Source organism: Gastrolobium bilobum, unplaced genomic scaffold, assembly GCF_033153095.1.
Source record: "Gastrolobium bilobum isolate Gb01-03AN ecotype WA unplaced genomic scaffold, APGP_CSIRO_Gbil_v1 utg47048, whole genome shotgun sequence".
Taxonomy (NCBI): Eukaryota; Viridiplantae; Streptophyta; class Magnoliopsida; order Fabales; family Fabaceae; genus Gastrolobium; species Gastrolobium bilobum.
Window position 1 is genome coordinate 1 of NW_026899163.1, and position 72,089 is coordinate 72,089.

A 72,089-nucleotide genomic window follows, 5' to 3' on the forward strand; every position below is an offset into this window, starting at 1 on the left:
TGGCGATTCGGCTTTAAGTCGCATGCCATTTCTCGATCTAGTCAGTAGTTCTTATAGCTCCATTCCGTTTTCATGGAGTCCGCGCTCGTTGCCATCCGAGATCGGATTTGGCTGATTTTTATACTGATCCTCATCCTTCGTGTTCCACGACCATAGCTATGGAAGCTTTTGACGTCCAAAATTGGGTTCTTCTTGAGATTCTTCACATGCGATCTACAATGTCTCCTGACGACGTAGCCCAACTTTCAGTTGGAGACCCTAGTGGGGTGGATATGCTCCCAGCAGGTGATCATCCGGTGTGTGCGGGTCCTATCTTGGAGGAGCCCCATTTCTTTTACTTTTACTGGGATCTGATTACCAAGTTAGGGATTCAGTTTCCCTTCACCGAGTTCCAGATGACCGTGATTCGTAGACTTCGGATTGCACCTTCGCAACTGCATCCCAACTCCTGGGCTTTCATCTGGGGTTTCGAGCAAAAGTGTGCATACCTCTGTCTTCCTTGTACAGTTTGCATTTTTTTCTATTTCTTTGATGTATATACAGCTCAGACCGGGGCCGAGGCGAAGGAAAGGAAAGGTTGGGTTACCCTTCGAGGTGCTCCGAATCGGGGTATTTTTTTCCCTATTCCCAATCTTTCAAAGGTTTTAAGGAATCCTACTTCAGGGTAGTGGCTCGGTCTGACTGCCTCCCCTGGTTTGCCTCGTCTTGGTTAGACGGAGGGGATTTGGCAGGTCGGTTTGAGCTTTATTGGACGTAAAAATTTTATCAGCGGCGTCCTAAAGACTACGCTACTCCAGGAGTAGCTCTTTCCGATTTGGAGAGGCTGGCAGCGTCCGTCTTGATTGGTTACGCCCGCGAGTACGGCATTGTCGATTTGGGTCGGATTGTAAATAACTTTGGAGAGGATCTCCTTTGTGAACTTGGTATGTGATTCTCCTTTATGACCTATTTCCGACATATCTCATGATTTGGATTCTAATCTTAGACTTTTTTTTGCTGTTAGCATGACAAGTACTGAATATAAAAAAAATTTGCCCAAGAAGTCAGGAAGAGGGAAGGCCAAAGAAGTCTCCACTGCTGATACCGAGGTCCCGAAGAAGTGGCGGGTTGTTGCCATGCTTGGCAGAAGTTCGGCGGGCGGTGAGGTGATTATAACTGACGTTTCTTCTCCTTCCTCCTCGCCGCTTCCTCCTCCTTCCACCGCTCCTCAAGGGACCCTGATTACTCTAGAGCCTGGGGAGTTGTGGAGGGTCGGGGTTTCTGACCGGCTTAGGGCCGCCCTGAAGCCTCCTCCGGAGCTCATTGGTGGCTCGGGCTTGACTTCTACTGTGAGGGCCCTGCTAGTGCGGTTGGAGGAGGACTCATTGAAGGCCACCTCTTTACTTCAAACCTTCCAGGATCTCAATCAGAGGCTCGACTTGTCTGTGGATTCAAACTCGTCCCTCACTATTGAGGTAGGGGAGCTGAGCAAATCTAAGTCCGATCTGGAGATCAAGGTTCACGAGTTGTCCTTCGAGCTAGACAAGGCTAAGAAGGATTTGGAGTCGGCTACTGCCAAAGCGGATGGATTGAGTGCTGAGAAGGAGGTTCTCTCAAAATCTATGGCCGACAAGGATGCCCAAATTTAGAGGCTTGAAGCCGACTTTGAGGAGGCTAAAGCCGTGGTCGTAAATGCTGCCACCCAAGCCTTTGACAATGCTGTTGCACAAGCCCGGGTTCTGAACCCTAGCCTCATTACTGATGGCATGGATGTGGCATATGATGTAAAGGATGACGCTATTGTTCCTGGGACTCCGGATTCTGAATATGCTGATGAAGAGGAAATCGGAGCCGAGGTTCATGTCGCTAACACTCCTCGTGCTATGGAATGAAGGGGTCAGAATGCCGACTTTTATTTTGTACTTTTGTTATGGGGCCTTTGAGCCCCTTTTTTATTTTATCTGGACATATTTGCCGCTTTAGGTCGGCTTTACCACTTTGTGCACTGGTATTATTTTTCCGAGATCGTTGTTTTGCTAAACCTTTACTTATATGTTCGAGGTTCGCTTTCGATCTCGTATCATTCGACTTGCGATTGGCCGAGGTTTCATTTAATCGATCTAGGATTATGTTTTGTTCGTCAACAAAATTTTCATTCCTTTGTTTGATCGTGAAGCGCTTATGGCTTCAATTACTTGACTAGAAATCGATACGCATTGATAACACAATTGAGGTCACTGCTCATTTTATTTGCATTTCAAAAGAAATTTGTTTACAAGGCCGAGCTTAAGAGCTCGTTTTATTTGCTTCGAAATAAATCTACCTACTGACTGAGCTTAAGAGCTCGTCTTATTTTCGTAGAAATAAAGCTATCTATTAACCGAGCTTAAGAGCTCGTCTTCATCACGAAAGTCGGACTTGTCGCCTAACTATAGTAGACCTTTAGCTTGTCCGTGTTCCAAGTTCTCTTTACTGGCTTCTTGGAGATAGTTTCTAAGGAATAAGCTCTTTTTCCCAAATTTTCCTTGATTTTGTAGGGGCCTTCCCAGTTTGCGGCGAGCTTTCCATCTCTGGCATTCTCGTTGCCGATGTCCGCTCTCCTTAGCACCAAGTCGCCCCTTTGAAATGACTGTGGTCTGACCTTCTTATTGAATCTAGCAGTTACTAGGCGTTTCACCATCATATTCTTGTATCTGGCGTTCTCGCTGCATTCGTCCAGTAGGTCGAGTTCCACAAGAAGTGCCTCCTTGTTTTGACCTTCGGTTCCTTGTAATCTTTGTACCCTCTTCCAGGATGGTTCGCCGATCTCAACCGGAATCATGGCTTCGCACCCATATGTCAGCTTGAAGGGGGTTTCTTTTGTGGCAGATTGGGTGCTTGTCCTGTAACCTCACAAGACGAGGTGCAGTTGTTGCACCCAATTTCCTTTGGCTTCGAACATCCTTTTCTTGAGTCCGTTGATAATCACTTTGTTGGCAGACTCGGCTTATCCGTTAGTCTGAGGGTGTTCCACTGATGCAAACTGATGTGTGATATTGAAGTCGGTCATTAATTCTTGGAACTTTTTATCAGTGAACTAGGTCCCGTTATCTGTGATGATCTCGGCAGGAAGTCCAAATCGGCTAATCAGGTTTCTTTCAAAGAATCTCTGTATCCTTGCCGAGGTAATGGTGGTGAGGGGTTCAGCCTCGATCCACTTGGTGAAGTAGTCAACAGCCACTATCAACCACTTGAGTTGTCCTTCAGCCGCGGTAAAAGGTCCCAACAGGCTCATCCCCCATTTGAAGAATGGCCATGGTGTCGTGATTGTTTGCAGCTCTTCGGGGGGTGCACGAAGGATTAGCGTGTGTTTCTGACACTGTTCGCATCTTTTGACGTGCTCCTTCGCATCTGCTTCCATGGTGGGCCAGTAGTATCCTGCCCTTAGTGTCTTCTTGGCGAGAGCTTTTCCTCCCATGTGGTGTCCGTTTATGCCCTCATGGATCTCAGCCAACACATATTCGACTTCATTCTTATTTAGGCATTTCAGAATGGGTGTGTAGAAACCTTTTTTGTAGAGTTGCCCTTCTACTATGGTGAAGCAGGCTGAGTTCCTCACGAGTTTTCTGGCCTCTTGTGTTTCGTCTGGCAGGACTCCTTTTTCCAGGTAGGCCACTATTGGCCTTCTCCAATCCTCAGTCTCGGTTATCATCATGACGCAGGTTGGCTCCCAGATGCTCTGTTGTATTACAGTGCAATGGTTTCCTGAGCCTTTCGAGCTGGCGAGTTTAGATAGGATGTCGGCCCTATTATTCTCGTTCTGAGGTATGTACTGGACTACCACCTCGTCAAACTCGGCTAATAGCCGCTTAACCTGTTGGAGGTACTTCATCATGAGGGGACCCTTGGCTTGATATTTTCCCGCAACTTGTGAAGTAACCAGTTGTGAGTCACTCATGATTTTTATCCTCCTTGCTCCGTGCTCTTTTGCTTTCACGATCCCGGCAATGAACGCCTCGTATTCAGCTTGGTTGTTTGAGGTCAGAAATTCTAGGTGAAGTGAGTGTTCAACGGACTCTCCTTCAGGGCTTTCAACGATCACCCCGGCCCCGCTCCCCTTAGAGTTCGAGGATCCGTCGACATATATTGTCCAAAGATCTTCATTCTCTTCTCCCTTTTCTTTAGATGGGGTTAGCTCCAGGATGAAATCGGCCAACGCTTGCGACTTAATTGCCTGCCAAGGTTCATATGATATATCGAACTCGGAGAGCTCGACGGCCTAGTTGATCATCCTTCCTGCTAGGTCCGGCTTGTGGAGTACTTGCCTGATGGGCTGGTTTGTTCGCACTATGACTCGGTGACCCTGGAAATAAGGTCGGAGCCTCCTTGCCGTGGTAAGCAGGGCGAATGCAACCTTTTCGAGCTTCTGGTAACGAAGTTCCGGTCCTTGCAATGTCCGACCTACAAAGTAGATCAGCTGTTGTGACTTGTCGGTCTCTCGTACCAAAGCGGCACTGATGGCCTCTACCCCCACTGATAGGTACAAGATCAACGTTTCTCCAGGCTCTGGCTTTGACAGTACGGGAGGGGTGGCTAGGCAATTCTTAATATTTTCGAACGCCTTTTTGCATTCTTCCCCCCATCCGAACTCTGCCTCTTTTTTAAGGAGCTTGAAGAAAGGCAAAGCCTTCTCTGCCGATTTAGGCAAAAATCTGGTCAAGGCCGCAAGGCGACGTGTGAGCTGTTGGATTTCTTTCTTGCTTTCAGGCTGCTTCATCTCGAGGATGGCCTTGCACTTGTCGGGGTTCACTTCTATTCCTCGGTTGGTAAGCATGAAGCCCAGGAATTTTCCAGCTGGTACCCCAAAAGCGCATTTGGCCGGTTCAGCCTGATCTTGCGAGCTCTTAGGTGCTCAAAAGTCTCCCTGAGGTCGGTGATATGTGCTGATATACGCATTGACTTGAGGATCATGTCATCGATGTAGACCTCTAGGTTTCTTTCGATTTGCGCTTGAAAAATGCGGTTCATCATCCTTTGATAGGTCGCCCCTGCATTTTTGAGGCCGAAAGACATGACGTTGTAGCATAAATTTCCCTTTTCTGAGATGAAGACGGTTTTTTCGTGGTCGTCTGGGTGTAATGGGATTTGATTGTACCCAAAGTACGCGTCCATAAATGATAGTAGCTGAAATCCTGATGAATTATCAACTAACTGGTCAATGCTTAGCATTGGGTACGAGTCCTTTGGGCAGACCTTATTGAGGTCGGTGTAATCCACGCAGATCCTCCACTTTCCACTTGGCTTCTTTACCATCACCACGTTGGACAACCATGTGGTGTATTGTATCTCCTTGATGAATCCGGCTTCTAACAGCTCGTCGACGTGTTCATTTAAAGCTTGACGTCGGTCAGATCCTATCTTCCTCATATTTTGAGACACTGGCTGCGATCCGGGGTACATGGAGAGCTTGTGGAAACATAAAGTTGGGCTTATTCCTGGGATCTCCGAGGCCTTCCATGCGAATACGTCGAAGTTTTCCTTTAAGAAGGAAATCAGCTCGTTTTTGAAGTCGGCTTCCAGGCTTTTTCCCACCTTGGTGTGCCCTTTACCGTTCTCCCCAATCTTGACATCTTCCAACTCCCCCTGGGGTTCAGGACGACGTGCTTGGAGCTCCTCCCTCATGTCGAGTTCAATTACGTTTACCTCGCTTTCACATGCCTTTACCGATTGGTCCTTAGCTCCTCCACTTTTAAGCCGACGAGGAGATGATGGACTTCCTTGATGGACCCCCAGGGTCTCGTAGTAGCACTCCCTAGATTCTTTCTGATCCCCCCTTATGGTGATAACCTCGTTATTCGCCCCTGGCATCTTCAGTGCTTGATGCTTGGTGGAGATCAGCATATCCCAGTCATGGATTGTAGGCCTGCCGATGATCACATTGTAGGAAGACGAGGCGTCTACCACGACGAAACGAACCCTTCCAGCTCGGAATGAGTCCTTCGTGCCTAAAGTCAGTTTCAAATCAATGTAGCCTTTTAGAGGGGCGACGCTTCGTTGAACCCTACCAGCTCGGTGACGCATGGCTTCAAGTCCTTCTCGTCCAGGTTCATTCTCTGGAAAGCGTCCCAGAGAATTATGTCTGCCGAGCTTCCGCGATCAATGAAGATTCTCTTAACCCGGCAGTTGACTAGACTCCGGTGATTACCAACCCCTCAGTATGTCCGAGTACGACCATCGCTAATTCCTCCTAGTGAAGAACAATCTTGGGGGGGGGCAGGATTGTTGGATTTCCCTTTGAAGGTCGGCCTGTCTGTGACAGACATGACCTCCTTCAGGTACTTCTTGCATTGGCCGTGTCTCCTCCCCCGCCCAGGGCTCCGCTTATCACGTTGCACTCGAATTCGGCTTCGGGAAAAGCTTCATCCTTATCTTCGACCTCTTTTCCTTTGGCAGGGCGGTCTTGTCTTGGATCCTTCCTATCCTCTCTCTTCGGGCTTCGACTTCGGCTCCGGCTTCTTTGCCTTCGCTTATTATTCTTCTTGCCCTGGGTTCGGATGATATATTGCTTCAACTTCCCCTCTCTAACGTGTTTTTCAATTGCATCTCGGAGGTCCCAGCAGTCATCCGTGATGTGACCGTTTTGATCATGGAAGGCGCAGTATTTGTTTCTGTCCAGCCCGCTCTTGGCTTTGAGGGGTCGAGGTCTCTCGACATTGCGCACCTCGGTCTACGCCACCTCTTTCCATATCCTGGATCTGAACATGTTCAAAGGTGTATAATCGTCATATTTCCTCCTTGGAGATCGATCTTCCGACCTCCAATCGCGAGTGTCCTTCGCTTTTTTGGATCCCCTCTGGTCCCGGCCTTTGTTGTTTTTCTTTCTCGGGCTCCGGCGTGTCGGACTTCGCCCTCGAGATTCGACGTAGACTTTTTGCATGTCTTCCACGTCTATGTATTTATCCAACCTTTGTCGGAACTCTTCCAGATCTTTCACCGGGTTCTTATAGATGGACCTCGCAAGTGGAGAGTCGCCATCTAATCCCGAGATGATTAAGTGGAGGTGCACTGCTTCAGTTAAGCCCTGAACCTTGAGGGCGGCATCCTTGAACCTGTCGAGGTATTTCCTCAGCGATTCATTCTCCTTCTGCCGGATTCTTCCCAGAGCATAGGCCGGCATTGGATGCGCCTTGCTTGTCGCAAAGTTCAGTCGGAAAGTCCGGGCTAGGTCCTCAAACGAGTCGATTGAGTTCCTGGGAAGCCTGGTTATCCAGTTCAACGCCTGACCAGTCAATGTCGTCGCGAAGATTCTGGCCTCAATAGGTCCAGTGATCTCGTTGAACAACATCTCGGTCTTGAAAGCCTCTAAATGGACTTCTGGGTCCTGACTTCCGTCGTACGGAGGTATCCTGGTGCTCTTGAATCTCGGCGGTATAGCCAAGTTCATGAGCCTCTCAGTGAATGGGCTATCATTAGCCTCCTCATCATTTAGATAATTCTTGTCCTGGTTTTCGTTCGGACCTCCACCATTCTGGTTGTTGCCGAGGTTAAGGTTCTGCACGTTCTGTGCATCTCCTTCGACAATAGCCGCGTTCGGACGCTGCGGCCTACCATCGCCAGCATGACCATTCCCTCCAGGTCGGCCTTCAGCGTTTTGATGCTGGACGCCTTCGGCTTTCTGATGTTGAGATCCTTCATTCAGGAGCTGACCTGCACCTCCAGGTCGGCCCTCTGCGTTCCGATTTCTCTGCTCGGTCTCGAATGCCGCCATCCTTTGGGCATCTAATCGTTGCTGAGTTAGGAATCTGTTTTCCATCCCTTGCAACCTTTGGAGGATTGCACCTATTTCCATCGTGGTCACATTCAGCGGTGGCTCATTGTGTAGAAGTGGGCGGACTGTGACCGCTGTCGTGTTGGGCTGGGGTCTGGGAGTCGTTCCCTGAAGGCCGACCCATTCGACCTGTACGTCTACCAGCACGGGTGTTACAGTCGCCTGGAGCTGCTCCGTTGCGGACTGGTGTGGCGGTATTTAGACGTTGCTGGACGTCGAACGAGTGTTCGTCATCGTGGAATGGGAATCGAAATTTATCGTTTTCCCACATACGGCGCCAATGTTAGGTTATGGATAGACCGTATGCGCACAACAATAGACTTATAGCCAAGGGGGTGGGTGTGTGCACAGTGTGGGCAGTATTCGTAAATAGGTCGAAAGTGTGTACCTGGGGTTCTTAAGCTCTTATTTATAAGGATTACCTTCCTAGGCTTGGGCCTTTTGAGCTCCCCAGATTGCATTAGGGTTCAGCTCCCTTTCTGTTGGGATGTGATCCTTATCTTGTGCCCTTTGACTGTTTAATGTTATTGAGATATTCATGAATCTACCTCTTAGTAGATTCTTAGGTGAGTAGTTGGGATATGATATTCATATCCATAACAAACACAAAACAAGTTTATTTCTCCAAAATACTAATAATTTTCCTTCGCTAAACCAGTTAGTTACAAAAATAAAATATCAAACCAATTAATATGGCTCGATTTGACTTGATTTTGAGAGTGATATAAATATGTGTAAGAATAAAAAATCTTATACCTCATTATCTCAAACATTGAGGTATGTGCATCTAATGACTATAATTTATTAAGAATCAATAATTAGGAATAAGAAGCGTTATCCCTCACCTTAATACGGTAATGCTTAGAGGGACAATTGTAATTTTTTATTTGAAATCATATCAGGGAAGATATCTTCGATACTTCCGTAATAATGAAACGTTATTTGAAACCATATCAGGGGAAGATATCTTCGATACTTCCGTAATAATGAAACGGTACACCAATAACACTTTTAAAAGAAGCATAAGATCTTAATCCCGAACATGCCTCGCACTCAGTATTAATCTCATAATCAATTTAAAGAACTGAAACTTATAAGAATACACGAAAAAATCTACCCACCTTAAAGAAATAATTAGGACAGATCTACAATAAAAATAAAGACGCTACATTCTTTTTTAAAATGAGAAGACTTATTTTACCTATTATACCCTGGTCTTTATAATTAACGCGACCTAAGTTCACTTTTTTCTTCTTTTAGTAAAAAAGAAGGGTTTTATATTTCTTATTCAAGATGAGAATTCAATTCTCATGTTGTAGAGACAAAAAGCTTGTGAGACCCGTATGTAAGAAAAAATTATGTGTAAGACTCACGTGGATATCAAAGGGTGTGTAGGAAAATTCAAATTCTCATGTTAAAATGAGAATTATAAAACCCAAAAAAGAAATAGCTACTCTAAGTCTTTATGTCAGGCCGCTAAGTTCGCGGAATTACTTGGACCAGTGAACCCCCATGAGTTTAAATTGTCCGAACAATTCTTGAATCCAGGTTACAAACAAGGATTAAGGAGATTTTATGCCCTCTAAATCCTTCAACAACTAAACCCCCAAATGCGATTACCCTTCTATTTGCCTTTGGAAACAAGCAACCAACCAGATAGCCACCCCCCGAAACCACATCTGTAACAATGCTTTTATAATATTTGGAATAGAGGGCTCGGAACTTGACACCCAAGTAACTGATTGATAGTTATATGAGATTCAAGGTGACGATAAATATCCAAGATTTGTTGTTATGATAGAAAACGGACCGCAGCATACCTATTAAGTTTTCATTGTAACCACAATTTTATAATAATTAGAAAAATGAACGAAAAATATAAAAAAGAAGTTTGGAGGTAATATCGAAGAGAATTGAGAATTAGAAAAAATTAAGGTTGAATGGAAAAGAATTAAAAATAAGAAAATAATAGAGAGAAAGTAATTAAGTTATAACTCTCTTAATTAATTCAGTGACAAATGTGCTATCTAGTTTAAAACAACTTACACGTTGCAAAAAAGATGTGATAAACTACTCAATAACATAATTATAATAACAACTATTAGATAACTGACTACTAATAAAAAAACTTGTCGAAGATAACCTAACTGATTTGAAATGTAACAATCGTAACATAAACCAAGCTAAAGAGATTGACATCTCCAAAAGGCTTTCTGGGTTGGCTAAGATAACATAACTGATTTGAAATATAATAACCGAACATAAACCAAACTAATGAGATTGACAACTCCAAAATGCTTTCTGTGGCTAAAGCATCAAACAAGAACACAGAAAGCCGAAGGAAAAACATCAAAACAAAGACTGAACACATGTAAAGGCATTTGCAAAATGCTTCCACATGTGTAATAGTCCTTTCCACAACCTATGGCTGAAGTTTAAGTCTTAAGTCAACTACATATATAGTTAAACGGTATAACAAAAGCTAGTTTGGAAAAGTTCTATAAACAGCATTGTTTGTTACTAGTGCTCTCTAAAAGGGCAACTCATAGGCCTCAACAAAAGAACATTGAGTTGCATACTTTCGCCTCCAATTTGGGCAATTGGGGGACGGGAACAGCACCAGCAGCAGAAAGTCCACCATGACTTGAAGAAGTCTCAGATTTGTCCTCAAATTTCATAAACTGTCCCATCTGAGATGCGGCCAAGTGAGCATAGCATATTGGAGCAACTGCATAGATTGGGGATTTTACGAATGAGAACCTATATATATTATAAGTAAAATTCTGCTAAAAACGCATGTGCAAGAACTTACCAACAGAGATGGCAGTGGTACTCCTCTGATACCTGTTTTATAACACATTTTTTTTTTGGTTAAAATTTATCAAATAATTTACTTCGAAGATCTCAATGGATGAACAATCTCCTGGCACATCATTATAAAGCAATCAAATAGATAAGAATTTCCACTTACACATATGATAAAGAATGAACAAGCTCCTGTAGATCGTCAGGAGAAAAACCGATTTCATCTAACAAAACATGATAATGTGTAGGCCTGCTAGTACCCTGAGAAACAAATTCCACTATCAACCAACAAAGAAAAAAGATACACATCAACCTTTAAAAAAAAGAACAATACTCACAATCATTCCGGCATGCGCACATAAGTAGAAATCATAATTTCGAGGATGACAAACATTATTATCAATAACAGTTCCTACAAAACCAAAAAGGTTGATGAACTTTGAGAACAAAATCAAATAAAATAATAGAATCTTGTCAATCTTCTAAACAAGCCACATACCAGGAGGAACATTGTCAGGAGCTCCAGGCTGGAAGAATTTTGTATGATGATTCTTTTGAGCAACAATCACCAAAAATTTTGGATCCCACTTTTCATCAAGAAATTTACAAGCCTAAAATTTTAAAAGTCAAGATTAACACCTTAAAAACTAAAGCATTTCATATTCAATACATAGTTTAGTCAGCTTAAGAACCTCAATGATTTGATCAAGTTCAATGTTCAAAACTTGATTGAATTGGGACTCGCTAACACCATCCCTACATTCATCAGCAAAAGAAACCATGTTCACTACTAGAGAAGAGTCACAGAAAACAATCTAAAGCAATAACGCACAATAATAAACATACATGAAGAAGAAAAGGCTTCATTTTGTTGAAAATATATAAAAAATATCAAACAATCATCACATCATCTGAATAAAATTAACATGCAATTATAATATATAATTAAGAATGATCCGTTTACAAATTTCTTTTACAAATTGTTGCAAATTACACTATGTACTCCTGGAAGTACATAGTGTAACCTACTAGTGTAGGTCCGAGAGTACATAATGTAGTTTGTAAACAAAAAATTTGTAAATATAACCCTCCCCTATAAATAAATTCATTTTGTAGGTACTACAACTAAAAATGGCTAATTGCCATACTTGGGTCGGCAGTTGCAAACTTGGATAACAAGTAGAAAGAGAATTTAAGGCAGACATTTCCAAATATCAATTACAGAAAAAAAAAATAAAAAATCTCAAATATTGCTATAGCATATATTATATCAAACATTGCTATAAAAAAAAAGAAAAAAAGAAATAGAGAGAAACAGTCATTGCAGTATGTAGAAATAACTCCAGAGAGATGTAATTCTAACTTTCAAGTTATTAAAAACTTGGGGGTAAAACAATATATAAATTCCTGGCATAATATTTGAGGAAAAAACTAACCTGAATATGATTATATTATCAGGTTTTTGCTTCCCAGAACTTGAATAGAAATCAAGCATAAGTTCCCTGCAGATGATAAAAACAATGAATCAAGTCTGTCCATTACCACAAAATACATAGACCATCAACTAAAAGTACTGTACAAACCACTTGTAAAATTGCCAACAGACTGCTTAAGGTGTTGACTCTGAAATAATAGACAGCAATAAAAACTTCATGTGTTCAATAATCATGCATAACCCACGAGGGAATGATTGTGCTATAACTACAGTGCAAAAGTAAAGACTATTCCTTTCAACTTCAAGTCAACACCCCAAAGATTTAGGATATCATTGGACCGGCAATTCTTAAACCCACAATGTATCTTTGGACATCGATTTGGCTGCCAATTTACAATTTATGCTTATTTCATACCCCCGAGACCAAACTGATGTCCAAAAAAGTTAATGGTCAAATGGATGTAAATTATGGTTATTTCACACCCGAGACCAAACTGATGTGATGTGTTTGCTCTGGAAAAAAAAACAACCTTATTATTCCTTCATCCTCATTTTCAGACACTTTCTTGAACAAATTATCAATCATTTCAACCTTGGGAGACTGGGTGCGGACACATGCCCGATATTTTGATATTAGAGGCCACTGTCTAGAGCTGACCACCTGCATATTTATTAAGCATTATACATGCAGGCAAAGCACTCCGGAAAAAAAAATAGATAAACTGAAAGTAAGACAAAAAACATACGTGATTTTGAGACAAATGCTTTTCAAAAAGAAAAAACAAACACACAAAACAAGACCATTTATATTTACCGCTGCAATTGATGGAATATCAGATTGCCCTGGCGAGCCATGGGACACATCCATGCCTAGAATGATGGTGGGACGTTTGGAAACAATAGGAATGGAAGGAGAAAATTCAACGCCTAACAAAGAATTCAACCCACCAAGCTACAAGAAAATAAAACATTTCAATGGGAAGTACAGCAGGAAAAGCCTGATAACAAATTGCACAAAAGAGAATTGCAGTGTTGGATATTAAAAAGAACATTACCAGGAAACCAACCCATCAAATTATATACCTTGGCATTGATTTTCAACAAAACATTTGTCAGGTATTGATCATTGACCCTTGTAGGAGCTATGCACTGGGTAACGATTCCAAAATCAGAAAGATTCTTCTTCTTCCATGGACCTTGAGATGTCCAATTAATTTCATTAGTAAGGGCACATGACAATTGCATAGGAAACTCAGAAAAGATGGAATTATATCAAAAAACTAACCATAAAGATCAGAATTTTTCCGCTCAGGAAGCAGACAGAGAAGAAACAGAGGAGCCCCAGGAAGTTTAGACTGAATGTTCTCAAACATCTTCTCCACTCTAACCATTGGTGGGGCCCGCCTAAACTGACCATTTTCTTCAAATACATCAAAAGGATCTTCTATCGGCTGCCAAAAGCATGCAAGACATAATATGAATTTAGCAGCTCTTTATGCTTCTCAGACAATAATAGGCAGTTATGGAACTTACAATTCCTTTCATTCCTGCACATTTAATCAGATCCCTCACAAGCCCTCGCACATCACATCGTGCAGAAAAATTAGCCACAGCCCATCTTTCTATCTTAGTTGGCTGCGCTATTTTCTAGAGAAACAATTAAATCGTTAGGAAATTCAAATCAATTTTTTGCTGTGACGCACCACATCAAAATGTAGCTGAGAGTTGAATTAAGTACCTTATTATTAAAATTCCATCTCCCATTCCTTGGATTGAAATCCTCCCCATTGCCAAACTTCAACTGTAGATGGAGGTTTAATAATACCACATCACAGAACACAATATTGAAAATTAGTGAATTAGAAAGATCCCTTCACTAACAAGGGAGAACCATGTAAAAAAATATTTCTAAAACGAGAGCTATCATTTAGTTTACAGAAGGTCTTACTGACCACACAAGGGGAACCAATAAATTGCAACAGAATATTCCCTGATGGCAAACATGTAAAGCCACATATTAAAGCTACCTCTGTTAGCACAATTTTACTACTAAGGAAGAACAAAATCATTTCACCAACATGATGTTTAGCTTGTGTTGCAGTTACTTTTTCAAACCTCAATAAAAGTTAAGTAATTTTCTACCAAGCAAAATTTAGACAAAATACAACAAACACAAACAAGAACTTTTCATGATCACAATGATTAAAAATACCCACCCTTGGGGCTTGCAAAACACGACCCTCGACTTGAGCAAAGCCAGGTTTTATTGTGATTCCACATTTGTGAAGCATGGGTTCAGCACCATAATTGCTGATTTTCAGAACCTGCAACAATAAAAGTGATATACCTTAAAACAGAAGTTTGTATGAGAACCCTGATACTCAAAATTTAGCAACCAAGACTTACATCAGATAAAACCCTCATCCTCTCTTGTGGCTTCTGCCTGGACTTCTCCACTAATGAAGACCTCTGAAGGGTGGAAAGTGCTTTTGTGTATCGTTGCAACGATAGCAAAGAACAAAGCTAACCAAAACATGGAAATGGAAGAGAAATATGTAATAAGCAGTAAAGAAAAATCTGTAGCTTTGGATTTTCTGCACTAAAATAAAATAAAGCACCAAATATACCTCAACGGGTATATATGTAGGACGTTTTGGCTTCCCAACATTGATACAAGGAAGATCAGCAGAGTAGCGGAGTTCCATCTTTCGATTATTAACAAAATAATCGTAAACAGTTACTTCCTCCTCGGTAACATCATCACCATCCCTTTTCTTCAGTGTAAACCTACAATACCCATGATGTAAGAAGCAACTCTATAATTACCGATCAAAACATGCAGAAAGTTAATGAATGGCCATCCCACCAAAGGCAATGGACATAAAACGGAATAGAAAAAGTACATCTGCTCTTTGCATGGGAGTTCGCTGAGCCCAGTAATTTTGTACTCCTGATTGGATGGGCTGACTTTAATCCTCAGATTTTTTAGTGTCCTCTTGGCCTGTTCAAGAATCAAGAGAATAAATAAAGGATCAGATTGTAAGATCAATCAAAGCACGTTAAAAAAATATTCAAAGAATTCGGTTACCTTTGCCCAGTCAAGTGAAAATGGATCTCTCACATTTTGATTAGCAATTAAGAAGTCCACCACAGGCCCAGGTTGAATTATCATGGTAGTTGAGACATCTAAACAAATGTGTAGGAAAGAAGGAACTAAGACAAATTATTGAGATGAGAAGACAGAGTACAGAACGCCAGATCAAACCTATGTTAAGAGACAGGCCACTTTGTGTTGTTCTAAAACTCGAATGGAATCCTCTGCAGCCTAGAACACCACCTCCTACATCTGCAAAATTCTTTGGATCATTGTGGAAGAAAGATTGCCGCACAAGCAGGCAGCCTCTGCAACAGATAATGAACAGTTAAATTATTACAACTATAACGTAAAATGAAGACAAAAAGAAACACATTAGAATAGTATTATCATAAAATAAATTAGAGGAAGAAAAAGAAATAGCATAATTCACGCACTGCTTAGCAGCATGTTGCCTCAGTATGATGTCAAGCACTCTAATGGCTTCTTGGAAATTCTCTGATTCCTGCCCACGTAAGGCATTGGAAATGGCCTGCAATGGAATTTTCGAAGCAAAGCTAATCTCAACTTTAAATGTCTTGGCACGATAGGGCCGTCTCATCCTTTTCTTGTCACTCTCATTTGGACTTCCATGACCATCAGGGCTGCAGTTTCCATTATTTCTATAAAAGTGAAAAAAAAAAAGTTACATTGCAAAAAACAATAACATGTAACCCAATTAGGGAAATTAACAACTGCATGCGTTTCCACCTGTTAGATATGACATCCTCCAGAACAACAGTAAACTCAAGCTTGTTTCGAGCAAGAGAGCCAATAGTAAACAGAGTCTTTTCACCATCATAAGCGAAGTCCTTTCCATTCAACTCAGAACCATAAGTTTCCTGCACCCTGTCTATTACTTTCCTCCCTACACCCTTGCCTTCTACAGGGCGTCCATCTTCATAAGAAAAAGAGACCTGTTAAGTCAAAAAGTCAAGTCAGAGAAAATGATTACGAGTAAACAGAGATATAATATTAATAAAAGAAACAAAATAAAAATGAAGGACATACACTATACTGGAAGAAATGTCCATCATTGTTAGCAACGTTAACTTTGAAGTGATTAGTAAGAAGAGACAGCTTCGTTCCCTTTGTGGCCAGACCGCGCCTGGCTATTGGAACTCGGGAAACCTTTTTCTTAACTGGTTCAGGAGGGAGCTCCTGAGCTGCTGTGATTGGAACAATATCTGATGGCACAACGGGAGGTGGTGGTGGCAAAGCATCCTCATTCCCGTTTCCATTTGCACCAAACGGATCCATTATCCTACACGGATCACGGAATTATTAAGAATAATTATCATTAAATCACCAAATCCAAATAGTAAAGACACAATCAGTCATAACTATTTTAAGACAACACAATCACAAGATAATCCAAAAATCACTAGTACCCGAAGAACAAATAACCAGCTATAGACAGACAATAACAACTAAATAATAATAATAATTTAAAGAAGTGATACTTCATCCATAAACCAAGCGCATCTTAAAATCATGTTATACCAAAAATAAAAGGTAAAACATACAAGGGAATTGGAAGTAAACCATAAATACAAAAGAAGAAAACAGCTGCTGTACAAACAAAACGACAGAAAAAGCAAGGGGAACCAAATGGTGGTAAGTTGGCAAATGGGAGCTGAGTAGATAGGTTGAACTAAGCATGTGTTCGAATCTCTACTGCACCACTTTTGGAGGGATTTAAATTCTTAATCCTGAATCGGATTAGTTGCGAACAAATGAAAAGATTGGAATATTTCCAACTAAAAAAAAGCAAGGGGAAAAATAGGTAATCTAGGGTAAGAATTCATTATTTACACCAAATACAGGATTGGGCGAAGTAAAACGAGAAACTAGAAAAAGTAATTCGTACAAACAAAACCTACTCAAAAAGCACACATGCAAAACACAAATGCAGTAAATGACATAGCCAATTGCAGTAAAAGTACAGCTGTCAAAAATAAAAATAAAATATAAAACCAAAAAAGAAGGTTATCTGGAAGTAGAATCAGGGATCCTGAAGCAATATTCTAGCTTCAGAATACATATGCACAAACATATAGCTCAGTTTCAGAACCGATGCAGACCAGCATTACATCAGATAAAGATTCCGCTTACGAAAATCAAAGTACGAAAATCATTTTTAAAAAATCATCAGTACGAAATCACAGCGAGTGAAAAGTAAAAATGTAAACTCAAAACACAGCGAAATTTAGAGCAATGACGCTTCGCTTCTGACACAAAACCTAGCTTAAAGGCAACAAAACACATCGCAAGCATTTTTTACTTCAAAATAAACGGTCAAAAAAAAGGAAAGATCAAGCTCAAACGAATGACTTAGCAATACCTTTTACAGATACAGTAAACAGAAGGAGGAAAAAATTAGGGAGAAATGAGAGAGAGAATTGGAGAGGAAAGAAGAATGAAAGCGGGGAGAAAAGCAGGTTGCAAGGAGGAGAGAGAAATTAGAAGAGATTTTGTTATTTTTCTTCAGTTTCCCTATTCGACTATGCAAATCCTAACAAACTTGAGTTTGTTAGGACCGATTTTGAAAATTATCAGAAAATTAAAAAACGAAGTTTCTGGAATCTAAGGAAAACAACTATAATGAGAGTTGACTCGGGCTGAGCTACATGCACTGTAAAAAAACAACCCAAAAATACACAGAATGGAACAACATTGTTTTCAAAAACAGAAAACCCTAAAAAAAATCAAATACCGAGAAAGCGGTGAAGGAAAACTAAAAACATTCTCGGAAAATGAAGAAAAAGAAGAAGAAAACATCACATGCATCATTTGATCATCGGACAGACCAACGGAAAAAAAAAACGAAAAATCCATTTTCCGCGAAAAAAATCGAAGCGCAAAAGAAATTACTCATGAGTGTGGGTGAGTTAAGAAGAAGAAATTGTTCTTCGCTCACCAGAAAAAAGTTGCAGAAGAACTCTCAGAAACCCTATGACTCAAAACCAGAGAGAGAGAGAGAAGAAAATGGTGTGTTTGTAAGGACTGGTCACTATCTCACTCCCTCACACCTTTTAAAGCATAGAGTGACATCAATGCGCTTTTATCGAAAATTAATTAATTATTGAGTAAACGTATTATCAATATTGACCATCGGATTGGCACCTTGTGATCAACGGACGAGATTCGATTAAAGATTCGCTTCTTCTTCTTTTTATTTTTTTTGGTTACAAAGGAAGAAACGCTTTTTTCTCAAAAGAGCACCGATGAAATCGTGACGACGGTTTTGGATTCCTTTAAAAAAGGCAGAGCATGGTTTGAGTTGGTGTAGCTCCCGTGGCCCACTGTCCCTACCTTTTTTTGTAAATTCGAAAGGTCGATTCCTTCCTATGTTAATATTAAGATTTTATATTCATTTGTATTAATGGCTAAACATTTGTATTCATTTGCCTCACATAAATAATAAAAAAAAAAAATTAGAGAATCAAAAGTCAAAACTTCCCATTTTCCCATTTTCTTTGGATATTTAGAATCAAAACTTCACTTTCTCTTCTTTGTAATTATTGCACGTATCCGTCAATTTATGTCATTTAAAGTTATAATCTGAATTCTATTATAACTATGACATTTTGATTATATTAACATTAATATCATCTTTATCCTATATTAATTGAATATAAAATATTAATAATATTAATTAATAAATAAAATATTAAGAGCATGTTTGGTGAATAGATTAATGGAAATAGGATTAGATAAGGTATCATATTGGCTCTTATTCATTGTTTGTTGAAAAAAAAATTATTCTATTGGCTATTTATAAGAACTTTTTATTTCAAACATAACGCTGTGTCTTCTTAAGCTTTTTTTAAAAAAATAAAAAAATAAAGTATAAAAATATATTTTTAGAAAATAATATGAAATTATAATACAAAGGTTAATGTTATCTAATTAGTTTCTTTCAAATAACATAATCAAATTATCTTACTTATATAATGTACATCAAATGCAAGATATAATATGGTTTTATCATACCCTTGTCATTTTTTATCACTATCTTATCCGCAAAAAAATTTATTTATTGCAATTTAATTAAATAATTACGCAAATATCACAGTTTGGGAAATATTTACGCATCTATTGCACACTGGGAAGCCCCTTTTGGGCGTCACATGTGACGCTCCACTGGGGCATCTCTCATGAAGAGGAAGACGTCCAAATGGGGCGTCTCTCATAAGGTGGTGATAAGTGTCACTTGTTTTTCCAAAAAAAAAAATTGATTTAATCATAAAACTTTTAAAGACCATAATTTTTGACTCGAGTATCCAAATCAGGTAATTCTTTTTTTGATTCAACATAACTTTTCGTGATCTACGTAATGACATGTCATTTGACATATTTTATTTCTCACAAACACAATTTTAAGTTGCAAGAATGGTATTATAAGAGGGGTTAAACCCAGAAGCCTCTGAGTTCTGGATTTGTGATTTAATATAAAAAAATAAATAAAATTTTTGATTTGTGATTTAAATTTTTTTATATTAATTTTCTTTATTATAACAAAATTTTGGTTTGTGATTTAAATTCAAAATAAAAAAATTATTATTAATAAGGTAAACAAAATAAAGATTTGATTTGTAATTTAAACTAAAAAATCAATTTGAAAAATATGTAGAAATAAAGAAAATAATTAAATAAATATTCTAAATTTTTAAGGAAGAAGGATATTATTTTTAAAATTAATGATTAGTGCTATAAGCTTCTGGGTTATTATTCGTGGTCTGAAATTAATGATGGCTTATGAATATTTTTCAAAAATAAAATTACCTAAATTAGACGTGATTTTCTCTTGATTGAAACCCAATTTAGACGTGATTGATGATGTGTTAGGTTTTGACAAGTGTTGACACGTGTCACATTTTTAAACTCAAAAGCCTCTGAGTTCTGCGTTTGTGATTTAATACAAAAAATAAATCAAGATTTGATGTGTGATTTAAATTAAAAAATAATAACTTTTTAATAGTCCCATAGCCGGCTCAAAGAGTCGAAGCTCGTGGGGATACCGGAGGGAGCCAACTCGTCTCAAAGAGATAATTAGGGTTGGGTAACTCCAAAAAAAATAATAATAATAATTTTTTTTTTATTATAAAAAAATTTGGTTTGTGATTTAAATTAAAAGTAACAATTATTATTAATAAGGAAAACAAAATAAAGATTTGATTTGTGATTTAAACTCAAAAATCAATTTGAAAATTATGTATTAATAAAGAAAATAATTAAATAAATATTCTAAATATCTAAGGAAGAAGGATTACCTGATTTAAATTTAAATTATGTTGGTGAGAAATAAAATATATCAAATGAGATGTCATTGCGTAGATCTCGAAAAGTTATGTATAATCAAAAAAAGAATTACCTAATTTGGATACTCAAGTCAAAAGTTATGGCCTTTAGAAGATTTATGATTAAATTATTTATTTTATTTTTAAAAACAAGTGACACGTGTCACCACCTCTTGAGAGACGCCCCATTTGGGCGTCTTCCCCTCATGAGAGACGCCCCAGTGGGGCGTCACAGTGTGCAATAGATGCGTAAATATTTCCCAAACTGTCATATTTACGTAATTATTTAATTAAATTACAATAAATAAATTTTTTTGCCCTATCCTATCATTTCTTGTCCCCCATCAAAATTCAAATGATTGCTAAATTATAAATAAAAAATACAAATATATTTAATTAAAAACAAAATTTTACGATATTTTATTTATTTAAGTTTAAATAGAGTATGTGTATGCATTTTTTATAACCTAAGCACCATTATCGTCCACACATATAGATAGCACAGTTGCGGTGCCAGAGGAGTGGAGTTTTATCACGAGAGATTAGGGGTGTTAATGGGCCGAGCTGAGCTTTGGTCTTAAAAGGTTAAGCTTGTGAAAATGTGTCAGCCTGATCTAACCTGTTACTTGTTATGAATATAAATATCGGCTTATGGCCTGTCTTATTGACAAAAAATAAAAGCATGGTTTAACATGTTAGCCTGTTTAAAAAAAAATAAGACAACAAAAATTTATCCAAACAGAATATACAATCAACAGTACTAGTAATTCCATAAATATTCATAAATTCAATGTATATCCAAACAACATAATGTAGAATAAAATTATTCAAAAAATCTGTTTAACTAATAAATTGGATGAAATAGATTGAGGAGAGAGAGATGAGGCTATTACAAGTAATATAATAAAATAAAAATAAAAATTAATATAATAGGTCAGCCTGAGAGGCTCCAAGGCCGAGCTTTCGAATTGGAGCCTGATGCCTTTTTATTAAACGAGTTTTTATACAAGTCCAAGCTTAATTCTAATAATCAATTTCAGACATGTAAGTTCAGGCCTTCACGAGTCGAGCCAAAAATCTCTGTTAGGCCTCTGGTTTGTTTACCACCCTACGAGGGATGATTTGAATAGAAGATTGAGAAAGATAGAGGAATTTGAAAGGAAATTATTTTTATACTTTTTTATTCCTATTCGAATCGAGACCAAATCTGCATACAAGCGAATATAAATAGTGTTAACAATATTTGTAAACTAATGAAAATATAAACCACCTAAAAAAGAGTAATGAAAATATAGGGTAATAACTAACCATATTTAAAAACTAATAATAATAACATAATAAGAAAAGGGTGCACAATGCAATGCACGAGTGATGCAGATTTGCTATAGCAATAGATGTGTGAGCCTTCTGAATTGTTTGTTGTAGGCGACCTCGAGGTGCGCTTGGGAATTGGGTGGTTGCGACGGTTGAGGATTTATTCGTGTGTGCTTTTATTGATACTGTTGATTGGCGCAAAGGGTATGGGATTAATGGGGGAAAATATTGAGTTCGAGGATATCTCTCTATCACTCTTGTCAATGCGTGAGGCAAAACTGATAAATAATCCCTTTTGTCAGAGACATAAACCAAAATCATTTTTTTCCAATGGAAAGTTAATCATTCTTTGGAATAAACTTCATTTCCCCATATGTCACCATTTTCCTCTCATTTCTTTTCAAAGATATTACTAATATAGATAATCTTTCTGAGTGATAAAGGTTTTAACTGCATTATCGTTGGTTCATCAATGGCTTCGGGAGCAATTGTTTTGCTGTAATTGAAATACAATTTTAATTGGCATACACCATATGAGTTTATCTCTTGGTGACATTCTATATCCTACATGTGATATCAAATGGTGGAGGATCGTCAACATTAGAGCTTCTATATATATTGTTAATTCCTCAAACTTTCTTAATGATCATCTGAAGAATCATATAAGTATTTATTCCTTTTTTTTGTAATGGGGAGGGGCATAGCCCCAAAAAAATAGATTACAAAACAGTATTCAAAGATATTACAAAACAGACATAGCACTAATCCTATCTTCTTCCAGCATTTCTAATAAACGCTGAGGAGGAGCTTGATAAATATTAATCATATTACAAGTCCTAGGAGAGTACTTCGCTAGCCAGTGAGCGCAAGAATTACTATCTCTACAAATATGCTTGAAACGTATGGTCCAGTCTTGAGACAACCATTTTCGGATTTGTTTGACTACCCTTGAGTTCCTGGGATCTTCATGTCTGTCTCAACCATTTTCGGATTTGTTTGACTACCCTTGAGTTCCTGAGATCTTCATGTCTGTCTTGTAGTAAATTGATGGCAATAGTGGAATCACTATGTAAAAATAAAGAGACACAAAGATTTATCGTGGTTCAGCCAGAAGGCCTACGTCCACACTGATGACATTTCTCCCCTTCTCAGTAATGATTTTGAAGGGGGGTTTCCTTTTTTTTTTGGAGGTTGAAGGGGGGTTTCCTTCAATATAAATAATAAGTGATACAATAATTGGGCCAAATTATTTTGCCCACAATCAGAGAAATCACATGATTTGTTTCCCTTTTTATGGGCTATATTTGATACATGATTACAATCAATCAAATCCCTTAATTTTTCTCCTCTGATATTTCTAACACTCCCCCTCCAAGTTGAGGCAAAGATGTCAATCAAGCCCAACTTGGTAATGATGATTTGAAAGGAGCTTTTAGGAAGAGCCTTTATGAACATATCTGCAAGTTGATCTTCACTTCGGATATATGGTGTCTCAATTATCTTAGCTTGAACTTTTTCTCGAATAAAATGGAAATCCACTTCAATGTGTTTGGTTCTCTCGCGAAACACAGGATTGGATGCGATATGAATAGCTGCTTGGTTATCACAGTACAACTTAATAGGGAACTCCATTTTCTTCAAGGTGAGATCGTACACGAGATCTTTGAGCCAAATAAGCTCACTGGTGGCTGAGGCCATAGCACGATATTCAGCTTCTGCACTGGAACGAGTTACTACACTCTGTTTTTTACTTTTCCAAGTAACAAGGTTACCTCTCACAAAGGTGCAGAAACCAGAGGTAGATCGTCTGTCATAAGGGCTACCAGCCCAATCAGCATCAGCATACCCAATAATATCAGTGTGGCTGTTCTTTTTTAACCATATACCTTTTCCTGGACATGACTTCAAGTAAATAAGTATCCTATATGCTAGATTCATGTGATCTTGTATTGGTTTGTGTAGGAATTGACTAACGTAGCTCACCGGATAAGAGATATCTGGTTTAGTTATGGTGAGATATATTAGCTTGCCAATAAGTCTCTGAAATTGTCTTGGGTCAGATAGAGGAGTGGAGTCATTTTCAAACTTACCCTTATATTCCATAGGAGTATCAACTGGTTTGGATGCCAACTTACCGGTCTCCTTCAAGAGATCCAAAACATATTTCCTTTGCGAGATGAATAAGCCTTTATTAGATTCAGCAATTTCAATACCGAGTAAATACTTTAAACTCCCCAAGTCTTTAATGTCAAATGTCATGTTGAGATGTTTCTTCAATTTATCTATCTCGATCATATTATTCCCGGAAATAACTATATCATCTACATAAATAAGGACCACAATAGTATTTCCACCCCAGTGTTTGATAAATAAGGTATAATCTGACTTACTTTTGAAGAACCCAAATGTAGTGAGTGCCTTGCTCAACTTTCCATACCAGGCGCGAGGATATTGCTTCAGGCCATATATTGCTCGCTTTAGTTTGCACATCTTACCAGGTTGAGATTCAAGAAGGTGACCTGGAGGTAGATCCATATAGACCTCCTCTTTGAGTTCTCCATACAAGAAGGCATTTTTAACATCCATTTGGAATAGTGGCCATCTGTGATTGACGACAACTGACATAAGGACCCTCACAGTGTTCATTTTTGCTACCGGTGCAAAGGTCTCTGTGTAATCTACACCATAAGTCTGAGTGTACCCTTTAGCGACAAGCCGAGCTTTGTGTCGCTCAATGGACCCATCACTTTGATATTTGATTTTATAAGTCCACTTGTAACCAACAGTGTGTTTGCCTTTGGGAAGAGAAACTATTTCCCAAGTGTGATTTTTATCAAGAGCACCAAGTTCATCATTCATAGCAGCTTGCCATTCTGGAATTAGCTTTGCTTCTTCAAAGGTGGCAGGTTCATGATGCTTGTCAATGGCAGTCAGGAAAGCCTTATGTCCATTAGAAACATGGTCAAGACAAACATAATCTTGAATAGGGTAAGCGACAGCCGTAGAGACATAGTCCTTTAATTTGGTTGATGGTCTGATGGTTCTGGTGGACCTACGCACGGGCTGATCTTGCATTACTGGTGGATTAGAGGTGGATGTCTCAACTTCAGGAAAATCGAGAAGGGGTGATGCCACATCTGGTACAACATCTGTTAGTGGTACTTCATCTAATTCCACATTTTCTGGTGGGACAATGTTTGGTGCCATATTTGTTGGTGATATTGCATCAACTATATCTATCATTTCACAAGAAGTTGGTCTGGGAAAAGAATCAAGTTGAGTTACGATTCCAATCTCCCCCTGATTTTTATCCTTGGAAGAGAAGTACATGGACTTTTCATCAAAATAAACGTCGCGAGAAATATATAACTTCCTGACAACAAAATCATAACACTTGTAGCCCTTTTTGATAGGCGATTACCCTAAGAAAATGCACTTAGTGGCCCGAGGCTCGAGTTTGTTGGTATTTTGCAGGTGAACAAAGCACACACAACCAAAGACTCGTAGATGAGAAAGATTAATCTCTCGATCATAGAGTACTGCCAATGGAGATTTGTACTGAAGTTGTTTGCTGGGTGTTCGATTGATGAGGTAACAACTTGTGAGTACTGCATAGGACCAAAAATTAGAGGGAATGTTGCCATGAAAAAGCAAGGACCGAGTGACCTCTAGTAGATGTCGATTCTTTCTCTCGGCAATGCCATTTTGCTGAGGGGCACCGACACAGGATAACTGATGAACAATTCCTATGGATTTAAGAAACGTCTGCATGGAGTGATTGACATATTCGGTACCATTGTCACTACGTAAAATTTTAATACTAACTCCAAATTGATTTTTAATCATTTGATAAAATTCTTGAAAAATATCACACACTTCCGACTTGGAGCGTAATAAGTAAAGCCAAATGCAACAAGATTTGTCATCAATAAAGGTAATAAACCATCACAAGAGTCAACCGGGGCAGGCCCCCATACATCGGAGTGAACAAGTTCAAAACTAGTAGAAGAAACATGATCACTACTACCAAAGGGCAACCTATGAACTTTAGATAAACGACATGTATCACAAGTGCTGGAATCAAGGATAAATTTAGAATCAACATGGTTCAAAATATTATCAGAAGGGTGACCCATGCGCCAGTGCCATAGTTGGGACTCCCTCACCATACCAGCAGCTGAAAGACCCAAAGTTGACGTGGGAAGCAGGTAGAGACCATTCTGACAAGAGCCTTCACCAATCTTCCTCCCGGTGCGAGTGTCTTGAAATATCACCTTTTTTTGCAGAAAATATAACATTGCAATGCAGATCTTGTGTAAGTTTAGCAATTGATAATAGATTAGCAGATAAAAATGGAACGAACAATGTATCTGATCGTCTGTCAAATAGATTAAGTTTTCCCAAACCCATAACTGGGACTTTATTTCCATTTGCAACAGTTATAGGAGCAATGCGATTATCATCAGATATATCACATAATAAGGAGAAATCATGGCACATATGCTCTGTAGCACCTGAATCGATAATAAAGGATCGAGGAAAAAAATTAGTAAGTGCATAGGACATACCACCATGGACAAAGTGATTAGCATCAGAAGATTTTCCAGTGGTGCCAAGGTTAAGGTATTCTTGTAGATGAGCGGCAAGTTTTCCCAATGTAGATTGGAGATCGCCAGGTAATTCCACTGAAGATGGTTGTGATATAATACTATTTGCACCAATAATACGCTCCTTTTTTAAGTGTGGGTGCAGTAGCCAGCATCTTTCACAGGAGTGACCATCTTTGTTGCAGTGATCACAGTGGTATCTGTTGCTACCACGCCCTTTCCCTCTTCATGTAGGACCAGAACGTCCCATGTGACATGTGGGTGTAGAATTTGAAGATGAGGAGGTACTTGCATTGGGTAACAGAATCTCCCGGGCAGGCAAGTGGTGTGCAGAATGGTCGATGCGATCACTAGTTGGGGTTGGCATCGGCCTCATGACACGACAATGTGTCTCTTCTTGATGAATAATGTTGCAAATGGATGTGAAGGAGGGAAAAGGATAAGTCATTAAAATCTAACGCTCGAGAGACTCGTATTCTGGTCGGATGCCGGCAAGGAGAGTAAATACCTGATCTTGCTCCTCTCGGGTCACATAGTCAGTCACTGTCGCTGCTGTGGGATGATACTGTCGAAGTTTATCCCATTTTTTCTTTAATTGGCCAAGGTAATCGGTGAACGACTGGGAAGAAAGCTGGTGGGTCGTGTGGATTTCTTGTTGGAGCTCAAAAATACGAGAGGCATTGTGTTCATGCCCGAAGTGTTGTGCCACCGACTCCCACAGATATTTGGCAGTATCGGAATATGCAAAGAGTTCATAAACATCAGGTTCCATTGAGTTGAACAACCAAGTTAGTACTTGGTTGTCGGATGCTTTCCAAGTCGTGTAGGAGGCATCTGTCTTGGCTGGAGCTCGATCAGTCAGGTGAGATTCTTTAGATCGTCCACCAAGTGCAACTGTGACGGCGCGCTTCCATGGCATATAATTTCGTCCATTAAGAAGGATGACGGTGAGTCGTCTGGTATCAGAAGTATTGGTCTTGTCGGAAGCAGCCATGAAACCGAATGCAGACCAGAAAAAAAAAACCACAAAAGAAGAGAAAAAAATTCCAAATAAATTAGGAACCTGGTTGGGCCACAAGGACAAATAATCCACACACAATGGCAGACATAACACACGAACAGGGGCAATAGGATTGAGCAGCACACTGTCGGTGTCCTGTAGGGTGACGGCGCAGCGGTAGAACGGTGTTCAACGCTAGCACGTGCATGCAGATGAGATCTGGTCGATGGGATCTGGTGAGTGTATCGCCTCAGTGTACGACGACCAAGGCGTGGGCAATGCTAAATAAAAGAAACGACTGACATGGGAGGGAAGAGAATTAGAAGGCTGTGATGTTGATATTCGGGAATTAGAAGGCTGCTGGGTTGATATTCAGAGGGTATGGTTTTTGTGTTTTGTAAAAAAAAGATGTTTTTTTTTTGTTTTGTTTTTTTCAAACAAAATAATTCTGGTACGGAAAAATATATATATATTTTTCAAACAAAACCTGCTCTTGATACCATGTAAAAATAAAGAGACACAAAGATTTATCGTGGTTCAGCCAGAAGGCCTACGTCCACACTGATGACATTTTTCCCCTCTCAGTAATGATTTTGAAGGGGGGGTTTCCTTCAATATAAATAATAGGTGATATAATAATTGGGCCAAATTATTTTGCCCACAATCAGAGAAATCACATGATTTGTTTCCCTCTTTATGGGCTATATTTGATACATGATTACAATCAATCAAATCCCCTAATTTTTCTCCTATGATATTTCTAACACACTATCGATCACCAACTTCTTTATTCCTGTCCCCCACGATAATTCAAGTCCCTTTAAAATACCCCATAGTTCAACATCTAGTGGGTTGCAATATCCAATATTATAGCTAAATCTTCCTCTGAATATGCTATTATGATCTCTCAAAATACCTCCACATGCTGCTTGATTCCTAATACTGGATGAGGCTCCATCTGTATTGAGCTTAAACCATCCCTCTTGTGGAGGCATCCAATTTCGTAAGGTGGGGACAAAAGATGCATTTTGCAAAGTAGCATATACTTCATTCTGGCCTTCTTGATTTGTTCTATAAAATCCGAAATCAGAATGAAACCTCTAGAAGGCCTACGAAAACCAGCATGTAGGAAAAAATATATATCTCCAATCGGATACTCTATAAGAAAACCATTTCTACATCACATTTCTTTCAAACCATTCCTTTGTTTCCAGCCTATAGAATTCATGTGGCAATCTCCCTCTAAACCAATAATTCCAAATCTCACGGGCAAACTTACAATCACGCAGCACATGGAGAATAGATTCCTCTTGGTTGGGACAACTTTGGCAAACATTCGAACAATTGCTCCATTTACTGGTCTTTTCTCGAACAGGTAGTTTGCCTTGTAATGATAACCACATTGATGCTCGCCGGCAAGTGTACTGATCGCACAAGTAATATAATGATAAGAAAAGTTCGTCTCCATAGGGATTATGATCGTATATCAAATAATTGTTCCTTTTAAGACTGAAGAGTTCAAATATGTGTGTGAAAATTATTGTGGATTTGAGAATAATAAGAATTAAAAGTAAAACGTATTTTTGAATTTTTGTTTATAAGAAAAAGAACAAAGATTGATTTTTGTAAATGTGAGAAAACATTGTAGCTAGAGTGCACTCACCTTATGATCCCCACTTCTTACTTTGGATTGATTTACAATACTCCTTTATATAATTACTCAGATAAATTATTATCTAAAACCATTAATAGTTAACCCTCAATTTCTTGCAAGGTTAACCCTTAATCCCAATTGAAACCCCAATTTCTTGCAATGTTTCTCATGGCATTAAGCAATGAACCCAATGATTTAAGCATCTGCAATTAAATATACATATATTCCTAGCATGCATATAAATTGTTATCTTACCCTCTTTCAAGACTAAAACCCTAATATTCTTATCTAGGGTTCTAACCATCAAACTATCCTCAACTATTAAATTGATCAATTCCAATAAAAAAGATATAATTACGCACAAGGTAAAGATAAAGATAATTATATAAACGAAAAACCATAAATCAATCCGTCGTAACAAGGGTTCACATAGGGTTTGTGACCCCAACTACAAAAAAAAGAACTAGCCAATCTTTGTCATGACTGACATAGCAATATTCAACATCAACAAGAAAATAGAATGGAAGAACAAAGATGAATGAGAAGATCTCTCGGAAGCTCTCTCTGAAGCACGACGGTTCTCTGGTATCAGAATAGAATTCCCCTCGTTCACGTTCTGTAAAAGGCATCCTATTTATACGCCTTTTTTCCTTCTTCCAAAAATGCCCTCGGACAGCACGAAGTATCTTTCCCGCAACCCGGCGCCATCCAGCTCAGTGCCTTTGTCCAAATTGAAAAAGTCGAACATCATTCTTCGTAAAACGGCGCCATTTTGACGCAACTCAGCGCTGTGCCACTTCGCGAAGTTTTCCCCAAAACTGGCGCCACTAGGCGCCATTACGGCGCTAGTCGGCGCCGCTTGCATAAGACCGGTTTGGACTCGGAAACCGGCGCCGTTGTGGCGCCACTGGGTGCCGCTTCTCTGTGATGGATTTCTTCAAGTATCCGGCGCTACTTGGCGCCAGTTAGCGCCACTTACAAGTTACCATTGTGCAGTTCGTAAACTGGCGCGAGTTTGTGCCAGTGTGGCGCCATTCCGCGCCATGTTGCTGGAATTTGTACCGTGCTACACCCGTGTGGAGTTGCGTCAACAGGCTTTTTATAATTTTATAATTTTCACTTCTTTTACTTGTATAAACACAACCAATAGGTGAGAAATGTCATTGACATAGATAAAATCAATATAGTAAGCAAAAAATGTATATAAATTTCTCTTTTATGACTCAATTCTTATCAATTTCAGCTTGGAAAACTACCTTTGCCAGAGGCACATCACTCATCATTGACTTTATACGCTCTGACCCTTTCTATTCCCATAATTTCTTCCAGATTGTAGTATTCTGGGAGTTTGGGAATTGCAGTATTTATTCCTTTACTCCTTTTTTATAGTTTATCTCATTCACGCCCAAATTAGGCGTGACTATTCACGCCCAAATTAGGCGTGACTCCCAAGGCATTCACGCCTAAATTAGGCGTGACTCGTCTGGTGTTGACACGTGGCACAAAAAATTAATAGTTTAACTGTAAAACTTTATAAGGCCATAACTTTTGACTCGGGTATCCGAATGAGATAATTCTTTTTTTGATTCCACATAACTTTTCGAGATCTACGCAATGATATCTCATTTGATATATTTTGTCTCTCACAAACAAAATTTAAATTTACAACAATGATACTATACAGATGGCACCAAAGTGGATTAACTCATCTATAAATAAGATGACACCAAATTTCCTATTAAATACAAAACGCAATCAGCTCCTATTAAATTCAAAATGCAATCAACTCATATTAAATACAAAACGCAATCAACTTCTATAACATTAAATTCAAAATTCAAATAACCTCAAGCAAATTTATTTGAATTAGCGACAATCTGTAACCAACTCATAAAATTATAACACAATCAGCTCCTATTAAATACAAAACACAATCAACTCCTATTAAATACAAAATGCAATCAACTTATTTGAGGTTTTTTGAATTTTGAATTTAATGTTATAGTACCATTATTGGGCGTGAATGAGTGCAATATATTCGTAATTAGGTTCAAAACGGCAACTTATTCGTAATTAATTATTAAAATATATACAAATTTATATAATATTCTACCAAGTGTTTAGAATATTTATTAAATTATTTTCTTTATTAATACAGATTTTTCAAAATGATTTTTGGGCAAAAAAATTTATTTATTGTAATTTAATTAAATAATTATGCAAATATGACAGTTTGAGCAATATTTACGCATCTATTGCACAGTGTGACGCCCTGTGACGCTCCATTGGGGCGTCTCTTATGAAGGGGAAGATGCCCAAATGAGGCGTCTCTCATGAGGTGGTGACACGTGTCACTTGTTTTTCAAAAAAAAAATTAATTTAATCATAAAACTTCTAAAGGCCATAACTTTTGACTCGAGTATTCCAATCAGGTAATTCTTTTTTGGATTCCACATAACTTTTCGAGATCTACGCAATGACATCTCATTTGATATATTTTATTTCTCACCAACATAATTTAAATTTAAATCAGCTAATCCTTCTTCCTTAGATATTTAGAATATTTATTTAATTATTTCCTTTATTAATACAAATTTTTCAAATTGATTTTTGAGTTTAAATCACAAATCAAATATTTATTTTGTTTTTCTTATTAATAATAATTGTTACTTTTAATTTAAATCACAAACTAAATTTTTTATCATAAAAATAAAAATAAAAATATTATTTTTAATTTAAATCACACATCAAATATTGATTTATTTTTTATATTAAATCACAAACGCAGAACTCAGAGGCTTCTGGGTTTAAAATTGTGACACGTGTCAACACTTGTCAAAACCTAACACATCACCAATCACGTCTAAATTGGGTTTCAATCAAGAGGAAATCACGCCTAATTTAGGTAATTTTAATTTTGAAAAATATTCATAAGCCATCATTAATTTCAGACCATGAATAATAACCCAGAAGCTTATAGCATTAATCATTAATTTTAAAAATAATATCCTTCTTCCTTAGAAATTTAAAATATTTATTTAATTATTTTCTTTATTTTTACAGATTTTTCAAATTGATTTTTTAGTTTAAATCACAAATCAAATCTTTATTTTGTTTTCCTTATTAATAATAATTTTTTTTATTTTGAATTTAAATCACAAACCAAAATTTTGTTATAATAAAGAAAATTATTATAAAAAAAATTTAAATCACAAATCAAAATTTTTATTTATTTTTTATATTAAATCACAAATCCAGAACTCAGAGGCTTCTGTGTTTAACCGCTCTTATAATACCATTCTTGCAAATTCAAATTGTGTTTGTGAGAAATAAAATATGTCAAATGAGATGTCATTGCGTAGATCTCGAAAATTTATGTGGAATCAAAAAAAGAATTACCTGATTTGGATACTCGAGTCAAAAGTTATGGCCTTTAGAAGTTTTATGATTAAATTAATTTTTTTTTTAGAAAAAACAAGTGACTCATGTCACCACCTCATAAGAGACGCCCCATTTAGGCGTCTTCCCCTTCATGAGAGATGCCCCAGTAATAGATGCGTAAATATTTCTCAAACTGTGATATTTGCGTAATTATTTAATTAAATTGCAATAAATAAATTTTTTTGCCACACAAAAACAAAACAGAGAAATAAATAAAGAAAAGAAGAAACAGAAAACTTCATTAATCATATTCATATTATCATCATAAATAATTCATTAATAAATTCTAGTAACTGATCATCCCAAGTTAAGGTGGGATTAACCTAACCAATATTGTAAATATATCTTGAACTTCAATTACTCCTTAAAATCGGGTTTTTTAGTTTAATTCCCCACCAATAATGAATGACACAAACTATTTTCACATTCACCAAGAGCACCGCCCCCTCACCCTTCTTTTAAAGCAATAATATAAAATGAGGATAATTCTATGATCTCTGTCTTTTTCTCACTTTCTCTCGTGAGTGTTCATCAACCGATCCAAATCGCAGTAATCAAATTGAAAAACCGATAATCAAAATAATCAAAAATAAAAAAAACTCACAAATATTAACTGGATTGGATCGATTTTTGATTTGGGTGTTGAAAATCAATTCGATCCAAACTTATTTTCTACCAAATTGGACCTATCCCAAATAATAGCCCAAAATCATAAATCCAACCATTAGCCCATTAACTTTGAATTGAAACACAAAAAAATTCTAAACCTAATCCAAAAATATGGAAAAAGATGCATCCGTGGGTCTTGCCATCTTCGTCTTGCTTTCTTAGGGCTCGTTTGGATGTGCTTTTTTTCTTCAAAAGCTACTTTTTTTGAAAAAAAAAAGCACTTCTCGTTTTTAGTTCGTTTGGATGTTCGCTTTTAAAAAAAACAGAAATAACAAAAAAAGTCAAAAATTAACTTTTTTCAGAAGCTAAAAATTTTAACTTCTAAGAAAAACAAAAGTCAAAAGTCAAATATTTTTTTCAAAAACTAAATATTTTTATAAAAATATAAATAGCTTTAACTTTTATAAAAAATAATTATAAAATAAGAAAGTGATAAAAGTTAATTTTTTTTTTTTAAGTACAAAGAAATGAGCTCTTAGTCTCGCACTCTTTTTTTTTTTTTTGATAACATTAAGGGGCGAAGCGCCAAACAAAAACAAACTAATAACCAGAAACAAAAAATAACTATCAGGGTCTATATCCCTACAAGAGGAGATTCCCTGAGGATCGTGATCACTGAGCAAGGTGAAAGGGCATAACTCTATGACTCCAGAATCCAATATCTTTGTGAAGAGCAGACTTGACTAACCAATCAGCACAGGAATTAGCATCTTTGTGAAGAGCAGACTTGGCTAACCAATCAGCACAGAAATTAACTTCTCTTATAATATGAGAAAGCGTTGCCTAACCGATGAGTGCTTGTCTTAGCCACCTCACTCACAGTCGCTCACAGGCTCACCTCGCTCACGGCTCACAGTCTCACAGTCGCTCCCGGCTCACCTCTCTCAGTCTCTCACTCTTCTCCAAGGTAAGACCTTTCTCTACACCCACTTCACCTTTTTCCTCAGAAATCTTAGAACAGAGCATAATTATCATATATTCTGACGTGGTGTTCTAGAAGTTTCCCTAAATTCCCCGTCTTTTTGTTTTTTGATGTTGGTTTCTGTCTGCTTCATATAGATCCATTAGCTTCCCATGTGTACGGGGATGTGACTTGCTTTGAATTTCGAATCCTTATAAGTTTGTAAATTTCGAATCTTTTAATGTGGGAGTATTGAATTTTGATTTTGGAATTGCTCTAACGCTGTTCTGATGTGTTTGCTATGTGATGCTGGATGTGGACCGTTGATCCGTGTACTAAGTCATGGTCAGTCAGTTTCCTAGATTTAACGATGTTGAGACTGTTTGCTTTTAGTTACTCCTCAAGGGTGTGTATCATATTTGACATTAAGGAGTTATCAGAAAATAATATTGGTTCATCTGTGAGATTTGTTTTCAGATTGGTTGCTGGGAAAGAGGCCTAGAAATTGACTGCATATCATTTTTTTAAAACCCGTGTGCAGATCTTGCAAAAGGGGACTTAAAAAGCTGAACCCAATAACAAATTAAGCCTTCAAAATTTTGGTAGTGAGTAAAAGTCGAAGCTGACAAGGATTATATTGTATTTTCTGTCTTCTTGTTTGCTTGTATTTTTTATGTATGAGTGCCTTCGAGTTGTTTCATACTTAATCCTATGCTATTTTAAGGCTTGGGTTCTAGATGCTACCCCTGGAAAAGTTCGAGTAGGTTGAGATGCAGAGGACCACCCAGCAGAACTCATTTTTTTTCTAAGTACACTGCAAAAGGAGGCAGATTTGGAAAATGAATGTAACAATGATGTTAATTTGATTTAATTTGTGTAGAAGAATTCATTACTTTTTTTATTAGAATATCGATCAAGTATTTTTTTTTATTAGTGATTTTGGAAGACTTATTACTACGATATTGCCAAAAATTTCTGCTACTACCAATACAAAGGATCCATGACAAATAATACTCCTCATTTTTTCTAAAAATAATTCATATAAGTTCTGTTTTTTTTGGCTTTTCAAAAAATCAAAAACCGATCCAATCCAAACTGAAAAAAATTGGATTGGATCGGATTTGAAAAAAATTCAAACTGATCGGATGATTAAATAATCAAATCGAAGGAATTGGATCGGATGATTTTTTGCTTCAAAACCGATCCAATCCAGACCGCGAACACCCCTACTCTCTCTCTCCTCATTTTCCTCTCCCTTTCCCTCTTCTCCTTTCTCCTTCTTCTTCAATCTCTTTCTCATCGAAGTTTCGAAAATAGCATGCTTGTTCTTCCTATATTGACTTGTGGTGACCTCGCAGCAAGACCCACTTCTGGATCTTCTGGTAAGGTTCCCCTGATGAAATAAAATTGTTGCCTTTTTCACTCTTCAGTTCCTTCTTGCTAGTTTATTGGTCAATACAAATTTTGGGCTTCTTTTTTTTTTTGTTTTTTTGTTTTGTGTGTTTTTCTTTTCTTTTATGCATGTGCATGTTGTTTTTTGTGTGTGTTGGTGCTGGTTCCATTAACCTGTTGATCTGTTAAGTTTTAATCTTTTTCTTAGCTTTATGATCTTCAGTTGAATTTGAATTTTTATTTTTATTTTTATGTTCTTAAGTTGGTGTTGCTATTTATGGTCTTATGGGGTCTCTGAGTGATTGTTTTTGGTCTTAGATATTCTGTTCGTAGCTGGCTTGATTGTTTCTTCATCAGTTTTGCTTGTATTCTTGTGAAGTTTTTTTCTGAAACCTGCCTTTTTTTATCTCTCAGCCGCCACCTGTTTGATGATGGGTCGATGAGCCATTTTTTTTTTTAAATCATCATTGAAGCATGCTCTGTGCCTACGGTGCTTGTATTTTCATTTTTTATTTTGGGTGATTTAGATCTGTTATTGCTCTGATCTAGTTAGTGTATTGATGGATTAGAGTTTCAGACAAAAGCAGAGAATTTTATGATTTCATATAGTGATTACTCTATTTTAGATTATTTTTTTAATCCACTTTTTGACTTTTTAGCCTATATCCAATATATGAGAATGAAAGAAGTATCTGCTGGTGAAAACTGGATGGCTATTGAATCTCATATAAGATATTGGCGCAGATTTGATGCTTTTGGTATTCACTTCATCTGGAAAGTATTGTTTGACCTCTTTACCGTCTAAATTGTTCTCTGTTTTTTTGCCTTTGCCAGGTGTATAGGCCTTTAATATCTTGACGATTTATTGACTAGAGTTGGTTTATAGTGCTGAAGGAGCGTAAAATTTGAAACCAGTTTTTTACTCACTCAATCTCAAGCTTACCGGTTAAATCCATTTCTTCTGAAAATTTAGGCCATCTTTGGGGGTATTTTTTCTTGGGAAAAGATGATGATGTTTGATGACATGGGGTTCTGTGGCGATTTGGATATGTTATGTGGTCCACTCGGGGAAGGAGATATTTCTGCCAGGCAAACTGAACCCGATGCAGGAGTTGATGATGATTACAGTGATGAAGAAATTGATGTGGATGAGCTTGAGAGGAGGATGTGGAGGGACAAAATGCGTCTCAAGCGATTGAAAGAACAAACTAAGGCTAAGGAAGGAATTGATGCAGCAAAGCAAAGGCAATCCCAAGAACAGGCAAGGAGGAAGAAGATGTCAAGAGCTCAGGATGGAATACTGAAATACATGCTGAAGATGATGGAGGTTTGTAAGGCGCAAGGATTTGTTTATGGGATAATTCCTGAGAAGGGAAAACCAGTGACTGGGGCATCTGACAACCTTCGTGAATGGTGGAAGGATAAGGTTAGGTTTGATCGCAATGGTCCAGCTGCCATAGCCAAGTATCAAGCGGATAATGCAATCCCTGGTAAGAATGATGGATGCAATTCGATTGGTCCAACTCTGCACACCTTGCAAGAGTTACAGGACACAACCTTGGGTTCTCTCTTGTCAGCACTGTGATCCCCCTCAGAGACGGTTCCCATTAGAGAAGGGTGTTCCTCCACCATGGTGGCCGACCGGGAATGAAGAATGGTGGCCTCAAATTGGTTTACCTAAAGATCAAGGCCCTCCACCTTACAAGAAACCTCATGACCTGAAGAAGGCATGGAAGGTTGGTGTTCTAACTGCAGTTATCAAGCATATGTCTCCTGATATTGTCAAGATTCGCAAGCTTGTGAGGCAGTCCAAATGCCTTCAAGATAAAATGACAGCCAAGGAAAGTGCAACCTGGCTTGCCATCATCAGTCAAGAGGAGTCCTTGGCTCAAGAGCTTTATCCTGAGTATTGCCCCCCATTGTCCTCTGCTGGAGGCAGTGGGTCATTGGTCATCAATGATTGCAATGAGTATGATGTTGAAGGGGCTGAAGATGAGCCAAACTTTGATGTGGAAGACAGGAAACCCGAGAATCTTCATCCATCCAATCTTGGGATGGAGAGAATGAGGGGAAGGCTTCCAGTTCAGCAACCATCTCATCCAATCAAGGGAGAGGTTGTTACAAACTTGGATTTTATTAGGAAGAGGAAGATCTCAAGTGAGTTTAGCATGATGATGGATCAGAAAATTTACACACGTGAACATCCTCAGTGCCCTTACAGTGAAGTTCGCCTTGGTTTTCAAGACAGGTCTTATAGGGACAATCATCAATTGAATTGTTCGTATAGAAGTAGTTCTGCAGATTATGGTGTTCTCAATTTTCATGCTACTGAGGTTAAGCCAGTAATATTCCCCCAGTCGTTTACTACATCTCGTCTGAGTAGCGAAGCTTTGCTAACAAAAGTAAGTTTTTAGCAAAAGTTTTTAATACCAGTTATCTATACGTTTAAACTACAGTGCTACATTAGGAATATGTTAAAGTCTAGCGTATATTAGTGACTTAGAAAATTGTTATAGTGACTTAAGAATTTTGTAGTGACTTAGGTATTATTATTATTTAATTACGAATCAATTAGTGAACCAGGTATTATTATTATTTAATTACGAATTAATTAGTGACCTAGGTATTACTATTAATTAATAATGAATTAATATACTTGATTATAAAATTATTAGGAACATGATGTGATAATTTGTATGAATTAATTACTTACGAATGAATTAATGACCTATGCATGATAATATTATGTAGTTACGAATGAATTAGTGATTTAGGGTTTTTGCGTAATAATTTTGATAGTAAATTAGAGAATCAAAAGTAAAAAAGATTGGCATTATTTTGCAGTTAGAGAGCTCTAACAATGCATTAGAAGATATTTAAAAAAGATAAAAGGACAGAAAAAAAGAATGTTATAATAATAACTTGATTTGCTAAGGATGAAAAAAAAAATCCGATGTCAGTTTCGGCTTCAGTACAGGAAGAATATGTAAAAAACGTTGACCTTGTTAACATTCCAACGAAGTGCTTTTAAGAGAACTTATGTGACAATTTTGATATTTGATAGATGGCATATATATATATACTTGGCTGAAAAAAGAGACAAATAGACATAAGAAAACAAGAATTCGGGATTGAGACCAGTTACCACCAATAATCATCAACTGTAGAATCATAAGAACCAACATCAAATCCACACACACACATTTCGGTCTTTCTTTCATTTTATTCATTTACTTTCTCTCGTCTCATTCTACATAGAAGGAGAACAAACAAACTGTCTCGGCAAAATAAAAAGATCTTTCCCTTCAAATGGAGAACTCCACTCCCTGTCTTAATTCTCAGGATCACCCTCACAAGTAACTATCACTCGTTCAACTTCCTATTTTGAGCAACCATACCTAGTTTCCATGTCTTCAATCCGAGCAAGTTTTTCTGATATGTCAATTTTCAAATTGCTCCTACCCATGTTTTTATCCTTGTGACTGACTATCTGCTTCTTCACCACCTTCAATAATAATTTTTAAGCTAAATTTTTTGTATTATTATAATTTTTTTTAATTTTTTTTAACTTCAACTTAAAATTAACTTTTAACTTAAAAAAAAATCAAATAGACTCTAAATCAGGAAAGTAGATCCTGGTTAACGAAGAAAGAGATATCATCAAAATTTCACATCAAAGATTCATTTTTCTAAATCACATAGTTGAATCAGGATTGAAGTTTTTGGATGACGTATACGATCGAGATTTAATCTCGTCGTTCTCTACTTTGCTTGAATTGAATGAATTTGGGAACCATGGCCTCATCACAGCAGAGAGAAAGAGAGAGAGTGAGAGAGTATCAATGGCGGAATCTGTTTCCGGTTCATCATCCTCTCATAAACCCCCAAACACCATGGATCCTCAAAGTCAAAGTCAAATTCAAAATCCCCAAAATCCATCATCTTCAAACCCTACAATCCAATCGCCTATGGATTCACCCTTAATTAATATTGTTTTATCCGAGCAAGTTCTTCTGATATGTCAATTTTCAAATTGCGGCTCTTTCATCCATTGGATTTTTTTTTTTGTTTAATTTATCAATTTGGTATTGGGTTTATGTTATTTATCAATAGGGATTATTTAGTGACGCAACCTGTGAATAGTTTTAATACATTCGTAAGTAATGAATGCGTATTGATTACTTATGAATGAATTAATGACCTATGCATGATAATATTATGTAGTTATGAATGAAATAGTGATTTAGGTCTTTTGCTTAATAATTTTGATAGTGAATTAAAAATTTGCTTAATTAATTTTTAAATAAATATTACTGTCACATGTGGTAAGTTGTTGTTTTGTAAATTATTTTCAATGTTGTATTACATTTGTATACATAATTTTATTATAAATTAATGGTGACAATAAATTCTCAACTTTGTATAATTTTTTATCATGCTGATTCATCATTATACGCGGTTCTACAAATCTTTTTTTATTACAAAACGCTTTTTTAAAAAGAGCACCGATGAAATCGTGATGACGGTTTTGGATTCGGTTAAAAAAGGCAGAGGATGGTTTGAGGGAACAGTGACGAAAGTGTCACTATTTACCAACTTTTTTACCTAAATGTCACGTCAACAGTCGCTACCCCGTGTAGCGAACTTGGTGTTCACTAGAAACGTGACACGTCAGCAAGTCGAGTTCGCTACACCGGGTAGCGAACTCGCCCCCGTGGCAGATTGAGAAATAAGACTGTTCACGTGGCATTTAGGTAAAAAAATTGATAAACAGTGACATTTTAGTTACTGTTCGTGATTTGAGTTGGTGTAGCTCCCGTGGCCCATTGTCCCTACCTTTTTTTGTAAATTCGAAAGGTCGATTCCTTCCTATGTTAATATTGAGATTTTATATTCATTTGCATTAATGGTTAAACATTTGTATTCATGGCCAAACATCCATAAGGCTGTTGCCTCACATAAATAATAATATAAAAAAATAGAGAATCAAAAGTCAAAACTTCCCATTTTTCCATTTTCTTTGGATATTTAGAATCAAAACTTCACTTTCTCTTCTTTGTAATTATTGCACGAATCCGTTAATTTGTGCCATTTAAAGTTATCATTTGAATTCTATTATAACTATGACATTTTGATTCTATTAACATTGATATCATCTTTATCCTATATTAATTGAATATAAAATATTAATAATATTAATTAATAAATAAACTATTAAGAGCATGTTTGGTGAATATTTTAGTGGAAATATGATTTGATAAGGTATCATATTGGCTCTTATTCATTGTTTGTTGAAGAAAAAATATATAATAAAATTATTCTATTGGCTATTTATAAGAACTTTTTATTTCAAACCTAAGGCTATGTCTTCTTAAGCTTCTTTTTTTTTAAAAAAAAAAAGTATAAAAATATATTTTTAGAAAATAATATGAAATTATAATACAAAGGTTAATGTTATCTAGTTTCTTTCTTTCAAATAACATAATCAAATTATATTACTTATATAATGTACATCAAATGCAAGATATAATATGGTTTTATCATACCCTTGTTATTTTTTATCACTAACCTATCCTTTCTTGTTGGCCATCAAAATTCAAATTATTGCTAAATTATAAACTGCAATTACAAATATCTTTAATTAAAAATAAAATTTTACGATATTTTATTTGTTTTAAGTTTAAATAGCGTATGTGTATGCATTTTTTATAACCTAGCTCTACGCACCATTATCGTATACACATATAGAGAGAGAGCACAATTGTAGTGCCAGAGGAGTGGAGTTTTATCACGAGGGGGGTTTCATTGAGACATTGACCATTGTGCCACTCCTTTAATGAAAATTTACCTTATTGCCACGTCTAGAATTTTTTTTTGCTAAAATGCCACCTCACAATCTCGCTGGTCTGACAAACGAGAATGAACTAGACACGTGTCAGCATCTGAATGGTTAACCATTCTCGCTGGGTTGCCCAGCTAGAATGACAGAATGCTGACACGTGACAAAAGTACAAACATCTAGAGAATGCATGTACTTTTGCCACGTGTCAGCATTCTGTCATTCTAGCTAGGCAGCCCAGCGAGAATGGTTGACCATTCAGACGCTGACACGTGTCCAGTCCATTCCCGCTTGTCAGACCAACGGGATTGTGACGTGGCATTTTGGCAAAAAAAATTTCAGGCGTGGCAATCAGGTAAAATTTTGCCCAAAAAGTGACAAGATGGTCATTGTCCCGGTTTCAATAGGAGATGGAAACAGTGAGAGGAATTTGAAACATTCGAAGAGAATAAATTTTTGGGAAAATTATTTTTATACTTTTTTGTTCCCATTAGAGACCATATCTGCATACAAGTGAATATGAATAGTGTTAACAATATTTGTAAACTAATGAAAATATAAACCACCTAAAAAAGACTAATGAAAATATAGGGTAAGAACTAATCATATTTAAACACTAATAATAATAATAACAACAACATAATGAGAAAGGGGTACACAACAAAATGCACGAGTGAGGCTGATTTGCTATTGCAATAGATGCGTGAGCCTTCTGAATTGTTTGTTACACGCGACCTCGAGGTGCGCTTGGGAATTGGGTGGTTGTGACGATTGCGGTTTTGTTCGTGCGTGCTTTTATCGACATTGTTGATTGGCGCAAAGGGTATAAGATTAATGGGAAAATATTGAGTTCGAGGATATCTCTCTGTCACTCTTGTCAATGCGTTAGGCAAAACTGATAAATAATCCCTTTTGTCAGAGGCATTAACCGTATTCTTATAAATATTCCTCTTTCGTCAGAGACATAAACCAAATTCATTTTTGAGTAAACACCATTTTTGATCTCTAACAAAAAAATACGGTCTCCACTTTAGTCCCTTATAAAAAATAAATTAGTTAGTTAGTCCCTAACAAATTCAAAGTGGATCCATTTTAGTCCTTTTGATGGACTAATATGGGTCTTTTTTGAATTTGTGAGGGACCACGATTTCAACTAAATGGGTCAACTTTGAATTTGTTAGGGACTAACTGACTAATTTATTTTTCTAAGGAACTAAAGTAGGAACCGTGTTTTTTGTTAGGGACCAAAAGGGTATTTACTCTTCATTTTTTTCCCAATGGAAAGTTAATCATTCTTTGGAATGAACTTCACTTCCCCATATGTCACCAATTTCCTCTCATTATTTTTCAAAGATATTCCTATTATGGATAATTTTTCTGAGTGATAAGGGTTTTAACTGCATTATCTTTGGTTCATGAATGACTTCAGGAGCAATTGTTTTGCCGTAATTGAAATACGGTTTTGTTATAATGACATAGGAATTTTGTAGTGAGTTATGAATGCTGTAGTGACTTAGATATTATTATTACTATTTAATTATGAATTAATTAGTGAGCTAGGTATTATTATTAAGTAATAATGAATTAATATACTTGATTATAAAATTGTTAGGAACACGATGTGATAATTTGTATGAATTAATTACTTACGAATGAATTAATGACCTATGCATGATAATATTATGCAGTTACAAATAAATTAGTAATTTAGGGTTTTTGCTTAATAATTTTGATAGTGAATTTGGAATTTGCTTAATTAATTTTTAAATAGATGTTGTTGTTACATGTTGTAAGTTGTTGTTTTGTAAATTATTTTCAATGTTGTATTACACTTGTATGCATAATTTTATTATAAATTAACGGTTATAATAAATTCTCAAATTTGTATAATTTTTTATCATGCTGATTCATCATCATCTGGGGGTTCTGCATCTGATCATGAGCTAGAGCCTACCGATCCTAGTATGTATATCATACATGGGCCGTATAGATAGGAGGTACTTCGGAAGAGGATGTAGAGTGCCCATATTTCACAGCGGGTGTGAAATACGGAACACGTTCATCAGTTGAAGACCTGATGTGGTAAAGTACAGGGGACGCCACTTGCCAGCGCTATTCCAGATGTGATCGTCGATTACCTCACACAGGCTGGATTTATACATGTCGCACGCATGCGACATATTCAGGTATGCACTTGACGATATAATAATTTATATAGTTATTCAATAGAATAACATACTGTGTGATAATTGTATAATGTATTTCAGATTGATGCTGCATTGATTAGTGCTCTGGTCAAGAGGTGAAGACTAGAGACACGTACTTTTCATATGACATAGGGTGAGATGAGTATCACCTTGCAGGATATGGCCGGTATACTGGGACTGCCTACTGATGGGCAAGTTGTGCTTGAGTAGTTCAACAACATTTTTGCAAAGACGATGCACATATTGAAGTTGAGAAGCAGCTGATTTACCCCTGGTAACAAAATAATGAACTAATCTACTGTATGTGTGCTTAACCAGAGCAGTTATTGGCATATTTCTTGCCCCATTTAACACCCTGTTTACAGATTCTGCCAAGTTAATTGTCATATGCTCGTACCTGCGTCCTTCAACATCGTATGCACGCATCCACTTTTCCTTAGGAATGGCATCACTCCACTCAACAACCTGAGGACTAGCTTCACGGAATCGAGCAAAACCTCTTTTAAAATCAACCGTTGACGGGGTATAACCTGCATAGAATGTTAATGATATCAGCTTCCAAGAAATGTAAGCCACAAAAACTGAATAATTACAGTTGAGCCAAAAATACCTAAATTCTTTAATGTCCGCTTCAATTTCTCATTTCGAAACTTCTGATTGAAGTTGCTTGCAATATGAAGAATACAAAAGACGTGATATGCATTTGGTGGTTGCCAATTACGATTATTCTCCACATCAGATATTATGCTACAATGTCGATCGGAGATGAGGCATATGTTTGACATTTACGTAACATGAGCACGAATATTAATAAGAAAATAGTCCAAGGCTTCCAAGGTCTCACCTTTAACGATGGAAAATGCAATGGGTAAACATTCTTCATTTCCATCTTGGGTTGTGGTCACCAAGAATTTGCCTTTGTACTTTCCATATAAATGAGTGTCATCAATCTGTATGACTGGTTTGGCAAATTTGAATGCCTCGCAACACTATCTAAACGTCCAGAAGATACGATGAAACATGCGTTTTCCATGAATTATTACATGCTCCACATAATAATCATTTGTTTGAATATGATAAAAAAACCTGGAGAAAAGCGAAGCATGTATTCACACCACCTAGACAAAAAAGCATACGACCCGTACATCATTGCAATTGCTTTCTGCTTCGCATACCATGCCTTTCTGTACGAAACTTTGTATCCATATTTAGAGGTGATCCTTTCCTGAACCAGTGCAATTGAGACTGGTGCTTCTTCCCTTATCATCCCTAGCAATGAAGACGTTACCTACACATTAAGTATAACGTATATAAGTAGCAACACCTCTTTCAAAGTTGCATACACATTAATACAGAATACGTACCTAGAACGAGCTCAGCAATGTCGTCAACATCGAGCTGTCTATGACCCTGAGAAATATGGTCATTCAAACAATTATGATCCCCACCCCATCTGGAAATCTTTCAATTTTCACCAAACACTGGTTTTATCGCCCTAAAGCTCCATTGGCAACCTTGATCATACGCGCAACATTTCATGCTTAACTTTGCAGGCGTGCTCTCAATTACAATTGCATCTTGATGCTCTGTCATGAGGTTGAGCTTCAGTGCCATTTGAACCTCCTTTTCGTTGCAAATTCTTGGTTCACAAATAACTTGTCACTCAGTTGCCACGAACCTTGTATTGATTCTGATCCCGAAACTGAACCATCAGTGCATGATTCTTGTTCGCTCTGATAACTCCAATCAGTATGTGTGTAATGTGAAATTCCTTCCCAAAAAAGAATAACAGCATCGTCACCTGCATATAGGAATTAAAACTTGTTAAAACATTATTCAAACACCCAAAACCACATACGAGTTATTCTGTAAAATACCTTGATGATGTTCTGTTAATTATGCAGAGCCCATGTCATTAGGATGCGAGATTTGAGACTTCACTGGTTCATGGTATACTAGGATTTGAGACGTGCCCTTGTCACCACCGTCATCTCCTTTAGAAGCACTAGCATCCTTGGCCAGAAGACGTTCTTCTATTGCGATATTTTCATCATCATCGTCGTCGTCGTCGTAATGCATAACCCAAGGAGGATCCTTTTCATCTCTCTCAGAAATGTTAGCAACTGGAGAAGCATAAGCAACGGACGTTGATGCAAGACATGGAGAATTTAAAGCAACCGACCTCAGCGATAAGGGTACATCCTCTGCTCCGGCAATGTCCATATACAACTCTAGAAAATCTTTCCTTGACTGGTTGAAAAATATTTCCTTGACTGGTTGATACATTGGTTACCTTGAAGAGTTAACTTCTGACGAATTTTCTGATGCAGTTCATCAATGGTTGTGTTGTGTTGGATACGTGTCGGCCATTTTTCACCTTCAAACATGACACCTCGTCAGCCTTCCACCTTCCTACCATTGTAATATAACACAACACGAACAGAATCAGAATGTGAACTCATTTTAAAATGGAATAACAAATAAAATAAAAGACTAAATTTAAGCTAATAATTATGTATGTAAATGTAAGAATTGATGGTGGAGAAGAGTTGTGAAGAGTGTATAGAGTGATAAGGGTTTATATAGACTTTTTTGCATCATTCATGCCCTTAGGCGACAACATGTCTGCACGTGTCATGTAAGAACCTGCACCGTTAATTAAGGAAGTTAATTAATTAATTATGTGAAATTAGAAAATAATTCTATAATTGACCATAATAATTATTATGAGGCTTTAATAATTATAGTAAGTGATTAAGAATGCTGAAAGTCGCTTTTCGGAAGAAAAGTGCAGATACCGGTTCTGCTAGTCGGTATAAATGCGTACCGAAAAAGTATCCCGGAAAATTATAATAAGTGCATGATAATTACTAGAATAATAGGTAGGACTTGTAAAACGAGTTTCAAGTCAAAATAATGAGAACTGGTGCCAAAAACTGGTACTGGCTTTGAAAAGCGCGTACCGGAAAAATGCTCCGAAAATTATAAGAGAAATATGATAATTCTTGTAAATTTGAGTAGGTTAAGAATCCAAAGTTTGTGATTAAAATGATAAGCGTAGAAATTAAAGCTAATACTGTGTGTTAATTGGTTAAGTGGGCCTATATAAGGCCATGTCACACATTTCTAGGTCAGAAATGGTGCCTCCTACGTGACATTTTGAGAGCTTGGCTGCTGCCACCCTTCTCCTTGGTCACCTTTGCATGAAACACCTTCAAGCCACCTCTTTTCTTTGATTTCTTCACACTTTCTCCTTGTAAACACCTTGGGTGGGTGGGAAATACTTTGGTGAGGGTGTTGTGAGCTCCATTTCTGAGTTGGTAGGTTGTCTTGAGTGCTTTTGGTTGCTGACTTGGGAGGTTGAGGTGGTTGAGCCATTGTTGAGGCATTTTGAGCTTCAAGAAGCCTTCCTTGTGAAGAAAGGGCCAAGCTCTGGTAGCATTTTCGTGCACCTTTGAAGTCAGTACCTTGGAGCTGTTGTGTGAGCTCCAAGAATAACCATTTTCCTCTGTTTTGAACCTTGGTGAGTTGTACCAACCTTGGTCTTGAGTTTTGTTGCTTAAAGATGAAGTCTTGGCATGTTAATGGGTTAAACAAATAACCAACTGTCATATGAACATAAATGAACCTTAAGATGCATGTTTAAGCTTCTGGAAGTGTTAAAAATGGAACCTTGGAAGGATATCTTCGCGAAATGCAGAAACTGCATTCTGTCGCGAAATATCCGGATATTTGCCGTGGAATATCCGGATATTGATATCTGGATATGGATATCCGGATATGGATATCCGGATATGAGGATCTGGATATCCGGATATTGCCTGTGAGATATCTGGATATTGCATATCCGGATATCTCCCCGAGGAATATCCGGATATTCTGAGTTTGCGAGGAACAGTAGCGTACTGTTCATCCAGAACTGATCTATGGGTTTGTGGACCCTAGTTTGAGGAAGTTGAACTTCTGTAATTAATTAATGTAAGTCAGAATCATGTGATTAAGGGCTTATAGCTTGGTGAGAAGCCTTAAGACGTAAACCGTAATGAAAAGGCGTTGTCTTTATGTTGTATACTTGTAGAGTATGATTGTTGATGTATTGTTGGTCTATAACAGATTGAGAATCTGCTGTGTTTGGACTTTGAGCTGTGGACTCTTGGCTTTGGGTGTTAACTTGCAAGGTAAGCTTTCGTGTCATCGGTTTAGCCATGTTGTGGTTCCACCATGTCCCATGGGGGTGTGGTTATATGCATGTTGTGTTTCATGCTTTGGATATTTTGAAATGCTTTTGAGCTGATATGTGCAATGGCTTATAATATGTATGTGTTGTTTCCACTTAGTCGATAAGCCTGAGTATGTGGCGCCATACAAGATGGTGAGTCCGTGGGGTGGGTGCAAGTAGCGTCTTGCATATTGTGTGGGTAATAGACGTATTCATGCTTTTATCTGATCAGTAGAATAGTATTGACACACATGATATGATTATCTGCTGCATTGCACTATTTTAGAACTGATGATGATAAACTGCTTTTAAACTTATACTGCACATGTAAGTGAGCTTGGGGTGGAAGATCCTCGATGACCCCTTGTCTTACTGAGATTTATTGTTTAGAGATCTCACCCCACGTTTGGGGAATGCTTATTTCAGGTTCAGGTAGTATGGTGACTGATGCCTCTGGCGGCAGGAGGCCAGAGTTTAGCTGATTATGATATTACTGCTTATTTGCTAGCATGACTGGACTGGATATTGTTTATGTTTTCCGCATTATTATTATGTTCTTGATGTTGAGACTTATGTTGGGCTTTGTTGCCTTATTTGGGTGAGCATAAGAGTTGTCCATGTCACTCTATTGTTAGTACTTTTGAGTTGAGTTGTATAGACTGATAGTTGGTCCGGTCTACGTGTTGTAGTTCCGTGACTAGAGACATACATTATGTTGTTTTAATTAATGAGGTATTTCAGTTAGCTGTTTTATTGCAATTGCATACAACGATGTTTTATTAATTGATTAATAAGCAAGTCGGTAATGATAATGACATCATAATTGGAAAGAAATATATATTCCGCAATTTTTAATTAAGCGCAGCTTAATACGATAGTATGATAACATTACCGGATATATACGGGGTGTTACATGTCACGCCCAATTTGGGCAGCACATGTCACGACCCATTTAGGCGTGACACCCCGTGTGTCACGCCTAAATGGGTCGTGACATGTGACACCCAAATTGGGCGTGACATTGTGCAATAAATGCATAAATATTTTCAAAATAGTCATAATTTTATAATTTTTTATTTAAAATGCAGTAATTTAATTTTTTTGTCGATATTGAATCTTGAATACAATAATAGGAAAATTGTGAGATACCGTGATGAGCATAAAATGATATTCATGGTCTTTTAGTAGTTTATACTGTGAGAAATCCCTTAAAAATTTTTTAGTAACAGATATTTTGAGTTTTATCTTGTCGTTCACTCTTTATTTTGTGTTGTACTATAATCCTTTTTAAAATTGAACATGATCATTATTTTTTCGCAAATTAAATGAATCATGTAGTTTACCCAAAAAAAATAAAATGCATCATGTAACTCTGAATAATAATATTGTAACTTTTAGAGGTGAATGTAAATTTATATGTTTTGACACAAGGTTTGTAAAAAAATTTAAGCCAATAATTTTTGTGATGGTTTTTTTCTTGTTGTCCCTAAGGTATATTTTTTTTTTCTTTCGATTTTCGCATCACGTCTTACGTTATATATTAAAAAGTTACAAAATAAAAAAAATAAAAAGGTCATGAAGTTAATTGTAAAGTTATATAATCATCAAAGAAAATATAAAATTTCTGTTGAAAATAAAATTAAAAAAATTATATTTGATTTTTGTAATATCTTTTCCAAAACAAAATATAAAATTTGTTAATGTTTACATAAAGATGTCAAGATTAGCAATCATATATATGAGAAAATATTTATCCTTTTAAATGATATAATCTTAAGTCATTTTAGATTTTAGCCATTGACTTCCGTTAATCAACGGTTAGGATTTATTGAATTTTATTGTGAATTACTAATTAATTATTAAATTTGACCCAATAAATCCTAACCGTTATTGACGGAAATCAACGGTTAGGATCTAAAATGATATAAGGTTAGATCATTTAAAAGGACAAATACTTTTTCGATATATATATATATATATATATATATATATATATATATATATATATATATATATATATATATGGAATAAATTTTTTATATTTAATTTTAATATGATCATATATTGTGAAAAATCTCAACCATTATCAACAATTAATATTAGCAACCAAAATAATTTTTTTCTGTTTTACGAATTTTGTTATTAAATGGTTAGATATCTTAAAAAATGATTGGGATTTTTAAAATAATATTATTAGGGGACAATTATATTTACCACTAAAAAAATTTGTTACCCTTAGAACTAACTTAATCACTATCAGATGAAATCAGATCAACGGTGATTAAAATTGTTATAGACCTAATAAAGGCCCATATGGAGACAACCGTTATTACACCCCGACAGCCCAGACAACCAGACTACCGGGCTGGGGGGCAACTGTTATGGACCTGATAAAGGCCCATATTCTAGAAGGTCCAATAAAGGACCGCACAAAAGGAAGAGAATATTCTATTAATGATAATCCTATCCAAACAGCTAAGCAGTTGGACTTGGGCCCCCAATATTCCTAAGAGGCCCAGAAGTACACTCTTTTCAGGTAACTCATCTGTAAATAAGGAGTTAAGCCAATAAGGTACACACATTCTCAACCTTCTCCCTCTTAGCTGTCACTGTGCACACACCTCACGCCTTGACTATGTCGATTATTATTGTGCACAGTAATTTGCCTACCATCAAAGTATCTCATTCATAGATACCTGAGAGAGGGCACATAGACTTACATAAAATATACCAGTCACCGGCTGAAAAATCTCTGTCTCTCAGACAGAACATTGGCGTCGTCTGTGGGAACGCGATAAAATTTGATTCTCATCAAATAGTGGTGAAAGTGCAGCAGCCGTCGCCACATACAAATCCCAATACGATGAATGCAAGATACAAAAATGAAACTTATCATTTTCAACCATTCAAGGCTGATCGGAGTTCGCAATTTCTTTAACAAGCATGACGAAGCCGAGATAGAGATCGAGGTGCAGGGATCAAAATTGTTACCACCACCATTGCCGAGATCATGGCTGAGGTTGAGATTGAGACCGAGAGCCCGACAGTGGCCGAGATCGGATCTAATAAAAAGTAAGTAAATCAAGCAAACGACAAAAGTTAAGTTTTCCTCTTGTATAGTCGTAATTTTCCTGGAGTAAAGGATCCACCTTTTTAATTTTTATATTTTATATGGATACATGAGAAAATGATTTATTTTTTAATATTATTTGGATATACCTTTTTGAAATTAAAAAAAAAGTGCACATTATTCATCTTTAAGGTGATGACACAAGATTCTCGTTTTTCATGTATTTTATTGGCATTATTTTGTCCGGTTATATATATCAATCCTAAATCATGGTGATATCAATGCTATTAATTTCACATTAAATATCAGAACGGTCTAATCTTGTATTACCTTCATTATTTGCAAGCTGTGATTTTACTGGTTTGAATTGCAAATATTCTGATGATTATTGGCAACCTTGATAAGGGAAGTGCAGATAACGTGTTGCCTATTTTGAAGGTCCAATGCAATGATCCTATTATTATAATAACAAGTTATACGAACCCGGATTGAGAACTATTTCTAGTGCTGGAATGTTGTCGATGTTATTCGGGATTTCACCGGAGAACTGGTTACAGGGTTGGAACTGTTAGTGAAGAGGAATCCTATAAGGGAAGATTCTACACGAGACCTGCACGCCGAGAGGTAATTGTGAAACAAGGATGATTCGGTAAGCATACCAATGTACTAGGTCCTAAACCACTTCCGCATAAATATAAGATTTCCTACAATTGGTATCAGAGCCTTGGCTGTACATTGGTATGTGAATCTAGTTTCACTATTCATATAATTAGTTTTGCTTCTTGAAATGTGGCACCTAGGGTTTTAGGATTATGATATGAATCTAGCATGTGTATTTTATAATTCATTTTCATAAAACTTTAAATTTTAATCGGTAAAAATGCTTTAATCCATGGTTAGGGTCTCTCGTCTATTTCTCGATTTGTAACAAGGAGGCTAATCTCATATGATTAGGTTTCCTCCTTGCTGTTTTTGTTTATTTTTGGAATTTCTGTGTATTTTTTCAATATTTTGTAAAAGTTCAAGATCGAGAAATCGCGAGGAAGATGCGCAGTCAGCACTATCGAAGACTTTTCGAATACTTAATGATCTCGGAATGGGGCGATCTATATATGGTTGGAAAGAGGACGGAAAGACGAATGCAACGGTGGGTGGATCGCCGCCATCGGAGCGTTCACGCTCCTCCACGCGCCTCCACAAGCGTCTGAGAGTGGCTGCCACTCTCCGGCAAAGAATGGGAGAGTGAGGGAGCGTCCGGCCACCTTTTCGGGTGGTTTAGGCGGCGGTGCACTCGTCTATACGTGGCAGTCTTTCCCCTGGAGTTTCAGCCTGATTTGACTTCGGGTGACGGCGCGGCAGACCTGACGGCTAGGGTTCCTCTTTCGCGTCCTAGGGTTTCTCGCCAAAGGATTGGGTCTTTGGGCCCATGAAACCCTAAAGGGGCTTGAGACAGATACTATGGGCTAGGCGAAAGTCGAATTCCAAAGTTGTATTATTTAATTTTATTTTATTTTCTTTAAAATATGAAGGCCATGGATTAAAGTAATTATGATTTATTATTTAATTCTTTTATTGATTGGTATAAATTATATGATTGATAAAATGCTTTATTACGATAACATGCCATATAGAATAGGTGGTGCCATATTGTTGCATAACTTGTATGATTGCATGAGCATAATAGCTATTATGTCTTCAGCGACTAGTATGATAGTTATTATGGGATTATTTTGATTTTAAATCATCCTAAGAAATTAATTAATAATTATTATGATTTTTATTAAAAATCTAGATTAATAATTGAATTAATTAATTTTGGATAATTAACATCAAGACAAATAATCGTTATGGAAATTATTTTGATTTCAAATTATCCTCATAAATGATAATTATTATGATTGTTGCAATCGAGATTAATAATTAAGTCAGCTATTTGGATGATTTAAATCTAGAAAAATAATTAGAGAAAATTTCCTAAGAGAATTTTTTTATTTTGCGAGTAATTTGTGGGTTTTCTGAAATGGTCATGGAATAACACACGCTGCATACAACATTCATGTATCATGATTGTTTGGAGCACACGCTGACGTAAAGTGACCGGATTTCAGGATCTTAATGCTTTCAAAATTATGTTAAGCTTAGTGCACGTTTATCGGCGCTATTACTTATATAGTTTTTGAAATCAAACAAAGGATACTCTCAATTAAATAATTCTTGGAAATTAGAAAATGTTGCTTATGTTGAATGGAAGGAGATGTAAATTAAGAGATTAATTTAACCTTCAAGCGCATTATAGGACCATTAATAAAATAATCATGTGAAGTCTCATCGAATAAGCATGATTGGATTTTATTAGATTGGACTTAAATATCTATGGGAGGAGATTTAAATTAAGAAATTAATTTAACCTCCAGGCGCATTGTGGGCTTATCAATAAAATAATCATGTGAGGCCCCAACGGATAAGTATGATTGGATTTTATTGGGCCTTAATAATTTCAAAATTTTAATAAAGTATTGTACGGCCCATCGTCGATAATACTAAGTTATTAAAGATAATTTTGAAATTAAACAATGAATTCGACTGGGCTTATGAAAATTCTCAAACAAAAATGTTGAATGGGTGAAGGTTTTAAAAATTAATTAATTTTAAAACCTGCGGGCTCCATTTGTGGGTTTATTAGTGAAATGGTTATCGCTGAAGCCCCATCGGATAAGGATAATCAAATTTCACTAGATTAAATCTTAATAATTTCAAAATTTTAGTAAAGTATTGTACGGCCCATCGTCGGCAATGCTTAGACACTAAGGATAATTTTGAAATTAAACAATGGTTAATTACATTCAACTTTGGTAAAATTGTTAACCCTCCCATCGAGGCTCTAGCAATGGCACTGAAGGCCCAAATAACAATTTTGGTTTTTACAAGTGACTTGCCCATCGTAAGCCTTGTAAAGATAAACTGAAGGATTGTTAACAATAAACAAGAGTAATTATGAGAATCTACTTGCACTTCATTTGTTTATTGCATTATTTGTTTGTAATTGTGTGCTTTATATGTTTTTCAGAAAATATCTTAGAAATGATTTTGAGTCGAAAACCTCTAGATGGTACCAACTATGAATAAGTGAAAAGCAAATTTTTGATATTGTTCTAAAACATGGAAGCTAAAATTTTTCCTGACAATGCGAGGGCCATAGCAACCTGCAGAGAATGCGTCTAAGGAAACTAAGATGCATTTCTCATATTGGGAAAGGGCAGATATGGTAGTTCGCTGCTATATTATTGTCAGTCTTTCCAAATACTTGCAGAAGCAAGTGTACATGATTAAGAGTGGAGTAGAAATGCTTCAGACTCTTAATGACATGTTTGCTGCGTCTAGCAGCTCTGCTAGACAGAATGCAGTCGGTGCAGGTTTTGCTAAGAGTCTTGTTAAATCCAAAGGGAAACCCAAGGGTGATAACAAGAACAAAATGACTTGGTTATCAGTTGTCAAACCAGTTGCTATGAAGAAGCCGCAAGGCAAGTTCTTCAAGTGCAGACCGAAAGAAAATTGCCCAGAGGTGATGAAAAGAACCTGACATGGGCATATCAAGGCCTGATCAGTGAATGAATTATTGATTCAGGAATCACTGATTATGTTTGTTACTCTTTGTAGTAGTTCAAACATGGCATGCCTGTCAGCAATGGACATAGATATTTTAAGCTTGAAAATGGGAACTTGTGTCTGCATTTGCAGTAGGACAAGTTATTTATAAGACTATGGTTTTGGGTGACTGTTTATTTGTTCCAGATTTCAAGAGGAATTCAATTTTTGTTAGTTGTTTTGGTTAAAACATGATTTGACAATGCAATTGATTCTTCAGTTACATTTCGAAGTTCATCTTCGTCTTGTTTTGTTCTGGTACATTGTTTAAATAGTCTTTATTACCTATGTCCTATACCCTTTTTAAATTTGTTATGTTGAATGGAAAGGATGATGAACAAGAACTTTCACCAAAGAAATAAAAGTTTCAAATGAAACATAACTTTGGATTTTGTGATTGAGTCACATTATCTCAAGTAGAAAATATGTTTTAGTTAAAAGAGAGACTGAAAGTTCAAGAATCTTTTAACTAACAGCTACATGTTAATCTTATTTGGAAGGTAAAGTGGCCAAGCAATCTTACAAGGGCCAAAAAGGTTTGCGCAACTATTCAACTGGAACTGGTACATACTAAAGTATGTGGACCACTTAGCGTTCAGACCAGAAGAGGTAATGAGTACTTCATTATATGAATGTTTACTCTGGATTGGGACAGATGAACCAAGTGCGCTATAAGTCTAAAGCTTCTGGAAATTTCCAAGAGGTTTAAGTCTGAGGCAGAAAAGCATGTAGGTGTTCAAATCAAAAACACATTGGTCTGACTAAAGTGTTGGCTACCTGTCTGGTAAGTTCAGGTCTTACCTGATTTAAGAGGGGATAGTTTTTGTAACTGTCAACTCTAAGAACGCGTTAGTTGAATGAAGTTGCAGTATGCGAAAATCAAATATTTCTAGACTTGGTGAAGATCATGTTCAGTTATTCATTTTTGTTAATGTTGTTCAAGGGAGATGCCTAAGAGAAGGAAATGTACCTTCTTAACTTGATTCCGTCAAAGTTTGTTGTAAAGACACCTAAAGAATTATGGAAAGGGTGCAATCCCAGATCAAACCATATTCGGATTTAGGGTGCTACGACACATGTCCTACAACAACAGTCGAGTGAGATGGAATCTTGTATGGAAGAGTGCATATCTTTTGGCTACCCTAAGAGAACTATGGATGATTTCTTATCTAGTCTTAAGGACAAGATAATCTAAGTGAGCACTCACATGATTTTCTTAAAGGAGGACTAGATAAGAAATTATAAGCTCTTAAGTTAGGTTATTCTTGATGAGATTTATCTCAGATCAAGAATTTCTAGAATCTCTAGAAGCTTCATCCACTGTTCTCTTGATTGTTCAAGAGGGGATAAATATATCTCTAAGTGAACAAATAAGAGAACCATGATTGGAAATTCAACATGATAATATATAAGTGAAACTAGTAGAAATATTAGTATCACATGTAAAGGAACAATATCAAGGATAAGCGGATCCTCAAGAAATTAAAGATCCATCATTTGACCCACTCTTTGTTTTACCTATAAATACACAATGTCTAGTGCAGTACATTCGTAGTGGGAGAGAACCTTGTTAACTCTCAAGTTGTCTCTTGTTAAGTGACATTGATCCTACTAGTTACGATAATGCACTAGAAGATGTTGTTGATCAAGTGTTGCTCAAGCTATGAACAATGAGATGAAATACTTGTATTTCAACTCCGTTCGGTCCTAGTAAAAACACCAAGAGGGGTAAAACCCACAAGGTGCATGTGGACATAAAAGGCAAAGAGAGGATGAACAGAAAGGTGAAAACCTTCAAAGCTAGCTTGGAGGCATTTTTTGCCAGACGCCATGCTTGAGTCTATCCAGATTCTCTTAGTTGCTATAAGTCTCAATTATGAGATTTTATTTTGGGAGTTGGATGTCAGGATATCTACATACAACAACCAAAATGGTTTATAGCAAATGAGTAGGAACACACGGTATGCAAGTTGTGAAAGTCTATTTCATAGACTTAAGCAAGCATCCAGGTCTTGAAACATCAGTTTTGATCAGGTTATCAAAATTTTGATTTTGAGAGAACCTTGATGAATGATGTGTATTTGTATGTAAATGATACAACGGAAGACAGTAGCTTTTCTGGTACTTTATGTAGATGATATGCTCCTTATTAGAAACAATGTGGAGGTAATATCAAGCATAAAGAGTTGGCTAAGTTAGTGTTTTGGTATGGAAGTACTTGGGAAGCCAATTATATTCTTGGTATAAAACTCTTATGAGGCCGGAAGAATAAGTTGTTGGCATCACCTCAAGCTACTTACATTGACAAAACCCAAAATTCAACATGAGAATTCTAAGAGAAGAATTATAATTCTCAGATGTGGAATTCATCTTCCTAAGGAGTGACCAAAGACTTCTAAGAAGGAAGAATGCATGAGCAAGATATCTTATGCTTTGGCAAAGGTAGACTCACGCATATCATGTTGGGCGTTAAACCAGACATCTGTCACGTAGTGAGATAGTACCATTTTGAACCTAGAGGAATACTAGATTATTGTTAAGCATGTACTCAAGTATCTTTGGAGAATGAGAGATTATATGCTGGTATATTCTAGTGGGAGTCTTGAAAAGCTGAGTTTTCAAAAATTCAGTTATTTCAAGTGGATATTGACTCAAGAAAATCAACCTCGAGCTATGAGTTTTTCACTAAACTCAGATAGCATTAGAGGTGGATCTTGTAGATCCAGTTACTAAGAGTTATCCTGAACTTGTGTTCAAGAGGCATGTTACTTCTTTGGGTCTTAGGAGGATCCCAGACTTGCATTAAGCAAGTGAGAGTTATTGGTTTTATTGTGCTCTTGGAATAAGACGATGAAACAATAAAATCATTTTCTGAATTTCATAAATAAGGTTTTATTTATTTATTTTGCGCACTATTTACAAACATAAAGGTCCGGATCAAATTGTGGAGTATATGATCATATGGATACGTTCATGGAGGACATGATCATAAGATCTCACAATTGATGAATGGAGTCACAGCCGTTAAATAAAGTTGGGCACTTTATTCAGGATGCAATATTTTATGAAATGATTTTGTCCGAATCATTGTAAAACATTGGTGTGAATTAACATTCACATTGAAAGGATCAAGGTGAGATTTGATTAAGGTTGTTTTTCTGTCATAAGGTATCAAATCTCCAGTTAACTATAGTTATGAGATTGCTCTTAATCCTGAGTTTATTATAAATAGGTAATCAAATAGTTTTCATTCTTTGATTTACCAACGGGTGATGTTCGATCTATTGACGGCCAATAACTCGGTATTTTGGGAGTGAGATTATTTGATTATCGGTATTTATGAGATAAATAACATGGAATTTGTAGGATATGTCCCCTTGATATGTTTCGGTACTTGGATATTAAAGACACTGGCCAGTGCATCTAATCCATTAGAGAAACTATCATAGTCAAGGGAATAAATAATTGATTGAGTTACAGAAAACTTGTCAATCAATTATAGACATTCTACAAAGGGGCGATGCATATTCATGTTATAAGTGTTGTTAATCTTGGAGTTCAAGTTCGGGCTTTTAGTGGAGTAGCACCGAATTAGATAATCATTCGTTGATTATCAGGAGCCTTGATTAATAACATATGGTAGATCCCCAAGCTAGCTTGAGACAAGGGATGGGGTATTTTTCGGATAGATCATGACTTATGGGTTACATGATCTTGGGTTTTACGACTCAAGTTTGTATCCAAAAGAGCAAGTGGGAGATTGTTGGGTTTGCTCTTTTACTAAAGCCCAAATGGGTTATTAGTATGAGAAGAGCCCAAGGAACCTAGAGCCCAATGAGTTAGGGTTTCTTGGAACCCATATAAATAGTACCTCTTAAGTCATAAGCCTCAAAAAGGTCTTTTTTGTGAGAAAGAGGCAAGCTCAGAATCTAATCAGTGCCCACACACTTCCCCTTCCTCCTCGAGAGATAGTTTGGAAGATCTGCCACAGTCCAGCTTCAAGGAGATTGTTCGTGTTGCGGCGCTGAGGTGAGCTGTTAGTGAATAGGAATCCTACAAGGGAAGATTCTACACAAGACCTGCACACCGAGAGGTAATTGTGAAACAAGGATGATTCGGTAAGCATACCAATGTACTAGGTCCTAAACCGCTTCCGCATAAATCTAAGATTTCCTACAGGAACATGTTTGTTTGTGATAAACAACATAAGCCAAATACTTTGTGATACATGGTCCCAGTTCCATTGGTATTATGAGGAAGAACCGAGCATCCTACATGAAGTAGGCGCATGGGGATCATCAACCGAGCATCCTACATGAAGTAAGTGCATGAGGATCATCATATGTTTCGAAATCGAGAAAAAGGTACAACTCCTCGTGACAGAGGATAAGATGTTCAGTCCTCTATGAAGAAAATATCAATCCCTCCACTACTTGTTGAGCTGTGAAGCTGATTTGTTACAGTTGTTAATATAAATGGTCCTTTTTTCTACTCGAAGAATAAGCAGAGTAGCTTTTCAAACACATAATAGATTGAGGACCCGGTCAGTTGTGGCAACCTCTTCAGTTATCCATGGCAGCAGTCTAAATTGGTTATGGAGGCATTCTATAAGATGCATCTAAATATAGTTATTTTTCTCTTCCCTAATATTCTGATCAACATATGAATTAAATAACATTTATGTGTTTCACTACTTGTCGAGATGAAGAAATGATATGTAGTAAACATATAATAGCATTTTTGTTTGTCTTTAGTCTTTCAGGTTGCTAATGAAATGGTTTAGGCAAACATCCCTAGCATGAGCACCTGAAATATAAATATTGTTTTCATTTTACTAACTTCATTTTCCTAGCATGGGGCAGTAAATGTCGGCTCCAGCATATGAAACAAGCATATAGACAAGGAAAGCTACTATATGGTGTAACCCGGCTCTAATTTATGCAATCGGTTTATAACAGATAAATATGTTTGTGTCATTTTGAAGAGTTCAAGTGCAATACTCCGCTATGTCTCAAGCTATATGACTCGGCTACATCAAGCTATATACCTGGTCAGTTATGCACAATGCAATATTGAAGCCCCACCAACCAGCACGACCGTCATATTACCAAAAATCTAATTCTCCATAATTCATGACATCGGCTCTTGTTTTTGGATTCTAACCATGGACCCTCGGACAATTGGGAGAGTTTTGAAAAACAAAAAATGGCAATCATGGTTTTTTTTTTTGAAAAGGCTAGAGCTTATTACAATATTGGTGGAGCCCACCCACAATTTGGAGGGTCATTGCAAAATGAACTTATTAAAGGTATGCAACAAAAGTATACGAAGAATGTGAATGCAAATTGAAGATCATATTGATGTCTTAAATCGGTCCCATTCCAGTTTAAGGCATGTGGAGAATTATATGATAAAGTAGATATCTTGGATTATCTGCACAAATTCAACCACCGAAACCATAATATGATCAATGGTGGAGCCTACCCATTCTACTTGGCAGCAAAACAAATGTCTTGGACATTAAATGTCACAACATCGTTTGAAGGAAAATTCATGCACAATCATCTCTGATGTTATATCCTCCCCATTGCTGGAGTTGTTCTCTATTATAAGCAAGATAACTGGAGAATAACAGGGAAGCATTTCTTTCCTTATTTTTATATCCCATTAATCGTTATTGTTCTCTTTATACGACTTCTTGTTTGACGAAATTTTCACATGTTGTGAAGTTTAAGCATTTATATGCCACATGCACAGCCCAAACATTAGGCTAATATTGTTATATGAGAAATATGTTGACAAAATCAGGTCGACAAATTGGCCATAGCACTCAATAGTTAAGCAAATTGGCCATATAGCTGAGCTTTAAGCTTTGGACACTAAATTCAGAGATCACTTGCATCCCGGCTAGTGCTACAACACTGAGAATCGAGATAAAAAGTAAAGATGAAGACAAAATTGGAGAGACGTCAACCTAAAAAAAGAATCACACCCCAATCCGCGATAAAATGAGTGGACTTGGAAAAAAGATCACACCCCTATCCGCGATAAAGACCCAGGATAAAAATCTGGGGTAAATGAAACTCTAGCAAGAAGCCGAGTTAAATATTATGAAACCAAGGTATTGGAAACCTACGTCTAGCAACGTGCAAGAACCTGGATAGAAAACAGGTTAAAATAAAAAGCACACTGCAGGACTGTGGCTTCTAGCCGAGGCATAGGAAAACATAAAGACGCTTCTGGATCCTAAATGTTGTCAAAATAAACAACATGTGTACAAGCTGTGATAAATGAGATCAGGCTTGAAAAATAAGGGGCAAATTGATACGACCCTGATCAAGTCACCATGATGCCTCAAGTTTTAAAACCTGGTCAAGAAAAGTGGGTTAAAAGCAAAAAGCAGAATCTGCATGAAAGACCTTGGTCAGGTCATTTTCGTCAGTCAATCCTGAAAAAGCTAATTTGAATCAGTAAAGCCACGGTACAGGAAGCCGGGCTCAAAATGAAAGCCTCAGAAAGAGAAGCTGAGATCGTTGTTAAAAGGAGGCGAACACTGCCTCATTAAAGCACCACCACAGCCAAAAAGGTTGAGAGAGAAATACGGAAATAACATACTCAATACCCGGTTCACTAGAACCAGCTGAATGAATGATTGAGACAATAACTACAATCACAGACCCAATTAAGTCGGCCAAGAAAAGTTCTGACCCAATGAAAATTGTCAGAAAAAGAAGACAGGTCCATTAAATATGGAGACAACCGCTATTACACCCTGGCAGCCCAGACAACCAGACTACTAGGCTGGGGGGCAACTATTATGGATCTGATAAAGACCCATATTCTATAAGGTCCAATAAAGGACCGCACAAAAGAAAAATGAATCTTCTGTTAATGATAATCTTATTCAAACAGCTAAGCAGTTGGACTTGGGCTCCCAATATTCCTAAGAGGCCTAGAAGTACACTCTTGTCAGGTAACCCATCTATAAATAAGGGGTTAAGCCAATAAGGTACACACATTCTAAATCCTCTATATCTTAGCTGTCACTGTGCACACACCTCACTTCTTGACTATGTCGATTATTATTGTCCACAGTGATCTGCCTATCATCAAAGGTATCTCATTCATAGATACCTGAGAGAGGACACATAGATCTTACATAAAATATACTAGCCACCGGCTGGATATCTCTGTCCCTCAGACAAAACAAAAACACAATGAAAAGAGAAAGTTAAGAGAGAGTGGTGAAAATCATAGAAGCCAAAAAATTAATTTATATCAAATGATAATTGTTGATTTGATTTTATCCGACGACGATTAAATTGATGGTAAAAATGATAATTTTTTTTAATGATAAATATATCCATTCTCATATTATTATAGTAAAATAAGATACAGTCTCATTGTAAGATAACACAAATAGGATGAGAGGGGAATTATTCTTACCCTACATGATGAATGGATCCGTTGACAAGAGCTACCATCAACTACCCGAGCCATAAATAATTAAATGACGTGTTGGATGAATGTGAATCCTCTGAACCACTATAGGTGGGGTAAGTAATGGATGAATGTGATAGCGCACACTCAGCAGTCAGCACTATCACACGCATGACACAACGCACCACTTACCAAAGTAGTTTACCAATTCATTCAATTTAAAGATTAAAATGAGAAATAAAAATGATTGAGTTAATATAAATTTTATATTAACTGATAAATATGAAAAAAAAGTGTATATCATTTTTAAAGAATGTAGAGTTGTGTTATTTTAAGTAAAAGAAAAAGATAAATAAAAGGAGAAAGAGAATGAACAAGAAAATGTGTGAATTCCATCTCTTTATAAGAGTGGAATTGCACAAATTGTGTCATTTAAAATGATAAATATTTAAAAGAGATTTATTCACTTAATGTGATCTTCCGCCTTGAAAGAATTTTTAAGATTCGGCTGTCGACCGAAATATATATTGAGAAACAAAAATAAATAATAAAAAAACAAATATTTTTCCTAATAAATATAAAACAGTTTCATTTTTTATTTTCAAATCGAAAAAATCGATACTTTATTAATTAATAAAAGAACTAGTCGAGTAATAAAAATAAAAGTGACCCATGTTTTACTGCTCTGTTATTCCCAAAGCCGATACTCCTTTCTCTCTCTTATAAGATTCTTCTCCTCCTTCTCTCTCTCTCTCTCTCAGCTCATCTTCTGCTTCTACTATTGTAGCATTGAGCGAACCCTAACATTGCAGACAACGTGTTTGGCTGAAGCTCAGATCGTCATGAAAGCAGCACGAATCATCACTTCTCTCTTTGTTTCCCTAACCCTAACCCTAACCCTAACCCTGGTTCAGCTCGCACGTGCTAATTCCGAAGGGGACGCTCTGTATACCCTCAAGCGGAGCCTCTCCGACCCGGATAACGTTCTCCAAAGCTGGGATCCGACCCTTGTTAGCCCCTGTACTTGGTTCCATGTCACCTGCAACCAGGACAACCGGGTCACTCGAGTGTATCTCTCTCTCTCTCTCTCTCTCTCTCTCTCTCTCTCTCTCCGTTTTTGTGTTTTTGGTCTGTGATTCTATTTGTGTTGTGAATAGTCACTACTAATCACTTCACCCTCCTTTATTACCATTTCCCCCTTTTTTTGTAATGAAAATAATTTCATTATTTTAGAAACTATTGGTTCCTTTTTTTTTCTTTTTTCTTTTTGGATTTTGAGGAAGATTCTCTTGAGATTTGTATGTGTGTTATTTGTTTGTTGTGGGTTTTCTTACTTTCTTTTTTCTTTGTAAGTCAACGTCGTGTCTGTTGTATTTCTCTGTAAGGGTTATGTGAAGTCAATAGTTCTATTTCCGTGGAGGGGCTTTGTTAGTGCGACTATAATTAGTATTGGTTTTTTACGATTCTGATTTCTAATGATTTTCTCAATTTGTTAATTGCTTTCGGAAATTGAGCGATTCTCTGTTAGATTGTGGACTTTAAATTTGAGGTTGACTCATTCGTGTTGGGATTGATTTATTTGTAATGAAACAAACGACACGCTTTGCTCCACTGTGTTTTGATTAAATTACTTTCTCTTCCTGTTTAATGTGAAAAGCTTTAACGTAATTTACGCCGATGCCTCTATTTGTATCGTATCTCTTTGCTGTTTGAATTTCTGGGCATTGCTGACAGTTAAATATACTTTTGTAACAGTGTAATACAAACTAAGTGCATTGGATAGACTAAAGCAATTAATATTCTCTCAACGTTTATGGTGACCATCTAGCAACCCAGAATGCCCAAGAACTTGGAGATGTTAATCTCATTAGTTTAGTTTATCTTCTCGGTTGTTATATTTCAAATTAGTTGTCTTATCTTTTCAGTAGTATTGGTTATCTCATTTCTAATTATGTTATTAGATTTTTTATCTTATCTCTTGGAAGGTGTAAGCAGCTATAAAATAGATAGCCCACTGTTCACAAAAGGAATTAATTAAGCAATTACAACTTTGTTAATTACTTCCTCCCAATTATTCTCTATTCCTCAATTCTCTCTCCCAATATCCTCTGCAATCTTCTCCTTCTCTCCTGTTTTCCCTAAATATTATAAAATTATTGCTACACCGTCTTATAATTCTTTCTACAGGGATCTGGGAAACTCTAACCTTTCTGGACATTTGGTACCTGAACTTGGAAAGCTAGAGCATCTGCAGTATCTGTATGTTATCTAATATTTGCTTAATATTTTGTGCTGATACTTTGACCGCAAGTATGTTAAATGTGAGAACATTGATCAAAGTGCCACTATTTGGCAATTTTTTTATCCAAATGCCATGCGAACAATACTTTTTAATAGACTGTGCCATGCGACGTAATTCGCTACGACTGGTAGCGAATTACGTTCGCCAATTATTTTGTGACACGTGGCATAGTCGCACTAGTGGTAGCGAATTTGGTACGCAATATGGCCACGTGTCACGAAATCATAGGCGACGAAGTTCGCTACCAGTCATAGCGAATTACGTCGCGTGGCAGTCTGGTAAAAAGTACTGTTCGCGTGGTATTTGGGTAAATTTTTTTCCAAACAGTGGCACTTTGGTCACTGTTCCTTAAATGTGCTTGTATTATTTTTGAAATGATCAACTTAATAACATTTTCTGTCATTATCCTCTTGTTGTGAATTGCAGTATTTCATATTTATTACTGTGGTTCTCTTTCTGTTCCATGTAGTGAGCTGTACAAAAACAACATTCAAGGAACTATTCCTCCAGAGCTTGGAAACCTGAAAAGTCTAGTTAGCTTGGACTTGTATAACAACAACATATCGGGCACCATCCCACCTTCATTGGGGAAATTGAAGAATCTTGTCTTTTTGTAAGTATGGCTAATATAATATTACTCTAGTTGAACATGAAAGGCCTGTCCTATGGCCTTTGCCTCCCCTTTCTCTGTATCAGAATTGCTTATGTTGTATAGCGAGGAAACGAGAGGCATATGCTGAAATACATGTGTCTCAATAGCACAACTGACGCTATATTATGAAAACTGATTATGACAATTACATAGTAATAATTTAATGATGTATGACTTCATCTCTCACAATATTATAAGCCTATTTACAATATCTCCAACAGCTAACAATGCTTTGAATGATGTAGGAGAAATTAAATAACCTCTGAACTGCAACTTGTTATGCATTTTGGTGTTTTAACAACTACCTAACAATAATTTAACGATGTGAAACTTCATTTCTCACAATATTATCAAACTATTTATAATATTTCCAACAGCTTACTAGGCTGTGAATGATGGAGGAGAAATTCTAGAACCTCTGTACTGCAACTTGTTATGGACTATGGTGTTTTTCAGTTGTACATTTTATATAAGCTTTGGGCATGGAGAATTTTGGGTTTAGTGCTTGTTGTTTAGATGTTGAGCTGTAGGGCATGTATTTGATATTAAGACAGCTCAATCATTGCATAGGTGCTAAATGAAATGCTTCCAACATTTAACACACTCACTCATTCCCAAATATAAAGACTTGATCACAAAAGGAAAATTTAGATTTTCAAGGGTAAGTTGAATATTGAATAGGGTTATAGAAAAGCATTGAGGCCAAGCGTGCTTTTAAAGATCAGTTGATATATTTCTGTGTGCAGTGCTGCATGAACAGTGGCATGGCAAAATGCTTAAGAAGAAGCTTTTTGGACCATATCAGGATACATGGTTCATTTACAAGATTTGAACTAAATATTTTTGAAAACCTAGATTCTTGTGTTTTAAGACCAAATTTAAAATGCAATTTGATATGTCCATGCAAAAGGCAATACTTTCTAATTCTGATTGGAAGAAGGGAGAGTGCCAGAAAATATATCTGCCAGACATAGTTCAGACATTCCAGCACAACTCTTTCTGATTAAATTGAGATTTTACTATACAGTCCCAAGATCAAATAATTCAATGGACCATGACTAAGCACATCTCAAAATCCTTGATATTAAACCTGAATTAAACTACTAGTTTGTGAATGACATAGTATTTAGGTGGTCAAATTCTTGAACCTATTTAGCCCTTCCAGAGGCTGAAATTTCTTCGACCAATACTTGACAAGTTGCATAATTGAGATAAGTAGGAATCTGAGTTAGTAATCCCATTTTGAAGTGTTGGAAGCTATTAGTCTTTCAATATGATACTGCATAACTTCCCACATTGCTGACTGACAAGACTTGATTATTATTTTGGGGCATAAATTGTTCAGCGCTTCCATGTTTCTTATCAGTATTTCTTTGCAGACGACTAAATGACAATCGGCTAACTGGCCCAATCCCCAAGGCACTAGCTGCTATTTCAAGTCTTAAAGTAGTGTAAGTTACATTGTTGTCCTTATATTTTGATAAAATTATGCTGTGTTATCATGAAGATTTGTGCTTTCAAAGAGACTAAACATTCAATTTATCTTCAGGGATGTTTCCAACAATGATTTATGTGGTACAATTCCAACCTCTGGGCCATTCGAGCACATTCCATTGAATAAGTAGGTCCCAAAATATCTTGTATTTCCTATCTACTAAGCATGTGGCTTTCTTCTTATTCTCCATGTGATACTATTCATGTTGGTTTTTGCTTGATTTTTCTTTTCTTATCTCCTGCACCTTTTTTTTGATGTTGTTCCCCTCTCCCCTGCATTTAGTACCCTATGCTCCTCTATCTATCGACCTGTTTCAATTTTTGGCTACTTAATTGAGATGTTGAGGGTGTCTTGCCTTTGGCTGTTCATATCCTATTTGTGGTGATGCTGTTAAAATTGTGATGGTAATATTTGATTGCTAATGTATGTGACAACACAATGTATGTGGTAGACACACTCCATTCCTATTGTGCAGTACTAGGACTGACAAATTTTGATATAATTAGATCCCTGCTTCAGCTGCATGCTATTTGATAGGCTGCCCGGGTGAAACGTACTTGCCATAATGGGGAGTCAGATTGCATTTCATTGTCCTATACAATAATCATAGTTGGTATTCCTGCATTTGTATGGTGCACTGGTTCTGAAATCATTTAAAGTTTGCCTCCTTGAATCTAGCTAGAACATATTTCCTGCGAGCTGGGTGTTTTTTTTCGCCTTTCTGTTACTTATTGAATAAGCGTTGTTTTGTTTCAATGCTGTAGCTTTGAGAATAACCCTCGTTTGGAAGGTCCAGAGTTGTTGGGACTCGTTAGTTATGACACAAACTGCTCGTGAATAATGTGATGCTGTAGGATCTCAATCTGCGTTGAATTATATATATGTATTCTAAAATTGAAGTGTATTACCTCATAGTGTAATGGGCAGTGGTAAATGTAATCCATCGTATATGTAAATTTATATACTGAAAGGTATTGGCATTTGTAACAGTATGGTGATCTTCCAATGATGTTGAAGACATGAATATCTGTTGATGTAATACTTGAAAAAAATTTGACTTGGTCACTGATAAAATATTTGTGACGCTTGGCTCTCTATCTTCTTTAGATGGACTTAAAAAAATTGACAAAAATACTTTTTATGATTTTTTTTTTAAGAATTTTTTTAGAAGTCAGGAGTTATCTGGTGTTAGGATCAATATTTAGGGAGTACTTTTTTTTTTTTTGAACAAGATAGTTTTTTTTTTTGAACAAGAGAGTACTTTAAAAGTAAAAAAAAATTTGGATTAAAGAAATATTATTTTACTTTTACTTTTTTTGGAAAAGTTGCATCTAAACACAATGAAAAACACTTAATTTTCTTATAGCAGCTCTTTATAAAGTAGAAAAAATCTTTCTATATGGACCCTAATACTGTGTTTAGTTCCTATAGGAAGCCCCGTTATGGTTTCTTTGTCAGTAGCAAAACAAGTACTTGTCTCCGTGGTATTCCCTTCACATGTATGAGTTATACTTGGCAGTATAAGGAGAAAATAAAATAAAATTAAAAGTATAGTCTGACCCTTAAGAATTGGTTGGTATCAAACTGTTTCAAGTTACTAGGAATAATCTCTTAGACTACTTCCCTTAAAAGGGAGCAATAATGAAGCAAAGGATGCAATGTTAATAATACCTAAGACACGAAAATAAGAGCCTTGTGCGTTACATGGCTCAAGTTAACTATTGAAAATTGACTTTTTGATCTTTTCCCCCTCCATCAATTAAATAATAACTATTTTGCCTTTCACAAATATTTTATTTATCTGCCCCTATTTAATCGATTAAATCACGGGTTTAATCGATTAAACAGTTAAAAAACGCAAAAAACACAAATATCGTGATTTGATCGATTAGTTTGCATTGCTTAATTGATTAAATAATGTCAGTGACCTTTTTAAAAACCTCATTTGTGGGTGGGGTTATAAACCACACCCTAATCAATTACAAACACCCAAAACCTATCCTTTCGGATTTTTGCCCAAAATCGTGTGGTGGGTTCATAAATAAACATCAAAGTATATACACTCTCGTATTGGTATGTATTTTTTGATTTCCTCCAATTTGTTTTTCTATTTTTCTATTTTTTTTTTGGGATTCATGAACCCTAGATTGATTGAAAGTGGTTTGGTTTGATTGGCTCTTTTTTTTTTTTTTTTTTTTTTTTGCATTGATTCTTCGCTTTGATGCATGTTTAGTTTAGGTTTTGATGAATGTACATTGTAGTCTCCCGTTTGATTTTCATCATTTTCGTTTTTCCTTCAAATTGAACACTATTAGGACCTTCAAAATGCCTCCCATCGTGGTAGATCATTGTAACATATATGTTTGAACTTGAGCTCATCTTGCACACGAAATTGTGACTAGGGTTTGGATTTTTGGGGGTTGGGTTCGGATTTTTCCAACAACAAAAAATATGTATCTGCATCGACAATAATTTCGCAAGAAAACCTTTTGAGATGGTGGGATAAATAGCTTCTTGATGGGTTGGATTAGAGATGAGAAATGAGAGAGATTTTGGTGTAAAAAATGGGTACAAGTGAAATGTGACCAAGACATGTAGATATAGGAGTTCTGACATTATTTAATCGATTAAGAACTATGACTTAATCGATTAAATCATGAGATTTGTGTTTTTTGTATTTTTTAACTGTTTAATTGATTAAGCTCGTGGTTTAATCAATTAAACAGAGGTAGATGGGTGAAACATTTTGAGGAGGGACAAAATGGTTATTATTTAATTGATGGAGACAAAAAAAATTAAAAATCCATTAAAAAATTATAAAATCATTAATAAGTTTGGGAAAAGAGAAGGTAAAAATTTATAGGGTTTTATAAGAGTTATGTTGTAGGAAAAATGATTGTGTTATGTTATAGAGATTCGTTTTGCGTGTCGTAGTTTTTTTTCTTCTTCAAAACATGCGGGTCCCACAAAATGTTGTGTGTATAGGAAACTTTTTGTGGTCATGTTAAATGATGAATGCAAACCCCAAATTTATAACATAAAAATAAACATATTCCGCCCTTCTACCCCCTTTTCTCATTTTCGATCTCTTGGATCAATTTTTTCTGTTTTTCAAAAAATCATACTCGGTATTGCAACATTCAAGACTTCAGTGTACTGTACAAAGAACAAGTAAAATTATAAATGTTTTCAATAGAACAAGTTCAATGCGAATCAAACAATATTAGGACGGAGTAATGATATTCATACTTTTATATTTTTCAATTATACAGGTGGTTATATTTATGTTTACAAGGAAAAAAAGTTTAAGTAATTTGTACAGTTATTCAAGTTTGAATGTAATAACTAATAAGTTAGAATAATGTAATTTTCTAGCTTCTTGACAGGTTTAATTGGTCATTATTGGAAATTGATGTATTAATGTAGTGTACTCAAAAAGTTGGCCTTAAACTTACAAAAAAAAAAAAAAGTTGTACTGATTATCTATGTTTATATGATTCGACTAGATGAACCAATTGTCAGGATGGCCGAGTGGTCTAAGGCGCCAGACTCAAGTTCTGGTCCTCGTATGAGGGCGTGGGTTCAAATCCCACTTCTGACACACGTTTTTAGATTTCCTAACTTTTAAAATTTAGGTTTTTTTTGTACTAAAAAAAAAACTGTTGTTGTAACTCTAAATTGTAACCGGTGCTATGAAAACTTAGGGTCAGTTTGGATGAGGAATTCTTTTAAAGAAAAAAGTTACCTCACTTTAAATTTTTTTGGATGTCTGTTTTTTAAAATAGAAGTCACAAAAAAAAAAAAAATCTATTTTTTTAAAAACTAAAAATTTTAACTTCTAAAAAAATATAGATCAAAAGTCAAATATTTTTATGAAAATATAAATAGTTTTAACTTTTATAAAAAATACTTTTAAAATAAGAAAAAAAATTAAAAATTACTTTTGCTAACCTTTCACTTTGACGCAATCCATGCTTTATTAATGAGGTAATAGTTGTCATGACTTTGATTACTGTCAATTCTTTATTCTAGTGTGTTCAATTTCTCTCGTATTCTCTTTCCTTTTCTCTTTATCAGTTATGATCATGCTTAGAAAACCAGCTATATCTTGCCTAAGATCGAGTATATAGCATACTCACTTTATTTATACTATTGAAGTTTCTAGAAAGCACTCCAATTGAGTATTAACTATCAAGTTGAAGGCAATCTTAGATTTATGCGGAAGCGGTTTAGGACCTAGTACATTGGTATGCTTACCGAATCATCATTGTTTCACAATTACCTCTCGGTGCGCAGGTCTTGTGTAGAATCTTCCTTTGTAGGATTCCTCTTCACGAACAGCTCACCTCAGCGCCGCAGCACGAACAACCTTCTTGAAGTTGGACTGTGGCAGATCTTCCAAACTATTTCTCGAGGAGGAAGGGGAAGTGTGTGGGCACTGATTAGATTCAGAGCTTGCCTCTTTCTCACAAAAAAGACCTTGGAGGCTGATGACTTAAGAGGTACTATTTATATGGGTTCCAAGAAACCCTAGCTCATTGGGCTCTAGGTTCCTTGGGCTCTTCTCATACTAATAACCCATTTGGGCTTTAGTAAAAGAGCAAACCCAACAATCTCCCACTTGCTCTTTTGGATACAAACTTGAGTCGTAAAACCCAAGATCATGTAACCCATAAGTCATCATCTATCCGAAAAATACCCCATCTCTTGTCTCAAGCTAGCTTGGGGATCTACCATCTGTTATTAATCAAGGCTCCTGATAATCAACGAATGATTATCTAATTCGGTGCTACTCCACTAAAAGCCCGAACTTGAACTCCAAGATTAACAACACTTATAACATGAATATGCATCGCCCCTTTGTAGAATGTCTATAATTGATTGACAAGTTTTCTGTAACTCAATCAATTATTTATTCCCTTGACTATGATAGTTTCTTTAATGGATTACATGCACTGGCCAGTGTCTTTAATATCCAAGTACCGAAACATATCAAGGGGACATATCCTACAAATTCCATGTTGTTTATCTCATAAATACCGATAATCAAATAATCTCACTCCCAAAATACCGAGTTATTGGCCGTCAATAGATCGAACCTCACCCGTTGGTAAATCAAAGAATGAAAACTATTTGATTACCTATTTATAATAAACTCAGGATTAAGAGCAATTACATAACTATAGTTAACTAGAGATTTGATACCTTATGACAGAAAAACAACCTTAATCAAATCTCTCCTTGATCCTTTCAATGTGAATGTTAACTCACACCAATATTTTACAATGATTCAGACAAAACCATTTCATAAAATATTGCAGCCTAAATAAAGTGCCCAACTTTATTTAACAGCTGTGAATCCATTCATCAATTGTGAGAACCTATGATCATGTCCTCTATGAACGTATCCATATGATCATATACTCCACAATTTGATCCGGACCTTTATGTTTGTAAATAGTGCGCAAAATAAATAAATAAAACCTTATTTATGAAATTCAGAAAATTATTTTATTGTTTCATTGTCTTACTCCAAGAGCACAATGAAACCAATAACTCCCACTTGCTTAATGCAAGTCTGGGATCCTCTTAAGACCCAAAGAAGTAACATGCCTCTCGAACACAAGTTCAGGCAAACTCTTAGTAACTGGGTCTGCAAGATCCACCTCTAATGCTATCTGAGTTTAGTGAAAAACTCATAGCTCGAGGTTGATTTTCTTGAGTCAATATCCACTTGAAATAACTGAATTTTTAAAAACTCAACTTTTCAAGACTCCCAC

General features: G+C 36.5%; 4 protein-coding genes and 1 non-coding gene across 5 annotated transcripts; 3 read left to right on the plus strand and 2 right to left on the minus strand.

Annotated features, from left to right (window-relative positions):
* Positions 1–3,055: 3,055 nt before the first annotated feature.
* On the minus strand, positions 3,056–4,735 carry LOC133287940 (uncharacterized). Its single transcript, XM_061485641.1, has 2 exons — positions 4,280–4,735; positions 3,056–4,192 (listed from the first exon to the last, which is right to left on the minus strand). The coding sequence occupies exons 1-2, from the start codon at positions 4,733–4,735 to the stop codon at positions 3,056–3,058; spliced, it is 1,593 nt and encodes a 530-aa protein (XP_061341625.1).
* Positions 4,736–9,971: 5,236 nt separating this feature from the next.
* On the minus strand, positions 9,972–18,186 carry LOC133287938 (protein argonaute 4-like). Its single transcript, XM_061485639.1, has 23 exons — positions 18,080–18,186; positions 16,171–16,423; positions 15,871–16,076; positions 15,558–15,782; positions 15,292–15,428; positions 15,115–15,212; positions 14,930–15,027; positions 14,654–14,813; positions 14,433–14,549; positions 14,243–14,350; positions 13,765–13,827; positions 13,560–13,673; positions 13,312–13,477; positions 13,110–13,222; positions 12,841–12,978; positions 12,557–12,687; positions 12,028–12,093; positions 11,284–11,347; positions 11,091–11,202; positions 10,930–11,003; positions 10,758–10,852; positions 10,599–10,630; positions 9,972–10,514 (listed from the first exon to the last, which is right to left on the minus strand). The coding sequence occupies exons 2-23, from the start codon at positions 16,417–16,419 to the stop codon at positions 10,339–10,341; spliced, it is 2,742 nt and encodes a 913-aa protein (XP_061341623.1). The 5' UTR covers positions 16,420–16,423; positions 18,080–18,186; the 3' UTR covers positions 9,972–10,338.
* Positions 18,187–33,957: 15,771 nt separating this feature from the next.
* On the plus strand, positions 33,958–38,038 carry LOC133287939 (protein ETHYLENE INSENSITIVE 3-like). The gene is given in 3 exon segments (XM_061485640.1): positions 33,958–34,054; positions 36,275–37,012; positions 37,014–38,038. Coding segments are annotated over 2 exon segments (1,407 nt in total). The 5' UTR covers positions 33,958–34,054; positions 36,275–36,446; the 3' UTR covers positions 37,855–38,038.
* A 24,522-nt stretch (positions 38,039–62,560) lies between these two features.
* On the plus strand, positions 62,561–67,398 carry LOC133287937 (leucine-rich repeat protein 1-like). The gene is made up of 6 exons (XM_061485637.1): positions 62,561–62,929; positions 64,048–64,119; positions 64,632–64,775; positions 66,194–66,265; positions 66,364–66,435; positions 67,074–67,398. The coding sequence occupies exons 1-6, from the start codon at positions 62,703–62,705 to the stop codon at positions 67,144–67,146; spliced, it is 660 nt and encodes a 219-aa protein (XP_061341621.1). The 5' UTR covers positions 62,561–62,702; the 3' UTR covers positions 67,147–67,398.
* Positions 67,399–69,826: 2,428 nt separating this feature from the next.
* TRNAL-CAA (transfer RNA leucine (anticodon CAA)) lies at positions 69,827–69,910 on the plus strand. The gene has a single exon. It is a non-coding gene; the product is annotated as a tRNA-Leu (tRNA).
* Positions 69,911–72,089: the final 2,179 nt, after the last annotated feature.

Excerpts from the sequence above, each read along its gene's own strand:
- LOC133287937 (XM_061485637.1), top strand. The coding sequence starts at position 62,703 with ATGAAAGCAGCACGAATCATCACTTCTCTCTTTGTTTCCCTAACCCTA. Across the intron at positions 64,120-64,631 it reads CTAGAGCATCTGCAGTATCT|TGAGCTGTACAAAAACAACA; the intron begins GTATGTTATCTA and ends TGTTCCATGTAG. Across the intron at positions 66,266-66,363 it reads ATTTCAAGTCTTAAAGTAGT|GGATGTTTCCAACAATGATT; the intron begins GTAAGTTACATT and ends ATTTATCTTCAG.
- LOC133287938 (XM_061485639.1), bottom strand. The coding sequence starts at position 16,419 with ATGGATCCGTTTGGTGCAAATGGAAACGGGAATGAGGATGCTTTGCCA. Across the intron at positions 13,478-13,559 it reads GTGCAGGAATGAAAGGAATT|CCGATAGAAGATCCTTTTGA; the intron begins GTAAGTTCCATA and ends TGCTTTTGGCAG. Across the intron at positions 12,979-13,109 it reads TGTTGAAAATCAATGCCAAG|CTTGGTGGGTTGAATTCTTT; the intron begins GTATATAATTTG and ends ATTTTCTTGTAG.
- LOC133287940 (XM_061485641.1), bottom strand. The coding sequence starts at position 4,735 with ATGAAGCAGCCTGAAAGCAAGAAAGAAATCCAACAGCTCACACGTCGC. Across the intron at positions 4,193-4,279 it reads CAAACCAGCCCATCAGGCAA|GCAATTAAGTCGCAAGCGTT; the intron begins GTACTCCACAAG and ends GAACCTTGGCAG.